The sequence below is a fragment of the Ochlerotatus camptorhynchus genome, unplaced genomic scaffold, assembly GCF_037179485.1.
Source record: "Ochlerotatus camptorhynchus isolate MF236.1 unplaced genomic scaffold, CSIRO-AGI_Acam_v1.1 ptg000330l, whole genome shotgun sequence".
Classification (NCBI taxonomy): domain Eukaryota; kingdom Metazoa; phylum Arthropoda; class Insecta; order Diptera; family Culicidae; genus Ochlerotatus; species Ochlerotatus camptorhynchus.
The window spans coordinates 5,272,978-5,345,066 of NW_027040818.1; the positions used below are offsets into that span (position 1 = coordinate 5,272,978).

A 72,089-nucleotide genomic window follows, 5' to 3' on the forward strand; every position below is an offset into this window, starting at 1 on the left:
CTGAAAGAATCTTCCACCTTCCCCGCAAATTTCGTCCATTGTTCAACGGAAGTTTCATCATCTTTTCTTTCTAACAGTATCAGATAACAATCAGAAGTCCTACCGCTAGAAGTGGAAACTATTTCCCATTTCATCCGGACTTCCCACGGAAAACTTTTCTGAATTATTCTGAAAGTTTCATCCGGCTGCCTAAATTTGCATGGAAGTCTCTTCTATCTTCGCCCGGGAATTTCTCAAAGATTGTGTCAGAAGCATCTACCGGTTTCATTTGAAAGATTCTTCGCCAGAAAGCTTTCCTGACTTCGCACTAAAAATTCGTCAAACTTTCTAAGGAAATTTCAATCAATGTTCCCCAAAATTTGTGTGGTCATTTTAAATATAACATATGTTTAAGATGGTTTTCGTACAAAAAAAAAAACTGCTTCTCGGGAAGTCAAACTAGTTTTCTGAGAATCGGGAAATGATACTTACCTTACCTTACCAATCAGGCTAAGGCCTTGTTGTCCTCTGCTGTCCGAAGAAGTCGTCTCCACTCTACTCGATCCATGGCCACAGTTCGCCAGCCTCGTAGTCTGCGAAGGGTCCGCAGGTCACCTTCTACTTGGTCGATCCACCTTGCCCGCTGCGCGCCTCTTCTTCTTGTTCCTGTTGGGTCGCTTTCTAGAACCATTTTCACTGGGTCGTCGTGCGGCATTCTTACGACGTGCCCAGCCCACCGTAGGCGCCCAATTTTTGCAATGTGGACGATGGATGGTTCTCCCAGCAGCTGGTGCAATTCGTGGTTCATTCGCCTCCTCCACGTTCCGTCATCCATCTGCACTCCACCGTAGATGGTACGCAACACCTTCCGTTCGAAAATACCAAGGGCGCGTTGGTCCTCCACGAGCATAGTCCAGGTCTCGTGGCCGTAAAGGACCACCGGTCTAATCAGCGTCTTGTAGACAGTCAACTTCGTGCGGCGGCGAATTTTATTCGACCGGAGCGTCCTCCGGAGTCCAAAGTAGGCACGATTCCCTGCCATAATGCGTCTTTGAATTTCTCTGCTGGTATCATTTTCGGCGGTCACCAGTGAGCCCAAATACACGAACTCATCGACCACCTCGATTTCGTCACCGTCAATCTGAACTCGGGGTGGGAGGCTAACATTGTCTTCCCTAGAACCTCTTGCTTTCATATATTTTGTCTTTGATGCGTTGATGGCAAGTCCAATCCGTCTAGCTTCAGCCTTCAGTCTGATGTACGTTTCCGCCATCATCTCAAAGTTCCGTGCCATAATGTCAATGTCATCGGCGAAACCAAGGAGCTGGATGGACTTCCTGAATATCGTGCCACTCGTGTCTATCCCAGCTCTTCTGATCACACCTTCTAACGCGATGTTGAACAGCAGACACGAAAGTCCATCACCCTGCCGTAACCCCCTTCGAGATTCAAAGGGACTCGAGAGTGTCCCCGATACTCGAACAACGCACGTCACTCGATCCATCGTCGCCTTGACCAATCGCGTCAGTTTATCCGGAAATCCGTACTCGTGCATAATCTGCCATAGCTGATCTCGATCGATTGTGTCGTATGCGGATTTGAAATCGATGAACAAATGATGTGTGGGCACGTTGTATTCGCGGCATTTCTGCAGAACCTGCCGAATCGCGAAAATTTGGTCCGTGGTAGCGCGGGCACCCATGAATCCCGCCTGGTATTGCCCCACGAACTCTCTTGCATATGGTGACAGACGGCGGCATAGAATTTGGGAGAGTACCTTGTAGGCGGCGCTCAGCAGTGTGATCGCGCGGTAGTTGCAGCAATCCAACTTGTCGCCCTTTTTGTAGATTGGGCATACGACACCTTCCATCCACTCCTCCGGTAATATCTCCTCCTCCCAAATCTTGGCAATTACCCAGTGCAGCGCTCTAGCCAGTGCTTCACCACCGTATTTCAATAGCTCACTTGGTAGTTGATCTACACCAGTTGCTTTGTTGTTCTTCAGCCGACCGATCTCCTCCTCAACTTCTTGAAGATCAGGGGCCGGTAGCCTGTCGTCTTCTGCGCGTGCTCCAAGGTCTGTTGCCGTACCACCTTCGTTTTCTGCTGCTTCACCGTTGAGGTGCTCGTCATAGTACTGCTTCCACCTCTCAATCACCTCACACTCGTTCGTGAGAAGGTTACCGTCCAAGTCCTTGCACATATCGGCTTGCGGCACGTAGCCTTTGCGCGAACTATTTAGCTTCTCGTAGAACTTCCGTGTGTCGTTTACGCGGTACAGATTTTCCATCGCCTCGCGATCTCGATCTTCCTGCTGACGCTTCTTCCTTCGGAAAACCGAGTTTTGTCTGTTCCGCGCTTGTCTGTATCGCTCCACATTCAATCTCGTGCGGTGTTGCAGCATTCTCGCCCGTGCTGCATTCTTCTCCTCTACTAACAGTTTGCATTCGCCGTCAAACCAGTCATTTCTTCGGTCCGGGATTGCAGTACCTAGTGCCGCTACAGCAGTACTACCTATGGCTGAACGGATGTCCCTCCAGCCATCTTCAAGAGAAGCTGCGCCAAGCTGCTCTTCCGTGGGTAGTGCAACTTCCAGCTGCTGCGCGTAGTCCTGGGCAACTCCGGTGTCCCGTAGTTGCTCAATGTTGGGTCGTGGCGTTCGACTTCGACGTGTGTTATGCACCGTCGAGAGTTTTGAGCGCATGCATACTGCAACTAGGTAGTGGTCCGAATCTATGTTCGCACTGCGGTACGTGCGGACGTTGATAATGTCGGAGAAGAATTTCCCGTCGATTAGAACGTGATCGATTTGGTTTTCTGTGTGTTGGTCAGGTGATCTCCAGGTGGCTTTGTAGATATCCTTGCGGGGGAAAAAGGTACTTCGAACTACCATACCCCGGGAGGCTGCAAAGTTCACGCATCGTTGGCCGTTGTCGTTCGATACGGCATGCAGGCTGTTTGGCCCGATTGCCGGTCTATACATTGCCTCCCGTCCTACCTGAGCGTTCATGTCGCCGATGACGATTTTGACGTCCCGTTGCGAACAGCCGTCGTACACCTGCTCCAGCTGCGCATAGAACGCTTCTTTCTCGTCGTCGGGTCTCCCTTCGTGTGGGCAGTGCACGTTGATGATGCTGTAGTTGAAGAAACGGCCCTTAATCCTCAACTTGCACATCCTCGCGTTGATCGGCTGCCAACCAATCACGCGTTGGCGCATCTTACCCAGCACTACAAAGCCGGTTCCCAGCTCGTTGGTGGTGCCACAGCTCTGGTAGAAAGTAGCCGCTCGATGCCCGCTTTTCCATACCTTTTGTCCCGTCCAGCAAAGTTCCTGCAGTGCTACGACTTCGAAGTTGCGTGGTTGAAGTTCGTCATAGATTAACCTATCGCAACCCGGGAAGCCGAGCGATTTGCAGTTCCATGTTCCGAGTTTCCAATCGTAGTCCTTATTTCGTCGCGTAGGTCTGTGCCGATTGTTCCGATCCGTATTTCTTTCTTCGGTATTTGCAACTTTGTTTTTTCCAGGGCGGCTTGTTGGGCCTGCCCCAATCCCCTGTCTCGCCGGGGGACCATCGTGCACAGCTCTGTTTAGAGTCCCACGCTGGCACTAGGACGGTGATCAGCCGCTCCTAACATGGAGAACAGACGCCGTTTTGAGCCGCACCTCCATGGTGAGCAGACGCTCAGGTTTGGTGAAGCATTTCCTCTATCACCGTACTATGGTTACCGCGCCAGTGTTCGCGTCGCACCTCTTCACTTTGCTATTGCCGGACTGGCAACATTGCCCAGGCTACGCCAACCAGCTGTGTCCATGTTTCAGCTGGTAGTCTTTTGTTATCATATGACTCGAGGAGGCGTGAAGTAGGAACTTGTGAGGACCAGGGCTAGGTATTCCGCTCCTTCCAGGTTGTCAACTCACCATTTTGTAGCCCAAATGATAATTCTGGTAAATTGGTAAATTGCCCGGGCAGGAAACACTAGATGGTGTGATTTCAAAACTAAGGAAGTAAGAATTTGGCCAAATGTTTTCAGAAGATGAATTTATCTCATGAAAATTAATACTCAATGTCACAAAACCGTTCAAAGAGGTTTCATATTTTGTTGCAATGTTAAAGTTAGGGTCAACTCTCTCCAGAAGCGTTCGTTGTTTTTCCTGAGACTGCCATAAATCCCCTTTGCGATTGACTCGAACCCTCCTAAAGATTGAACAAAATCCAGCAGTAAAGCAAGACAGCTCTGACTGTTCCGTAAGGTCACCATAAAAATCTTCCATCGATTTTGAGGGGGCAGCTTGTAGTTCCTTTCATACACGTGCAATTGCCCTTTCATTGCTGAAAGATCTTCCCAGTAAATGCGGTGCAAGCGCACCGTTGCTGCTTTGCTTTGCTTGACAGTATCGGTTGCTATGTGTATTTTATGTTGAGCAACGCGAGTTACTCAGAGTTACTCAAAATTAACTCAGGTTTTACTCATGATCAAAAGCTGTCTTGCCCCAAGCTCTGAACCATTTCGTGGATTATTTTAACTTTTGGTTAAAATTTGACTCATGGAAAGGAAATTCCACTAACTCCTCATTTTATCTGTCAAACTTTCATAGCGAATCAAAACAAACATAGTGTAGTACTAGAATTTTGACTAGATTGGGGTACGTTAATCGATTTGCTTGGGACCAATAGGCTAGTCAAGTAGTGAGCCAATTTCAAATCGATAGTTTCATATTGATTGTTGTTTTTTTTTAATTCTTTAGAGATTTTTAGCCATAGGCTAGTTCATCTCTATATTGATTGTTGTTTGTACATAAATTATCTTGCAACCCTTGCTAGAAGCTAGCATTACATGACTTTTACTTTTGATTTATGTGCACAATAATAATTGAGTGCATAGCAATATTTTGCAGATTTCTAGGTGCCATTATTTAACCAACTAAGATTAATTAATCAGCAGAGTTAGGATATTGTTTTTGATTAGAAAAACTTGTTCAATTTGAGAAGCACACGAAACATAAAGGGGGTTGAATTTTTGTTCGATTTAATGTAGTAAGAATAATAAATCCTAAAATCTAATGGGAATGTTCGATTGGCTAAGATTATGACAATTCATTTTGCTCAAAACAGTAGAGAACTCCGCCTATCTTTCGCTCTGAGTATTTCTAGTATTTATTACGTTCAGACACCGGTGTAAACTAACGATTTTAAATTGGCTCACACTGGACTAGCCTGTCGATCCCAAGTACTTCGATGAACCAACATCGAAATACTAGTACTACACTATCTACCATTTTACGAGTGCTGATGGCCGCCACAATCTAGCTGAGTTTCTGGTAGGGAATATATGATTTGAAGTTTGGCTTGTGTTGTTTGACCTGTAAACGGTCAAATTTGATGTTTTGTTGATAACTTGAGCACATAACCGTTTCTTGTTGTGTTTGTCGTATTAGATGCTAGATAAAAGCTTCTTTTATCGATATGTGTGCTGAAAATACTCAAATATGGCCGTGGGGATATAAAGAGAAAGTCAACGAAGAGAATCTGTCAATGTTAATTAGGACCTCATGCATAGTTCAGCTTGAATTTTTCTCATCAAAAATATATGGAAACACCAGCCAGATCACTGCAAACCCGATACAGAAACCAAAATATTTCACCTGGATGATGATTCCAAGCCCCTGTGGTGGATAAATTATTCAGGAAAATGAAAATATTGTCCTCTTCCTATGCTTCACGGTGAAAATGTTAACCCTCATCACTCATTTGAGGGTTCTCCTATTCACCGTCAGAGGGTGAAACAATCGCTTAGTTTCTATTGGATTCGCCTATCAGTACTCGTGCGCATAGAATGTGTTGGAAGTAAGTAGTGAAAGCCCCTGGATACGCGCATATATCATGTGAGTCTCTATAGTGGCTCCCAAGATCGAGAATGACAGCTGCCGTATGAGTGTGTATGAGTGCGTGAGAGTGAGAGACTGACGAAGCATAAATTGCTGATGTGTGTACAATTTATGTTTGTTGACTAGTCCATTGTAACTTGTAAATAAAGACGCACGTAGAACGTAGTCCGCGGTTATTTTTCTTTGGTATCACGCGACTCCCGAGACGGGTGTTTATTGTCCGGTAGTTCGGTTTGGATAAACCTGTGTACATCTGCTTGCGCTGGGATTCCCACAGGTTATGGGCCCAGATCCGTGAAGAAAGTAATAGTGGAAAAGTGTTCTCCGGTGGAGGAGACATTTTGTGTGGATTGCGTTGCGTTTGTGTTTTGTTTACGAGAAGATTTCCCCCGGCGGGTGTATGTGCTGTTGTCCGCAGCTGAACGTTTTTGTCGGGTGAAATTGTGCTGTTGGCAGTGGAGTATCGGCCAAGTGTGTAGCACGGAACGGAATACGAAACGGAAAAAGTTTTGTTCGAGGAGGAGAAATTTTGTTTTTCTCTCCTGTACGGGCTGAAGTGCAAACTTATTGTTTGCTGGTCCGGTCTCTAAAAGTGCGATTGTTTGAACTGAAGAAGTACGCTTCGTTCGGAAAAAGCTTATAGTGGAATAAGAAAGAACACTTTGTGGAAAGTATCGAATTGTGAACATTGTTCGCTCGATTGTGAAGCTGTTTTCTTTGTTTCGTGGAAAATGGCCGAGACGAAGATAACATTAGACCGGTTGAACGATTTTAATTGGGCAACTTGGAAGTTCCGGATGGAGTTGTTGCTGCTCAAAGAAAATCTGTGGACAACGGTGATTGACGCGAAGCCGGAGGTGGTTACAGCAGCTTGGACGAGGAACAACGAAAAGGCTCGAGCGACGATCGGTTTGGCGCTAGAAGATGGTCAGCTGTGCCATGTTATGGGAGCTGCTAGTGCAAAGGAGATGTGGGACAAGCTCAAAGGCTACCACGAGCGAGGGTCTCTGTCGAACAAGATCCATGTACTGCGGAGATTGTGCTCGATGCGGCTGAAAGAAGATGGCAGTATGTCGGAGCATCTAGTCCAAGCGTCAGAGTTGGTTCACCGACTAGCCAGCATGGGAGAGCCGTTGAAGGAACATCTTGTTGTGGCGATTTTGTTGTCAAGTTTGCCGGAGACGTACAACCCGCTCGTTACTGCTCTTGAAGGCCGTCCAGAAGAAGACCTGAAGCTGGAGTACGTGAAAGGTAAGCTTCTAGATGAGTGGCGGAGAAGATGCGAGAACAAAGTGCATGAAAAGGCCAGTGAAATGGCGATGAAAACCACAATGCGATCGGAAGAACGGAGAAGTTTTGTACGGGTTTGTTACCATTGCAAGCAAGAAGGGCACTTGCGGCGAAATTGTCCTGTGTTGATGGCGGAGAGGCAGCAGAACCAAGCGAAGTCGATGGTGGTTAAGCAATCGGATGCCGGTAGCATTGGCAGTAGTCGAGGAGTGTGCTTCACGACGACGACTGCAAGTGATGTGTCGATTGACGGTCGTTGGATCATCGACACTGGCTGTACGAAGCACATGGCTGGTTCGACGGCGAGCTTCGACAGCATGACGTTTTGCGAAGAGAAGGTGTCGTTGGCGGACGGGAGAAATGTAACTTCCAGAGGAACCGGACATGGAAGGATCGTTGGAGTCGGCTTGGAAGGCGAGTCCGTTGACATGCAACTGAAGGGATTGCTGTATGTGCCTGGATTGTCCGGAAGTGTGCTGTCAGTGAGCCAAATCACAAGCAATGGCTATGATGTGCTGTTTGGTGTGAAGGATTGCAGAATCCAGAAAGGCAAAAAGGTTGTTGCTATAGGTGACCGGATCGGAGGGCTGTACTACCTAAGGCAGCCGGTAGTGACGTAAAGCAGGAGGAGTGCTACGGAACAGGAGGAGTGTTGTAAGTAGATGCAGTAGTGGGCTTCACTAAGGAGGAGTGTTGGAAGTAAGTAGTGAAAGCCCCTGGATACGCGCATCTATCATGTGAGTCTCTATAGTGGCTCCCAAGATCGAGAATGACAGCTGCCGTATGAGTGTGTATGAGTGCGTGAGAGTGAGAGACTGACGAAGCATAAATTGCTGATGTGTGTACAATTTATGTTTGTTGACTAGTCCATTGTAACTTGTAAATAAAGACGCACGTAGAACGTAGTCCGCGGTTATTTTTCTTTGGTATCACGCGACTCCCGAGACGGGTGTTTATTGTCCGGTAGTTCGGTTTGGATAAACCTGTGTACATCTGCTTGCGCTGGGATTCCCACAGAATGGACCCGAGAATGGACCCAAACAATAACCTAAATATTCGAACTTTTCCACAAATGGTTTGGATGATACCCCAAACACGTCGTTAAGGAAAATAACCATAACAAATTTATTAGGGTATAGAGATTTCTGTCGTTTATCGTACGCACACTACTCACGTATACGAATACGCAAAATAAAAACAAATCACTGACATAATCACACTTTAGCAACTTCTATGTATAGAGAAAGTTGCCGGAGAGAATCTGTCAACGTTACTTAGGATCTAACCACGGACCTCGCCTCGAACCTAACAGGAAGAGGAGACAACTGGCTTCTATTTCATTATGGGCGACGCAGTCGACTGTCAAAATACAAGAGATTAGATTCCCTGTTGTAAAACTTCTAGCGTTTCTATACGTTCAACTGACCAATCAGACGCTGATTCGCGTTTGACAGAAAGTTGGTTAAAAAAAAGTCCCCCTATTAGGTCATATGAATAAAAGCGTTTACTTTACTTTTCCCGTAAGAAAAGCACGGGAAAGTAAAGTAAACTCTTTTTATTCAAACGGTCCATTGTCTCCTCTAGGCTAAGAAGCCTACACTCAAAAATATTACAAAACGAATATATATTAAATTTTATGCATTTTATGGTTTTTCAAAATTTATACATTGGTTCGATAAAAAATTTTCGTCAAAATTATACTAAGTCCGAATATTGTGCATTTACTCTCTTTCTGGATACGGTCGGTTAAAGTATTCGTTATTCAAGTAGTCACTAGAGTAGTCGCTGTCAACCGAATTGTCAAAAACCTAAACATCAAAAAACAAAATCATTCAGCTTTCGATTAAAAACAAGTTTATGTTGCAAAATATACGGTGATTTCAAATGTTCAAAATTTGCGTCCAATCAATCAGTCATGAACATTTCGATTTTGGAAAATGTTCGGCATAAAAGAGCCAGTAGCAACACTAAATATCATTGCCTTAACGATTACTACGTGCTTGGAATAAAACGGTTACATCTCGCCGTAATCTATGGTAAATCCAAAACGACCATCAGTTCCTGGATATCGGAATACGAGCGCAACGGAAACTTTGGAAAGAGACCTCGACACGTAACTTTCCCGATATTTAACCATGCAAAGCGAAAATGGATATTGAATCTGTATGAACGATGTCCCATATTGCACCTAGACGAAGCACAACAAATGTTCACCTCTCATTTCGGCGTGTCGATTAGTGTCGATTCCTCGATATGTAAGATCCTGCACGCACATGGAATGTCCTGGAAGGTGCTGGAGCGCAGAGCTATTCAAATCCGTGAAACTGAAATCATTAAGTTTAGCAGAGAACTGTCTTGTGTTCAATGGTTTTATCCACAACTCGTTTTCTTGGATGAAGTATCGTTTGACAATCGCGATTTGTGGCGAACTAGAGGGTATGGAATGGTTGGTCAGAAGGTTGTTTATAAAGGAGAATTTCGGCGCCGACCAAGAGTTTCTACAATTAATATGGACCAACAGGTCTGTGCCATAAAAAAGGGAGTTTCTACATTCCCCCCTATTCTGCGAGTCACGTGACTCTCTCTCACCGGTGAGGTAACAATAGTCACCTCGTGTGACGTGACTCTCCATTTGATTTGCATGGAGAGTCACCTCACACGAGGTGACAATTGTCACCTCACCGGTGAGAGAGAGTCACGTGACTCGCAGAATAAGGGGGATTGTCTTGGGGATTGTGTTTTTTGGGATATCGTAGAATACTTGAGTAATATGAAACCGATGGCACATTTACAAGACAAAAGTTTTTCGATGCGTGCAGAAAGATGGCTCTGATGAACGGGAACGTTAGATCATACCCTGGTCAGTACTCTGTCTGGATTATGGACGGTGCAAGCATACATTGCGATAAGCATATCATACAATATTTACGTTCCCTGGGAATTATTCCAATTTTTCTTCCCCCTTATTGTCCATGCTGCAACCCCATTGAAATAGTGTTTGGATTAATTAAGCGATATGTAAGGCGTCACTACAGGGAAAACAAAAACATTCAATTGTCTTTAGTTATCGGGGCTGCTCTCACAAAATTCACCAACTATGATTGTACGAATCTGTTTAGAAAGTGCGGTTTTCTTCCATTCAACCCTTCTGTAAGCAGATCATGAGGAGTACATAATGGCCAAAGTTCAGATCAAAATGAAATAATTTGAATGAAATATATTGTTGATACTGATATTATTGGTTTTTTATTCATTGAACACTGCATACATATTACGTAAGCCAAAAAGTCTTATTATTGATGGTCAACGTCAACCATATCACCGACTGAAGAAGCTAATTTCTTACTGAATTCCGATTCCTCTGGTGGCATTGAACTTTGCATTGCATTGAGAAGTGAGAGAGAAGTGTCAACTTTAGCCTTCAACTGATGGGCTAGCATTTGAACATTATTCACCTCTTTTGCGAGCACATCGACAACATCACACAGCCGGTTAACATCTGATGACATACTGTCGCATACGCTGAATGCAATTTGATTTCCTCGACGAGTGACTTGCAGTTGGCTTCCTTCTGAAATGGGTGGTGCCCGGAACAGATGTAGATATTCATCTGGTGGAGCTTCATTGACTAGTTTCGAATGTTGATCTCCTGGTTGTGAAAGGATGAAATTCGCTCACTTTTCCCAGGACGAATACAATGCTGTGTAATGGCATTGTACCTCTTTCAGGTTGCTGATGCAAGCAAACAGCTCTTCCGTTGTGGGGGCACCAGCACGATCTTTTTTACCCGGTCGTAGTAAGTTTTTGTCCACCAATCCCCAAATGGTGTTCGATGTAACTGACGTCGAATACTTGTAGATATGAATTTGAATGCGTTTTCCTCGCCAGCTGGTCAAAATCTTCGAGCCTTCACGCAAATCATCTATCGAATACAGCTTCTTGGTTTTTTGATGACGGAGTACAACAAATTTGTTGATATCGATAAAATTCGGCTTCTCATTTGTGGACCAATACACAGATTTTTCTTTCTGTGTATGATCTACCACCACTTCACGAGAAACATGAGAGCAGCTTTCCTGCCATAAGCATTGGAACAGTTCCTCAATGGTGTTTCCAACAACGTTCTTCGAGTATACTGGATCGACCAATCGTTGTGTTTTGAAACATCTCACGTAAAACACACCAACAAAATGAAAAGCGTACTTCTTGAATTCCTTCGCTGAAAGATTCACTGCTACATTGAATTCCATAGCTGTGCTTTTCAGGGACAACGACTGCTCGGAAAAACTGGATCCAGCACCATCTTGCAGTGTTGCTTCGGGGTTTTAAACCGAAGGTTCTTCGAAACGGGGATGACGTTCCGACAGAAGATCCGATGCACTATCTAGATGTAAAAATTCCACGTTGCAGTAGTTCTCCTCTTCCTGCTCGTCTCCAGAGTTTGGGCTGTCAGATTTATCAATTCTAAACATTAAAAAATTCATGCAATCAGATTAGTATAAACTGAGACTTACTAAAAAGAGTATTTACCTTCTAAATCCGGTCGAAGTTGCTGTTCAATGTTTATTTATTTTCGTTTGGTTCCGCCAAGCAGTACACACAGTGTTGAAGTTTATTATTGTTTTTTATTTACTTTTAGCACGCGGGGGGTAGCCATATGCGCAAGCAGAAGAAGGATGATGAAAACAAGTTTTATTTTTTTGTAAATAATGTGAATATTATATTTAAAATATTTTCAACCATAGTTTACGTAGTGTAAAAATATATTGAAAATTCTATTTATTTGAAGGAGCTGAAAAGAAGAAATAATCCATAAATTTGAAAACTCTGTTTATCGTTCACATATCCCTCGTAATTAAACGATTATTTGGCAGCCCTACAGGAGTAACCGATAAAATCCAGCTTTCGAGTAAATACACAATAACGGAGTGGAATTCGATCAGTGTTTACTAAATTGACAGGAAAAATAACATTTGGATTCTCTTCGCAGCTTCGTGCTTGTGAAGAGCTTTGTTCCAGCGGATTTCAACTGCGCCTGTGATCTGCTGGGCAGCTAGACTGCGTGAGCTCGTGAGCACGAGTTCATCTTAATAAACATCGAAATGGTAAGTATTTTTTAAATAATATTCATAAAAAATAAAATAATTAAAAAACCTTCCTGAGAAATTTTTTATTTCTATTTGAAAACAATAATATTTACCATAAATAAAATAAAGAAGCGAAAAAAACATTCTCTCGATTAAACCGTATCTATACATTGTAAGTATATTTCGATTTTATACTATGGCACGCATAAACCATTTTTATACTAAGTTTGCATTCTCTCCTAGATTCTCTCCATTTATACCGACCTTTGCGTCGGTACGGAGAGTTGCGATTTAGCGCTCTTAGATTTAGCGTAATACCCCGGACAGACTATGGCTTATATTATGTAATATAGGCTAGCTTGCAATGAGCACTCATACATCTAGTTTTCACTGGAAATCCTATATATGAGTGCTCATTGCAAGCCAGCCTATATTACATGATATAAGCCATAGTCTCCCGCATAAACGCGAACCATAAATTGACCTTACCTAAAATGGTTAAAAATTGTTTATAATCCCTGCTAAACTTTAACTGAAATGGTTATGGAACTTTACATGAACGTTTAATGATAAAGTTTCAACCTTATGTATTATGGTTTTTTGGAACTGGACCTTACAAATAATGGGTTGTTAAGAACCATTACCATTCCAAATACTTGTTTTCTCCATACATTTTCAGAAAGAGAACTATATAAGAACGTTTTTACTTATGATTTGAGAACATTAATGGTAATGGTTATGGTAGTCAGTAAGGTCCATTAATGGTTTTGTATTATCGCTCAACTTTACGTGGAATATATCGTGAATTGGTAATCAGTAAATTACAGGCAACCAATTCGTGATATATTCCACATAAAGTTGATCGATGTTACAAAACCATTCGTGGACCTTACTGACTACCATAACCATTACCATTAAAGTTCTCAAACCATAAGTTAAATGGTTCTAATATAGTTCTCTTTCCGAAAATGTATGGAGAAAACAAGTATTTGGAATGGTAATGGTTCTTAACAACCCATTATTTGTAAGGTCCAGTTCCAAAAAACCATAATACTTAAGGTTGAAACTTTATCATTAAACGTTCATGTAAAGTTCCATAACCATTTCAGTTAAAGTTTAGCAGGGATTATAAACAATTTTTAACCATTTTAGGTAAGGTCAATTTATGGTTCGCGTTTATGCGGGCTGTCCGGGGTATAACCATAGAGGTAACTCTAAGACCACTGGGTCCCGAAGAAAATCATTATTATTTTTGGCTCACTCAGTACCAGAACAACGGTCCCAAGCAGTCCCAAGCTATTTCACTCACCCCTGCATGTTCTGCATGAATCCACACACCCCTGATGTTATCTGTCAAATTTTCATAGCGAATCAAAACAAACATAATGTAGTAATAGAATTTCAACTAGAATAGGGTACGTTAATCGTTTGCTTGGGACCAATAGGCTACTAAAGTGGTGAGCCAATTTAAAATCGTTAGTTTCGTATTGATTGTTGGTATAACTTTTATACTATTTAGATTTCAATATTTTTTGAGTGTAGGATAATGCATTTTAAGCTTGTTTGACCGTGTTTCTATTTAAATCCCGCCCCTGATCCCACCCCTGATTGCAAAATTCGACATCGATTTTACTGTCATCACAAAAACGTCAAACGTCGTCGTCGTCACACGCACGCACCCGCGACGAAACTCCGAAACTCGCTCGCATTTCTCGCGTTTTTCACAGCCAAGCAGCAGCCTCGCGTTCATCTGCTTCAAATTAGTGGAAAAATCTGCCGCGTCAAAGGCAAGGACAAGAGTCATTTCGGTGTGAACGGTTTTGCTAATCCAACGGGTTACTACTATTATCGGTGGTGATTTTTGAGCTCGCCGAATCGAATTTTGGATTGGATTGGAATCGGGTCTGGGGGAGTGAACCGAATACAACAAGATGGTCAACAACGACAAGCAGCAGCCTCAGGAGGAGGAAAATACCATCGCCGACAATACGGTCGTGCAAAAGTACAAAACAGCCGGAGCGATCGTCAACAGTGAGTATTGACCGCGGAGGGTATCGGGATGCGAGATCCGGATTCTCGGCTGTATAAAGGAGTGGGGTCTTCTTGGTAGGAGGCTGGGAGGTTTTTTTTTTTTATTTGGCTTATTTGCTTTCTCTGTTACTCATTGTAAAATAGAAAGGACTAGTGTGAGCGAGATGGAGTGATGTTTCGAAAGGAGCCACGTTTTCGGGGGTGCCTGTAGTTTTTATTTTCCCTAAATTAGGGACTATTGTTGCGAAAACTATTGATTGATAAACGATCGCAAGATCATCTATTTTTTTAGCTATCGTTTGGTGGTTCATGGAGATTTAAGTTCGCCATGGAAGCATAATAACAAAATGACAAATTTATAACCTTAAAACTGATTTTGAAACAAGCTCTTGCCATTCGAGAGCGAAAGTGCAGCAGTGTTGTGTTGTCAAATCAGATGGACACGATGGCAGACCCCGGCCTCCTATGCATGTACACTGATACTAAATCTATTGACAAAAATACTATATTGCTGGTTTAAATTAAATACCCTTACCAATAGATTTGTGCAGAAAACAATTTCATTTAATTTTACTATTATTTCTATCAAAATTACTATGCATTTTGAGCAAGCATAGTAGTTTCGCCAGAATCATAGTAAATTGTTTTACATTCGTAGTCAACTATACTGAATTCATAGTAGATTTAACAGTAATAAGCGTGGTTATATTGATAATAAGTGTTTTCTGCAAAATAGTATTCCTAACTATGATCCTTGTTTCAGTGTAGGCAATTTTAAACGACCGTAAAGGTACCGTCTATTGGTGAGCTGGGAATAATAGTTTATTTTTTTTTTTCTTTCTTTTTTTTCTCTAGAGGCACTTCATAGCCTGATGCAGGCATGCAAAATTGGAACCTCAGTGAAGGCCCTATGCCAGAAGGGTGATCAGCAGATGGAAACGGAAGCTGGCAAGGTAATTTTTGAATAAATAGAAATGACCATTCATATGTAGGTCATTCGTTGCGTAAATTTCATTGTACATCTCGATGGTGTAGTGGTGAGAGTGTTCGCCACTATTCGTCGCACGATCGAATGTTCAATTCCCGCTGGAATCACTATGTGTTATATATTAAAATGCCCTATGATTAAAACCAACATGGAAGAGCTAAGATAGTAACTGATCAACCATGATAATTATACAATGATATATGAGGGCTAAAAAAGTAATTAAGAAAAAAACACATGGATAATTTGATTCCAATTTTTGATTCGTAGTAGAACTTAAGATCGACTTCCCTTTTTCAGAAATATAAGAATGAGCCGGACATGAAGAAGGGAATCGCTTTCCCGACCTGCCTCTCGGTTAACAACTGCATCTGCCATTTTTCACCTTCGAAGAACGATCCGGACTATCAGCTGAAGGCAGGAGATGTTGTCAAAATGTAAGTGTCCACTGTTGTTGTAGTAGTGCCTACAAACATATTTTGTAATATCGCATCGAAAACAATGCACATCAACCATGTCGATAAAGCAGTTCGTTTAAGGAAAACGCAATCAAATTGATGGTCGGAGAGAGAGAGAGAGTCTTATAAGAGTTTTATATCAATCGAATGTACTTTTTTGAATTAATATCTTTTCCTCGGTTGCAGTGATCTCGGAGCGCACATCGACGGATTCATCGCCGTGGCTGCGCACTCGATTGTGGTCGGTGCCAAGCCGGACAAAAAGGGCACAGGCCGTGCGGCGGATGTTGTCCTCGCTGCGTACTACGCCAGCCAGGCGGCGCTTCGATTGCTGAAGGACGGCACCAGCAACTATGCCGTGACGGAGACCGTGCAGAAGATTGCCGCCGAGTTCAAGTGCAAACCGATCGAGGGCATGCTCAGCCATCAGCTGAAACAGTTCAAGATCGACGGCGAAAAGACCATTATCCAGAACCCCACGATCGCCCAGAAGAAGGAGCACGAAAAGTGCGAATTCGAAAAGTACGAAGTGTACGCAATGGATGTGCTGGTCAGCACCGGCGAGGGACTGGGCAAGGAACTGGACACCAAGGTTTCGATCTACAAGAAGACCGAGGAAAATTACCTACTCAAACTGAAGGCATCGCGTTCCTTCTACGCTGAGGTGAGTGCAGTGGTTGGCCCTAACGGTACAACCGTTAGATTGACAAGCCAAGGTAGTTCTGGGTTCGAATCCCGGCGTGAACCTACAACACAATCATGCCCGATGATGAAAAACTAGCGCTCGAGGGTGTTGCGGCCGGAACAAAGTTCGGACGGACCTATCTTCCCGTGGTTTATAGTTCCGGATGTCTGTTTCGAGTATAGGACATTCGGCCACGAGTAATGGGTCTCGAGGTTCCAAGTTCTGGCCCGCCCCAATGAGTAGTAAAAGATTATGAGAGCTGAGGGCATGTTTGTGCTTTTATATCGAAGAAGACATTCGCTGTCGATAAAGTAGAACACCTAAACTGAAATCAATATTTTTGTTGCAGGTTAAAAAGAAGTACGGCCCAATGCCGTTCAACTTGCGCAACTTTGAGGAGGAAGCCAAGGCTAAGATGGGAGTGCACGAGTGCGTAACGCACAAACTGGTCGAGCCGTTCCAAGTATTATACGAGAAACACAGTAAGTAATTGCCACTCTTGAAAGACCAGAAATGCAAGGAGAATTACGCTTTTCCTACTACCCATGGATTTGCGGCCAGACACCTTGCGACATTAAGCTCGATTGTCGTCCCTCCCGGGTGGACGTCCGTTTCTCGGTGGGTTTTCGAATTTACCAGGAGTGGACTGCCATCCGGAATTGCAATACGGTCAAGGCTCAACAGTAGCCTTGGTTGTGATTTGAGGGTGAATCGGACATTGCTTATCCGGAGGAATCATTCGTCATTCCCTTTCAACGATTTCCACTCTTACTAATGGATTTTGATGGAACATGTTGTCAGTAGTCACTTTGTGTGGACTTTTGCACCAACGCTGTATTTCATTCAGGAGATGGGGATTTTTCTCCCTGGTTACAAAGTCGTCTGCAATTGGGGGGTCATGATAGGCGAGGAGCGGCAATCGTGATAAAAGACCACACAATTCTCGCATGTGTAAAAGAGACTGGATGGCCGTCTTATCGCTTTGAGAGTGCAAAAAAAATGACTGCGACGTCTGCGCGCCATCGGAGATAGCTGTTCGTGTGGAAAGAAGGATTTTTGAATAGCACGATCGCATACTCTGTTTTGGCGGCACGATGCAGTCAACTGTTTCTAAACAACCCAAATTTGAGTAGGATCTACTCATATCCGTGAAAAGTACCTAAAATGTAGGCTCTGAACCATTTGGCGGATTTTTTTAACTTTTGGTTAAAATTTGACAGATGGAAAGTTATCGATTAACCCTGCTATCCGAGCGTGGTTATTTCTGACAGACAAGAAGTTAAATTTTGACAATCGTGGTTGAGTTCTTCTCGAAAACCGGTCGATGGACAGCACAGGGATTTTCGAACATAGAGAATAACTTTCGAAATGTCACTTTTAACCACGAGTTAAATTTAACTTGGCAAATGGTTCACAGCCTAAGGCTGGAACTGGTCGAGCCGTTCCAAGTATTATACGAGAAACACAGTAAGTAATTACCACTCTTGAAAGACAAAAATGCAAGGAGAATTACGCCTGTCCTACTACCCATGGATTTGCGGCCAGACACCTTGCGACATTAAGCTCGATTGTCGTCCCTCCCGGGTGGACGTCCGTTTCTCGGTGGGTTTTCGAATTTATCAGGAGTGGACTGCCATCCGGAATTGCAATACGGTCAAGGCTCAACAGTTGCCTTGGTTGTGATTTGAGGGTGAATCGGACATTGCTTATCCGGAGGAATCATTCGTCAATCCCTTTCAACGATGGCCTTAGGCTGTGAACCATTTGCCGAGTTAAATTTAACTCGTGGTTAAAAGTGACATTTCGAAAGTTATTCGCTATGTTCGAAAATCCCTGTGCTGTCCATCGACCGGTTTTCGAGAAGAACTCAACCACGATTGTCAAAATTTAACTTCTTGTCGGTCAGAAATAATTACGCTCGGATTGCAGGGTTAATCGATCCCCCTTATTCTGCGAGTCACGTGACTCTCTCTCACCGGTGAGGTAACAATTGTCACCTCGTGTGAGGTGACTCTCCATGCAAATCAAATGGAGAGTCACCTCACACGAGGTGACTATTGTCACCTCACCGGTGAGAGAGAGTCACGTGACTCGCAGAATAGGGGGGGATAACTTTCCATCTGTCAAATTTCAACCAAAAGTTAAAAAAAAATACAACAAATGGTTCAGAGCCTTAGTAAACAAAATTGAAACTGACAAAATGTTCCACATTCGTCATCTTGTCAGTCCCAACTTTGTTTACTCAATTTTGGGTAGCCCTACTTTTGACGGATATGTGTAGATCCTACTCAAATTCGGGTTGTTTAGAAATAGAGTGTGCGTACCATTTCCACTCGTCATTTTACGCAAAGATTGACATTTTGTCTACGGGATTTTTCAGTGAGTTGAAGGGATAAGAAACGATCCGCTATGTATCACGAAACTGAAATTTGCTTGTGGGGTTTTCCTAAAGGAGTCAAGAGTTGCAGAGTCGTCGTCAACGTGAATGATTTCACCAATACCAATATAAAGTTATCAAATACAGTTCGTAGGCCATAATTAAGAACACGTCTCAAAATGACGTCCCTAAGTCCGTTCGCAATGCTGAGTTTCAAAATGGACAGTTCTATAATTTGAAACTGTCAAAAGTGAAACTTCAACACGCTCAGCGCAATGCGCAGTTTTAAGAGGTGTTTGGTATTCATCCCTACATATCGTGTGTGCGAACGGAGAAGGTGATTCTGATTCAAGAACATGTTTCCTGGAATAAGATGATTACAACAACGTAATCCAGGGTCAGGTAGCAAGTCCGAATCACGAGAAGAGGTCCCGGACGATTCTGCGGTCGAGATAATGTAAAGAAAGTACTATCTGAAGTGCAATTCGATGACGGAGGTGATTCCGGTGGCCATCATATTAAAAGCTATGGGCACTGATTCGAATAAGAAGGTTAGGCAAGTGGTTAGCATCGATACGGATACGCAGAAACGGTTTACCGGTGGTGAGCAACTCGTGAATCGCTAATGTAAATTTTCTTCGCAGATGAGAGCCACCATGACCAGGGTCAACTCACAGTTTGTGTCTATCGGACATTGGATACTCTTGAACTTGAAACTTTCGGTTTAGCGAAGAACTTTTGATTTGCACAACATCCTCCTGCAAACTTTTCATCCACAAATTGGCGACAAATTCAATTCTCTTTACGTTCAAAAAGTTTGTATCATATTAGTTGTCAATCAGGGAGATCATCCGTTCAACAATTGCGGTATGTCGCCGGATATAATCATGGACTCTAATAGTTTCTTCGCGTGTGATAGTCCATAATTGCACTTCGTTGGATCCAAGTGCAAAGATCACCAGGATCGTTGAACAGTTGAAGATTTTTAGAATAATACTTGATCATCCTGAAGTATTGAAGTATTTAATTTCAATTGTGGGTACTTATTGAAACTGAAAGCTCGAAAACATATCTTGAGGAATTAATGAAGATCTCTGATCACCTGATGGCCTTTGGAATAATTTCTGAGCAACTTATCATAAGAGAATATCTGAGAGACGTGATTTGAATTATTGGACATTAGAAGTATTGAAAAATATCCAGAGGCGTTTTTAGGAAATCTCTGATCACCTGAAGATCTTTGGAAAAATTAAGATTCATGTGGTTTCCGGAGAGAATAGTTGAGATCCATTATTTAACAGTTTGGTATCTTCAGAATAGTACCTGATAAACCAGATGGCTTCAAAGTAGTACCTGAACAACCTGAAGACTTTATAAATATCCTATGCACTGTATGGAGATCTCTGATTACCTGAAGGGTTATGCAATAGTTTCTGAATCGCTTGGATGAGTAAATATCTTTGGGTTGTGATTTGGATTGTTGATTATTTATGGAGATAGCTGATCACCTGATGTAGGACTTTGTAAACATTTCTGAGCAACCAGGTATGCTTGGATGAATATCTGATTTAAATTTTTGGGCAGTTTAAGATCTTCAGAATAATACTTGATTAACCTGAAGACTTGAAAAAATATCATGAATTTTTGAAGATCTCTGATCACGTGAAAGGTCTTAAGAATATTTTCTGAGTCATCTGGTATCAATCTAAATCATATCCCTAAGATATTTTCTCATATTATACCAAGCGACTCAGAAATTATTTCATACGTTTTCAAGTAATCGGAGATCTAGTCTAATCTAACACCAACACAACCAGTTCTTGAAAGCATCCTGGAAAATGATATATACATGCCTACATAATTTTTCTTGTCTATTTGATATATGTTTCACATCGAAGATGCGTCACACATATCAAAACGGCCAGGCCTACTGTGCAGCATTTAAGGGGCAAGATGATTCAGAAAACATCGGGCCTGTTTAAATTGAAGATTTTAACACGATGCTTCAGAATCCAATAAATGGATGAAACGTGGCCATCTCGTACCGTGCGTTCCGATTTTGGTAATTATATGATTGGTTGGTCGTTGGAAGCATCAAAGCTAGAAAGGTTAAGTGATGCTCCATTTTCTTTTAACGTTTGGGGCATGAGCACTAACTCTTGTCCTAGCCTTTTATGACTTATGGCTGACTATAGCGCCATTACTCGCTTTCTGAAAAGAAAAGAGGGAAAGGAAAGAGAGAAGGACAAAGGGAAAAGGATTATGCGAAATCTATGAACATAAACAATATTTTGATTTTAAATATACAATATAGAAATGCAGAACGGTGCGGTGGTCACTACCCGAGTCTTGTCACTATTATCAAGTCATAAAAAGTAACAAGGACTAAAATGTGATCCTTTGATTACTGGAAAATCCTGATTCCCTAGTTTGAAGTTGTCACGACTAGGTTTCGGTGGTAGATCTTCTACCAGTAACGCACCACAAAAAGGTGATCTCCGAACGTTACTGGTTTGAAAAGATAAACGAACTTACCGAGCTTAGCCAATTGAACCTGATGGCTGCCTGACATGTGTTGATGTAGAAGTCGAAATTGTAGACGAAGCTTGACGAAGATCAACATGAACTAGTCCGGTTTATGGTAGTTGCGCCTTCGATTTGAGATAAACAAATGTTCGGATGTATGTAGTCGATTTTTGATGTGCATTGGCAAGCCTGTTCGTGGTCAATAGTCAGGTTCAACGCTGCGACTCAACGAATGATGGAACTAATGATGGGACGCCTCGTGGAGGTTCTACTTGGCTTCGGAACAGCTTCTCAGCGGCAAATAATAGGGACCTAGAATGAGGAACTAGAAATTGTCTCCTGGGCCTGGTTATGGCCAGATCTGCAACCGATTATAGATAAAAAAAAACTCAACGGAAAAAAATCAAACGTCACGTTCGAACACACGCACAGCCTACTCTCTAAGTTTTCAAGTAATCAGAGATCTCCATAAAGTACTCAGAATATTTTTTTTTTCAAGTCAGAGGAAACATGTCAGAAGGCTATAGCTCGAAACGTAAACAATGACTTGGATCGTTGGTTTCTTACGAATGACAACACACCCACTCAAACTAACTAAATCATCTGACAGAACAATGCTTGTTCTATAAGCTGGTGTAGTCAGATTCCGTGGGTGTGTGGTCATTCAAGAGAAATTGACGTTCAAAGTCATTGTTTACTTTTCGAGTTATACCCTTCTGACAGACATGTTTCGCCTGAAGTCTTCAGATTGATCAGGTACCCAGGTTGATCTCAGATTATCAAACAACTCAAATACTGTCTCTCAGATATTATCTAAGAAAAACAATACAACATCAGTAATACGTCTCACTCAAAATTTATTCTTGGCTAGCTTTTAACGTCCATATGAAGTGAAACAAAAACATGTTTTCTGATGTGAAAAAGTTGTGCAACCAACAATGGCTGACCCCATTGTTTACGTACGGTAGAGACATCTACAATTTGTAAGCGGGTACGTGAAACTAAGGTTTTCTGTAAGATACTCGGGGGGTGATTATTCTAAAGCTCTTCAACTGTTCAATAATTCAAATCAGGGGCTGTTCGTTAACTATGTAGACATTTTTTTTAGGATTCTTGACCTCCCCCTCCCCCTGGGTAGACAATTGCAGGGCTGGTAGCAGGTCACTTTTTAGTGACTTAGTCACTATTTTCAAATCAGTCACTTTTTTCACCTAAAAGTCACTATTTCTTAAAATTTAGTCACTAAAGTCACTTTTTTACGACTAATAATATCAAGAGTAAATCATATGCCTTTAAAAAATTACATCAAGTAAGTAACAGATTGATTTGGCAACGAATTTGTGTTAAAAGTATTTATTAAAAATCAGCGTGTAAAGTCCGACAAAGAAGAGTTGCGAACTGTTCAATTGGTGCTGATGGAGTCACTAATATTTTTATTTTTTTCCTCTTCGTGATCTAGATATTCAGGTCCGTCATGTTCGATTTTTTTCCAGACAAGATTATAAAATTTCTAAGTTTTTCCTTTGCCTTGTGATCTCGAAATAGTCAACATGTTATCGCAAATTTCAGAGGTTTCGATAAAAAATCCAATTCCAACATCCTGGCCGTGATCTTGGAAGTTTTCCAAGTCTTAGATATTTCGAATAATGGTCTAGGAAAATTTAATTGCGCTAGACATTTTTTTCAAAGGCTATAATTTTGAAAAATCTTTGAAGCTCGGTATCTTCAATATTCGTCCAAACATTTCCAAGACTAGATTTTAGAAAAAAAAAATCTATGTCCAAGATTACAAAATGTTATTTACGTCTCAAAAGTATTTAAATTCTTTAAGGACAGTGAACTTACATTCCATGTATTCAAAATATGATAACTATTCCGGGCCGTTTCTTAACTTGTTTGTCTTAAAGATTTCGAATGCTTAAGCCCCAGCATTGAAAAATTGGTCCAAAATCTCTAAAATTTATCCCGGAATCTTTAAAAAAAAATCGATTTTCAGAGAATGCACAATTCACGGCAAATAAATCTGGCTCATATGTGAGTCCCGTTCACTAAAAGTCGCATTTGAGTAAATTTTTAATCAAATATGAGCAAATATCACACATATTTGAATGACATGTATTCATATATGAGTGACATTTACGCATCTTTGAGTAAAAATTTACTCATTCTTGTGACATACGTTTTTGCAAATTTAAGTGCAGATATGAGTAAGATTAACTTGCCGTGTGCATTCACGATGTGTGCTTGTACCGCAACCACTCAGTATCGGTCGATGTGAACAAACACAACTTGTCTCTGTTCTACATCACACATGTTGGATACGGGATGTCCAATGCAGTATGAATAGAGCAATGAGCTGCTGGTCTCTTGCCGATGATATGTGCTAACCTCTCAGTATCTTCTAACTGTCGCATATAACAAATAAAAATTGACTTTCAGTCGCTAACCTAAATCGAAAATTAATTTGATGATAAATCATCACTATGGCCCGGTGGTCGGAGGTGAGGCCAGCAGCTCATTGCTCTATTCATACTGCATTGGACATCCCGTATCCAACATGTGTGATGTAGAACAGAGACGAGTTGTGTTTGTTCACATCGACCGATACTGAGTGGTTGCGGTACAAGCACATATCGTCGGTAATAGACGATTGTTGTGTATTGAGAACGCTTGCGCAAAAAGACTAAGGGAGGGAAACGGATTCGAAACTCATATGTCATTAGCCAAATACATCCGTAGACCATAGGTCCACCGTTGTATAATTGGCAATGCACCCGTGTACTGAATGGGAATTGTGGGTTCGAATCCCACCGGTGCCCTTAGATTTTTTCGCAAATTTTCTCACACGCACGTCTCTTGCCGATGATATGTGCTAACCTCTCAGTATCTTCTAACTGTCGCATATAACATAATCACACACTTAGAAATTTTTACAGAAATCTGTAAAATTTTACTGAAATCTCAACAGCTGAACGTTCGGTAAACAGTTTCGCAGATTTCCTGTAATTTTTCACAAATATCTGTGAATTTTTCACAGATATCTGTAAATAACATATGTAACATAAGTCCTGGGAATACTTTCAGGTGTTTATTTGACGGCAATCCCCACATATGACAACAGGGTGTCCTGGAAAAACCTGGAAAACCGGGAATTTTTTTTTTTCTGGAAAAACCTGGAATATTCAGGGAATTTTGGTTCCACTCAGGAAATTTTCCAATCATCACTCCATTCGTAATTCAAAAGAAGTTTTTCGTTCAGTTTCTCGAAACGTTTCTTAAGGACACTGGATTTGACAAGCATCTGACATCTAAGATAACGTGTGCGAACAAGACAAGTTCATTCAGAGAGTCTTGTCACGCTCGCTCTTCGCTGATTTGTATGTGGAGGATCAAAATCGTCGTAAAAAGGAAACAGCCGAAAAAGAGAGACTGGCAAAAGGAAACATACGAAGCATGTATTGTATAAGAATAAGCATGCCAGACAGCAGGTCTGAGAGCCTACATAGAATTTTTTTTAAGCTTCAGAGAGGGTCGAAGATCTACTGAGAAATTTGTTGAGCTTCAGGGTAGTTCGTAGATCTTGAGAACAGAACTACAAACAAATTAAAAGTAATTAACAGAAATTCATAAAAACAACGCAAGAGAGGTCGTAGATCTTCAGATAAATGTTCAAAGAAATTTTCAAAACTTCAAGCAAGAAAAAAAAAATTCAAATCAATTTGTAAAACTATAAGCGAAATTTTGCAAATCTTCAGGGAAATTTGCATAACTTCAGACCAGTCCAAGAATCTACAGTGAAATATAAAGTATTTCACAGAAGTTTGGAGATCCTCGAAACATTATTCAACATCAGAAAAGTTCGTAGATCTTCAGAACAAAGTTACAGAACTTTGTAAAAAATACAGGATTTCTGAAAAAAATCACAAGACTCTCAGAAATGTTAATAGCTCTGCAGTAAAAATTGCAGAACTTCAGGGAATTTCGGCGGTTTAAAAAAAATATTTACACGATTTCAGGAAAATTTTTAGATCTTGAGAGAGACATTTAAAACTTCAAAGAAGCTCAAATATTTTCAGATAAATTTTGACAACTTGAGGTAATCTTCAACGAAATTTTCAAATCTTCAGGGTAACCCGAGAGGAATTTACAAAACATCAGAGAAGTTTGCAGATCTACTGAGAAATTTATTGAGCCTCAAGTTTTTATTTGTATATCTTGGGAATAGAGCTACGGAGCTTAAGACAACTTTACAGAACTTTAAAGATATTTGCAGGAATTTGACAGAAAGTTTCACACAAATGTGAGATCTTCAGAAAAATTCGTTAAATGTCAGAAAAGCACCTCAATTCCAAAAACAAATCGCAGCGATGTACAAAAGTACTATATTTTGCAGAACTCCATGGAAGTCGGAAATAGATATAGATCTAAAGAACTTCAGAGAAGTCCGTAGACCTTAAGAGAAGTCTGTAGAACGTCAGAAAGTTCGTACGTTTTTAGAAAAATTTGCAAAACTTCAGCAAAACTCACAGATCTTCAAGAAAGTTCGCCGATCTTTAGATCAAGAATCCACAAAGAAATTTAAAGAACTTAAGAAAAGTTCGGAGATCTACTGTAAAATTTATTGAACTTCAGGGCAGTTCGTAGATCTTTAGAGCAGAAATACAGTACTTCAGAAAACTTTACAGAATTTGAAATAAATTTTAGGATCTTCAGAAAAGTTCAGAGGATAGATCGTAAATCTACTGAAAAATTAGCAGATGTTTAAATAAATTTTCAGAATTTTACTGCGGTTCTTGGATTTTGAAAGACATTTACAGAACTTCAGGTAAGTTCGCTGATCTGTAGAGATATTTGCACAGCTTCAGAAAAATTAGAAAAACTTCAGAATACTTCCTAAAACTTCCGGAAAGCGCAAAAATTTCTAGATAATCTTTTAATTCTTTAGAAAATTGTATAGATGTTCAGAGATATTTGCAGATATTCATTGAATCATGAAAATCTGCAGAGAAAATTACAGAACTGTAAAGAAGTTTGTAGATTATTAGAAATTTTGTGAACATCAGAGATAATTGTTGATCTTCAAGGATCTTAAATCTTCAGGGATTCAGGAACTTTGTAGATTTTTAGGAAAATTTGCAGAACTTCTGAAGAACACACAGAGCTTCAAATAAATCTGTAGAACTACCGAGAAATTTACAGATTGTCAGGAAAGATTGTTGATTTTTAAGTAAATTTTACCGGAGGACAGAAACAAAACTTCAGGGACATCAGAAGGTTTGAAGACCTTGCAGAATTGAGTTGTTAACAGAAATTTTCAGAACTCAAGGAATCATGTATATCTAGTGAGAATCACTAGATTGTCTAAAGTTGGTATCGACATCCTGGCGAAGTTTTGAAATCCATTTTCATCTTCATATCGCAGCGCTTGATGGACAAGATGAGCCAGATCCCTGCCGGTGTTCCTCCTGAGCAACTATTTCCCACTCCACAAAGTTCACCTTCTCTTCCTCATTTTATTTAAAATAATAAAAGTAAATACGTCTGCCGAAACTAGAGCAATTTTCCGGTAATTCATGATGGAAGTATTTACTTTTGATTCCTGATACAGTTTTGTTTTGAAATCTAAATTGACAGTTCTTTCATGTGCAAGCAGTGTGAACACCAGCAAACAGGGGGGTTCGACAAAGTGTGTCGAAAGTAAATTTGAGCAGATTTTTCATTATGGCGGCGGTCAAAATCAGACAGTCTAAACGGACCTTAAGAGATTGTAGACATGTGAAACCATGATTTATTCTGTCTTGATCTTCCAAACAGAGTTGGACTCAAACATATTATTAAAATTATATTTTGTTTTTGAAAGCATATTGTTATCAAATTTTGATATATCGTTTTATCGAATAGTATAGACAGGTTTCTTACTTGTATTTATATTATTGAATTAAAAAAATACTACACAAATACCAAAAAAAGAATGTAATATTGATTGACGTAATGCATGCTACTGTATGAATAACAAATGTGATTGCAAAAACCAAATACAATATTACACCCTTGGATATAATTTCTTTTCGCAAATTATGTGTAGAATAAATGCACCAATAGTGGAGGTACTTAAGTGCAATGTGTTCCTATGGTGGCTTATAGAGTATCCCTAAGCCGCTATAGAAGTACATTACGTTAGTACAATGTACTTCTATAGCGGCTTAGGGAGACTCTATAAGCCACCATAGGAACACATTGCACTAAAGTATCTTCACTATTGGTGCATTTACTAAACATAAATTGTACAAATTAATATTAAACAACCTATGTGCAATGCATTGTGCATCTGTTCTGCTGTAATATTCAATAACTTTTTTGCTGTGCCGACTTATTAGTACCAACGACCAAGTTTGAACAATCGAAAATAACATAAATCTATAAGTACATAAAAGGGATTCCAGATGGATAAATAGATAAAATAATAATGTGTATACTTTGTATGCACCTGGAATTTTTTTTCATCCGACCTGGAAAAACCTGGAAAACTCAGGGAATTTGATTCCTTGGATTGAGTAGACACCCATTGCACTTGTCACGCTTATCTATACTACTACTGAAATGTCAAACTCAAATTGCGCAGTAGTTTCCATTTAAAATGTCGAAGCTGGATTTATGTGCACAAGTCGCCAACCTTTTTGGACGGCCCAGTACAAGTGAATATCAAAATCAACTATTTATCGTGTTTTGAAGGATTGTCGTGATGGTAAAGAACCGGAAAATAAAAAGAAATGCGGTCGCCCAACAAAATTGAGTGCCAGAACAACCAAAAAATGTTGTCAAGTGCTGAAAACAAATTTGGTCAATCAACACGCAAATTAGCACGAAAATGTCATGTTTCAAACATGACAATCCATCGGATTAAAAAAATACAACGTAATCTATCAGAAACGTCATCGTGCTCTAAAATATACACAGCAACAACTCGAAAAATACCAAAATGTTGCCGTGCACTTCGTCGCAAACCTTTTGCGAATGGAAAATGCATCATTTTGGAACTGAGCAAAAAATACAATTTGTACCGAAAAAGGACAATCCATCAAACGTGCCTCAGGCTAGTCCAATCGGGTGTACTCAAATTGAGCAGCAATTGGTTGATCGAATCAAGCAAAATTTAAAAGAAATCGACAAAGATACCGTCCAAACCCTGATTCAACAATTTCGCTACACACTGCGAAAAATCGAAGATAATGGTCAATTGAGTGTACAGTAAATGCATTTTTCAACAGTTTATAAATAGAATAAAATACCCTGAAGAAGATTTTAAAATTAAATTGTTTGATTTCAGATGGCATGCTTTTGATTTTTTTTCCCAGGACTTATGTTACATATGTTAATTTCAGGAAAACTGTAAAATTGTTTACCGAACGTTCAGCTGTTGAGATTTCGGTAAAATTTCACAGAAATCTGTAAAATAATCTTAGTGTGCATGGTGACCAGCAAATCCCAATTTGTAATTTCCCGGGGTTTTCCCCTAATTTTGGTGATTTTCCCGGTTGTTTTTAGATCGAAGAATTCATCCTAAGATTCGTTTCGAAAAAACTTACTGAAACTTCCTTACATACTCCTTGCATTCTATTTAGAATTAGTCTGAATATTTCTTATAATTATCATGCAATTCTCCTCAGAATTGTCATACAATTCTGCTCATAATTATCTTGGAGCTCTCCAATAAATTCTTCTGAAAATTCGTTTGTAATTCTCCTCAGAATACCCTTGCAATTCTTCTCGAGATACTCTTGGAATTAAACTCGGAATTCTCATTAAACTCATCTCAGAATTCCTTTGGAATTATTCCCTCAAAATTCGATTCCCTTGGTATTTATCGTGAGATCATTGAAACTCTCTTTAGAGTTCACTTGATATTATCCTAAATTTTCTAAGAATTTCCTTGGAATTGTCATCACAATTCTTCTAAGAACTTATTTTGAATATTCATTTGAAATGGACCTGGAATCCGCTTCCCTCCCCTTGGTTAGTTTTTGCACCTTGCTGTTGGTGGGCGGGCTTAATTTCATGCTTTATAGTGGAGTGTTGGAGACGGTAGGTTTGGGGCCGGCGTTGCTGGCTCATGCCGCGATAGAATGGCGTCATGGGCAGGCAATGGGGATTACTAAGCTTCCCCTCTCTGATGAACCACTACATGAGAAAACCAAAGATCTAGTCCAGCAGTGATAGTATCACACTTGTTACTCCTTTGATTGAGAGCCGCGTTGTAGTACGCTTACGTATAGACACTGACGTTGGGTGCGATATTTGCGGGTTAGATAGATTTATTTGGGTTTGCAAGGGAATTATACTATTGAAATATTTCAGAAAGTGCCCATCGGTGCTCCTTCTATTTGCGTGACAAGCTTTCATTGTTGTTTTCATTGAAGTATTACTCAGGGAACAATGCTAAACACCATTTTTGTACATGGTATTGCAGGCTTGCCAAAAGCTCCATCAAGAGTCATCAATAAGCTGAGCTCCAGCATATTTTGATGATGAAATATTTTGCTCTCACGGAGCTATACTTGATGCTCAAGCTGGGCTCTTGCCAACCCGCATCTTTGTGAGGGATGCGGAGCTCGTTCTCGGGTGTACATCGACTCTGCCTGCCGAGCAGAAATTTTAACTTCGTGATGCGCTCGCGCAAAGCAGTAAACTTGGAGCTTCGTGATGTATTCGTAGAGAGCATGGCTCTTGATGGCTTCTCCCAGAGCGCATGAATGAGTGATTTTGTATTGTATTCGAGAAAGAAGTGCACAACCAAGAAATGAAAAAAAAAACATTATGGAACGTATGCATACATTCCGTCACGCAAAAGTGGGAAATGGATTCATAGGGTAACTGTCTATATTCTATTCTATATATTCGTGTTGATAATAAATGTATGTATTGGTTTTTGTTTGGTTTGACAGCTATGCGAACAAAATAAACATATTTTGAAATTATTTTAGTATTTGAGTGCAGGGTCAAGCAAAATAAAACGGATTGCAAAGAAATGAAAATAAAAAAGATCTTCGGGCAGGGCATCTAAATCCCTGCTTATTTTCGGCGAGGGGCTGTCAACTTGAGCATTTTCGATTCATCTACCCGACTTGAAAATGTGTATTTTACATTTTTTCGTATTTATGTATGCGGGGACCCGTCGGGGTGAAGTTGATACAGTGGGGTTCCGCCGGTTGTGTCATTTTCGGGCCGTTTTCTGTTAAGTTGAGCATAGCTGGGGCAACTTTTTCCGAATGCGTTTCTGCGACATCTTGCAACCAACTGAAGGTTATGATTCATAACTTATGAATAAATCGATGCAGACTCCACCTGATTTAAACAACGCTAGACCAACAATTGAAATAGGCGGAACAACAAAATGTAAACAATGGCTTTAAACATAAATTCTTCGAAAATCAAAGCACATCCAAACAATCTAACGCCATCATCTGATAGAGTAAACTTCCTTTATCAAATGGAAATTTTAGTTTACGTGGTAGTGTTTTGATTCTCAAGAAGTTTGTGTTTAAAGCCATTTCTTACGTTTGGTTGTTCTACCTATTTCAATTGTTGGTCCAGAAAGATTTCCGAGCTACCGTGTGTGCAGCGAGGGTAGCGAATTGAATGAATGAACATGTTAAAAGGCAACAGGAGAATACGAAGACAGCACCAAGGGATAATCCATAAACGGAGTAATTAGTGCTTTTACTAGTTTTTCCCTCGTGCATTCTAGGTCAGAAATATAATTTCGTTTATGCACTCATAAAGCACTTAGCGGAAAAAATGATCAAAGATTTTTGTGACTGAGTTTGAGTAATCCAAAAAGTGGTCCGCGAGTTAAAAAAAACATCAATCTCTCAAAACGTTACGTTCTCTGGGAATGATCCCATAGTATTAGTATAGTATTGTTGTGTATCATAATATTGAATGGAAAAACCGTGCATAAATCAAAGGCCGTGCGTGCTCTCTCCGAATGCATAACGAAGCTCTATATTTACAGTTTCACCGAGTTCATCCCGAAGTTCAAAATGTTGTTTGGTGAGCAGAGCCGATGTAAATCACGCCTCACTCAAGAACGAACCCCGCATCACTCATCGTGATGCGTGTTTGTGGAAGTCCAGCTTGAGCATCAATCTGAGCTCGAGCTCTTTTGCGCTCTTTAGATTTGACACCTTGGCTCTTTATATGTGAGGGATGAACTAGCTCACGATGAATGAGCATCTCTACGGCATAATCTGAGTTCGAGGAGTTTAGGCAAGCCTGGTATTGTAACTAATCTTATATATGCTTCATTTTGGTTTGGGATAAGTGTTTGAACTATGGCTCGGGATTTCCACTGTGGCGTGCTTCTATTGTGACATACCCATACGTATTTTTGTGGTGCGACATAGTGGAAGCGTGTGAGCATAGTTGGAGCATATACCCTATATAATTTAAAAATCAGCTAGGAATCTAACTTCAAAATGAAGCATTTTAGTCATATGAAGGTGTTACCTGGGTCGAACTAAGATATAATAAATAGGTATAGGCTTAAATCAAAAGTACTTGAAACACGTTTAATTTTAGATTACAAGCACAAGTACAGGTACTTAATAAAGCATGGACTATGATTGATTAGGTGAATTAGAGCTTTTAATAATTTATCAAATTAGACTAATGAGATATCATAATCATCAAATGAACTTAAATCTGAAACTTCAGAAAGTCTAATGACATTAAGTAGATTTAGAAAAGAGTTAGGACGCGGGGGGGTCCGCCAAGGGAGGCAACTAGCCTTTTCATATATTGTCTGTTTATTTTGATGGTTGCTGTAAAATATCAATTTGGTATATATGTGAAAGGATGAATCAGTGGGAGATGGATTTTCGATTTCGTTACATTTTGCATCACAAATCTAGTACTATGTGTCATTTCCTCAAAACACCCCAATAACCGACCTCTTCAATCCCTTCCTTTTCCCATGGCGTTCAAGTGGTCCGCATAGACTATTAAGATTACCCTTCCCTTATCCTCGGCTTTGGATTGACTTGCGCTCCCATTGCCCCACCAAACGCTGCAAAATGAAAAAAATGAGTACTTCAGGATGATTAAGTAATATTCTAAAGCTCTTCAACTGTCCAACAATTCAATTCACGTCACTCGGATATTCAACCATGACACCAGGATGATCAGACATTTTTTTAAAGCATCAGGTCCATGAAATCCTTAAGATATTTTCCAAGACATCCTCAAGACGATCGTGCTGACGTCAGCACGTATTTGGCGGAACAGGGGAATCCTTACCGTCGTCATTGAACAGCACTTTGCGCTATGGGATGCCGTCTACGCGCGTTGTGTGATTTTTGCACACATTAAGGAAAGCTGTTTCCGCTGCATCCTTCGCTCTGATGAGCATTTGAATGCCAGTGTTGTATGGGCAAATGCAAGATGGCACTTTTGCTGATATCTAATTTGTTAGCTGAGTATCGACAATTGTTTTTACTGAATCTCAGCACAATAAATTGTAGAACTACTCGGCTGTTGGAATCTCGGCAAAAACAAAATTTAGTGTGTAAACAATCCGTCGCATATTCTAAAGTAGCTGAGGCCAAGGCGAACCAGCCAATGGCTGAAAGCCTTGTAAATAAAGGAAAAAAAAATAAAAAATAAAGTAGCTGACGACAAAACTAATAATCATCACCTTCCCGCATTCCCCGTTCACTTCCAGATGAAATCGTCGCCCAGTTCAAGAATACCGTGCTGATCCTGCCCAACGGACTGACAGTCGTGACCGGTTGCCCATTCGATGTGACCTGCTACGAGAGCGAACACAGCGTCCAGGACGAGGACTTGAAGAAACTGCTCGAATCGGACCTGGTGCTGGCGGACGCCAAGAAGTCGGCTGTGGCCAAGGCAGCCGCTGCCGCTGCGAACGCCACCACCACCACCACCGCTACCACCACCACCAAGGCTACTAGTGATGCTGCCGCTGCTCCTGCTGCTTCTGCCGATGGATCTGCCCCGGCGGCACCCAAGGACAAGAAGAAAAAGAAGAAGAAGAAGGCCTCCGCCGCTGGTGAGGCCGGCAGTGAGGTGGTAGCGGAAGCCGGTAAGGAAAATGCCGCCAAGGCATAATAGAGGTTGTACTGTTAGAGGTCCGTTATTTCCGCGGCCACGTTCAGGAAAGGTTCTGTGTCCTTTTTTTTATTTGTTTTCAACATATGCATACACGCGTTTCGTTTTTTTTTTCTCGTGTCGATTTTTTCGCGTCTCCCCACTTGCGCTCGATCGGAACTTGGTAGAGCTGGCACACTTTAATTGGAAGTGTGTTGTAGACCTGATCGGTTTCTTCCGTTCTGTCATCGGCCGGTGCTTGCAGTTCGCTTTAGAATGTAAGATTATACAACCAACCCTTAAGAAATGGTAGAATTTTTGAAGTGCTAGCAATAACCGAGCGTTAGTGAATTTTCATTTTGGATCAGACTGTATAACTACAAGCGCCTGACCTGCGGGCAGTTCCGGTGGAAAGCGATCAGGAGCATGTTTTTGTGACCTAATTATAACCCTCCCGCCCGTCTGTTTACATAACATTTTACCCGAAGCCTAGCAATAGTTGATTCGTGACAAGTTGAAATTATGAGCATACTACTCATAGCCACCACGTTGGGTACTTTTGAAAAAGTACATAGAGAGCAAAGCAAAAAATTTCCTCTGACATCAGTGATCCACAAAGAGTGTGGCGAAATTTGATTAAAGGTATTACACGAAAACCATATGCCAAGTACCTTCGACAGCTAAGTAAAATCTATCTTTACAACAGATCACATGGACAGAGAGTAATCGTATTCATTCACCTTGTATAAAATATGCAACCACAAATTATTGAGTCGTTTAAAATTGTAATTCCGTTTTTTTCGTAACAAAATTGTGAAAAAGAAAGAAAACCAATTAAATTTTACAATGTAGAGATACATATTAGGTAACATGGAATTGTACCAATGCTATGTTCCGAAATGCCCTTTGTCTGGAATGCTCTCGTCTGTTGCTCAAGAGGTGGAACTGCCCATAAACGCACAACAGTTCCATGTGGAAAAAGCCGAAGTCAAGAAAAACGCAGTTTTTGTCATGTCCCTTTATTCTGCGAGTCACGTGACTCTCTGTCATCGGTGAGGTGACAATTGTTACCTCATGTGAGGTGACTGTCCATGCAAATAAAATGGAGAGTTACGTGACTCACAGAATAGGGGGGATGGTATCTTATGTCTTGGACAACCAAGTTTTGTTATTTTTACGATATTTTCAAAACAGAACAGTTCACTTGATGTGAACATATTAAAATTAAGGTAGCTGACAATCGATTCCAGAAGATAACTCATTTTTACCAAAAAATCACATGGGACTGTTATGCATTTATAGGCAGTGAACTAGCCCAAGGCTGAAAACCTTTTGAATAAAGAAAACTAAACTAAATTGTATTTTTGTATTAGAGACACCTTTACATCTAATGACGCATTCATGTCTTGAAATAAATAATTACAATTTATTGTACAAATTGGTATGGAAGCCTAGTTTTTTCTCCTCGTACGAACCCATCGCAGGAAAAAAAGGCAGTTACGAGGAACGCGTTATTGCTGAGGCGCGTTTTACGCAACTGTCAATGGCGTGAGGAGTAAGACAGCGCCGTCTCCCGCCATGTGCTATGACCGTGAAGGTAATCTGCTGACAGATAAAACGATGGTGGCTGCCAGGTGGAAGGAGTACTTCGAGACGTTGCTGAACGGAGAGAACGAGAGAGCATCCACAAACAGAACACACATCGACGACGATGGTCAAGCTGTGGAACTACCAACGCTAGAAGAGGTGAAAAAGGCGATACGAGAGCTGAAAAACAGTAAGGCTGCGGGGAAGGACGAGCTCCCGGCCGAACTTCTCAAACACGGAAGTGAGCAGCTGCACCAGATGATCCACCGTATACTGCTCAAGATATGGGAGGAGGAAGAATTGCCCGCTAGTTGGTTGGATGGTCTCGTTTGTCCCCTCTACAAAAAGGGACACATACTGGAGTGCGCCAATTACAGAGAAATCACGCTTCTGAATTCGGCGTACAAAATATTATCACGTGTTCTGTTCAACAGATTGAGACCGCTTGAGGAATCCTTCGTCGGCGAATACCAGGCTGGTTTTCGTGAGGGTCGATCAATGACGGATCAAATGTTTACCCTGCGTCAAACCCTTGACAAGTTCCGGGAATACAACTTGCAGACTCATCATCTGTTCATAGATTTGCTATTCAACATCGCCCTCGAAGGAGCGATTAGGAGAGCTGGCGTGCAGAGGAACGGTACCATCATCACAAAGTCGCACATACTCCTTGGTTTTGCGGACGACATCGACATCATCGGAATCGACCGTAGAGCAGTGGAAGAGGCGTTCGCGCCTTTCAAGAGAGAGACAGCGAGGATTGGTCTCACGATAAATTCTACCAAAACGAAGTACATGGTCGCCGGCAGAAAGCGTGGGAGCAATAGTGCTGTTGGTAGTGAAGTGGTGCTAGATGGCGAAAAATTTGTAGTTGTGGACGAATTTGTTTATCTTGGTACTTTAGTGACGTGCGATAATGATGCTACTGGCGAGGTGAAAAGGCGTATTGCAGCCGCGAACAGGGCTTTCTACGGGTTGCGTAGCCAGCTGAAGTCCCGCAGCTTGCGTACGAAAACGAAATACGCGCTGTACAAGACGTTGATTCTGCCGGTAGCCCTTTATGGCCACGAATCGTGGGCATTGAAAGAGGCCGATCGGAGAGCTTTCGGTGTCTTCGAGCGTAAAGTGCTGCGAACAATACTCGGCGGTAAACTGGAAAATGGCATCTGGCGGCGTCGCATAAATCACGAGTTGTACCAAGTATATAACGGCATGGATATTGTGAAGCTTACAAAACACGGCAGGCTACAGTGGGCTGGGCATGTGGCACGAATGCCGGAAGAGCGAAGTCAAGCGAAGTCAATATTCAGCAAGGAAACCCGGAAGAGGACGTCGGCTTCGGGGTAGGCCACGCACGCGTTGGCTTTGTGCAGTTGAGGAGGACATTAGGTCCTTGAACGTCCAAGGCGACTGGAAGCGATTGGCTCAGGACCGAGACCAATGGAGACGGTTACTTCGTTCGGCGCAGATTTGAATTCAACGAGTCGTCGCCCATCAGGTACTCAGGTAGGTACGAAGTATTCAGTGTCAACATATCAAAGGGGCGTAATTGCTTTTGTTAAGTATGGTTTTAGCCGTTCATTTCTCGCAAATAAAAGCACACCCTCCAAATTAGCAATGCTAGCTGGTAGAGGAAACATTGGTGTCCTTAATTTTTATGTGTGAGCTTTTATTCGCGAGAAATCGACGGCTAAAGCCATTGTTTAAAATGTCGACACTGTACTGTTTGCAGACAAGAAGGGTCAATGTTGTATTTTGCACGAGCATCATGATATTTCCTGCAGTCCAGCAAAATATGTCTAACGATGGTGACGATGCCGCAGCATTCACACACTGTTTTGACCAGGAAACTAAATAGTCCAACCCCAAAAACTTAGCCCGGATTTTTTGTCTAAGTTCTTAAGTTGTAATCAATTATAATTAGCCACTTCTTTCGATCGGTTAAAAATGACGTTTACTACCACTCGAACATTGAAATGAATCTATATTTTGAGATTTTTCCACGAGAAGAAGTAGCCAAAGTTTGTGCGTTTCATAAAAAAATAGTATTTTGTTGGTCCAGTTTTTTGTTATCGCTGGCAGAAAGTCACACCAAAACTGCTTGACAAAGTGATCCATTGCACGAGTATTTTTGTTTTGCACAGGCCACTTCATTGAAAAATCTACTTATTTGAATGCAGCAGCAGCAGCATAACAAACATTGGAAAGTTATACCTCTTAATCTCTAGACAACTTTATGGAAGTTAAAAATATTATTGACTAGGTACTTAATTTTAGACCAGGAGTCTAATGAGGTGCGAAATCTGCAATATTTCTGTTTAAAAATATACTGTGCCTTCGGAATTAACCTATTAAAAAAAAGCTTCTACTGAACTTCAAAACATAACAAAAATGTATTCAAAATAAATAACGAGTCCACAGCGTTAATACATTTTATTTTGTTCCAAACTGATACCCATAATAGCACTGGCAAGTCAACAAACGAAAACCACCAACTGTTCAAATTCACTTCTTCGTAGCGGGAGATGCCGCGGGTGCTGCCACCGAGGCGATTGCTCCTTCCGGTGCAGGATCCATTGCCTTTTTGATTGCATCGGTACCCTTCTTGGTCCACTGACCAAGGTAACACGGCAGCCGGTGAATAAAGTGGACCGTACCCTTGACACCTTCGTTCCAATAGTGCTTGGTCAGAAAGCACACTTCACCGGAAGTCGGAAGAGCAGGGACCTAGAACAGAAACGGCAGTCGAAAAATCACTCACCTCGTCATTTACAAAAACACTGCTGCACAGGCGCTAAAAATAGACCTCACCTGAACGGGAATCTGCTGCTTTACCGACGCCAGCTGTGGTTGCAGGGCTTTCGAGTAGCGTTCGTACACTTGGTCGGTGTTTGCGTTCCAGATTCCTTCCTCCCGGGAGTAGTACACGGCCCCACCGGCCAGGCCGGTTTTGACGGCAAGCCTGAAGAACGGAATGCACTCGGAATTACTCGAATTCGTAAAGATTTTCAACGGCAAATCACTTACCTCAGCATGATTGATTCTTGTGTGAAATGCTGGCGCAGTCCTGTGAGACGGTGACAAAACTTTTGTTGTTCTCTTTTACGTAATTTTCGCCAAAAAAGAAAATTTTGACAGTTGTCAACACCCGGACGGGCGAGCGAGCCGGCAGGGATGCTTCACAGGTGGTTTATACACGGTAAGAAAATACTTCATAACGGCCAGTTTACTTTTACCTTCTTTTGACTTTTTCCTTTTCTCCTTCAAAATGTTGTCAAAAACGGAGGAGCAAAACCACCCAGCAGCTTGTTTCCAATCCTACATTGCAATCAAACTGAATTGGGGATCTTCCTGCAGATCGTTTTTTTTTTCATCTCTTGGCAATGCATTTTTCTGCTCTATCCAGCTACATCCTATACATTCAAATTTTAATATAATTTAAAATTAAGTATGTTCCCGCATAAACAATAACCATAAGATGCGCCTAACCACCAATTCGGGATATCATCCCAATTTTATGTGGTATGGTCGCACCATCTAAGATATCGTCAGTATATGGTACACGTTTATTAGGGTTTCTTTCAAACATAAGAAGCATGTTTATATATATAATATATAACATATTTATTTTTGCTCGAATAGTTGCCAAACCAAACAAAAATACCCACGTTTATTTTGAACACGAATATTTTTAAAATAAACGCCACATTATTTTTATTTTAAACATTAATATTACATGACTTCAAACATGAAATACGTTTGAAATAAACCTTGTTTATTTTTGTGGCCAGAACAAACTGATTGATTGATTGATTTCTTTATTATAGAGATTTTCAGCCGTTGGCTGGTTCGTCTCTGAAAAGATAGTGTGGGGTCCAGAAGGGACCTCATCTAGTTCTCGATCTAGTTAAATACTAAGGCTGTCAATGTGCTGTCTTTCTTCGGAGTTTTGGTTGTTAAGTTGCTGAGGATCTTGCTTTGGTTTGAGATGTTGGGTGATAAGAGAAAGTCCATTTGTATTGCGGTGGTTGGGATTTTGGCAGGTTTCATATTTGGTCGAAGAGGCCGGCCTCGCGGAGGAAGCCCCTTAATGCTGTGATTCTAGTCGGGTCGTTACTCAGTGCGTCCTTAATGCTGCCCGATATGCCGTACAGCACTCGTGAGCCTTCGTATTCAGTACAGTGGCAGATTATGTGTTCCACTGAACAGTTGGTGTGGCAGAGCTCACAAAATTTCCGGAACGGGCCGCTCCCAGAAAAGTTATGCGAGACTCTGGTATGGCCTGTTCTGAGTCTTGCCAGGACAACCTGAGTTCGGTGGTCAGGGGGGTCTTGCCATCTTCGTGTGTCAGCCTTCACTTTTCTAAGGAAAATGCTAGTTGATTGGGACCGGAAATTTCAGGGTTACATCTTCCTTATTGGGAGCTGAGGAGACATAGAGCTGCATCATATTGTATGTAAAATAATTATTATTTTCATTGCGGAATACCAGTTTTTTTTTATCCATATAAATGTATTTTCATTATTACATATTTTAATGTTCTGATATATTTCATTTCTCCATTACATATGTTTACTATATATATATAAATAAATACTGGGTTGGGAGGGAGCATCAGGGTATCGTTTGACCTGGAACTGGATGATTGGAGTGGTATGACAACCGGAGTCTAGGAGGGAATAAACACTATCATTTTCTTTATCCTACCGATTCGATTGTGATGGTGTGAATTCTACTCCAACAGTTTCATGGAGATTGACGCGCCCTTCTTAACAAACCATCCTGTAGGAAGCTTGATAAGTATTGCGAATTGCGTTATTCGATTTGTTGGATCGTATCGTTGGAAGGAGATTCTTAAATTCCCTTGGATTTCGCGTAAGTGCCTCTGCTTACGGGTCCACCCCACCGTTTTTGGCCCTTCATACAGCGATATTGTGAATTCAGATCGGTAGCTTTAATTGATCTTGCTATTAAGTGGAGCTGCATACAAGACAAGATCTTCGAAGGGATGGTGGCTACCTTACATACATACATACATACATACAAAATGCTAGTTGATTGGGACCATGTATTTGACCATAAATCCCAGATTTTGTTGGCAACCCATTTTTTCAGGTCCCCTGATGGAACCTCCTTGGTGAACAGTTGGGCTTGTCTTCCAGAAGCCGCTAGATGATCCGCCTCCGTTTTACCACGAATGCCGCAGTGGCCCGGAATCCATACAAATGTAGTGTTTCTGGGGGCATATCGCTGAATGGCTTGGACCCATGAGTGCTTAATAGAGTCTGAGTTGAGGGCTAAAACTACACTTGCGGAGTCCGTAAATACGGCAATCGGCTTGTTTGAGGGAGTGGTAGCAGCAATAAAAGCAGAGACCGCTTCTGCCGAGAATATAGTGTACTGGTCTGGAAGTCGATGAAGTACGGACATTTGGGGGCCCGCGATGCCGATGCCAACCCCTTCACGGGAAACCGATCCATCGGAGGAACGGATAGTGTGGTTGCAGTATCTGGTTCTCTGGAGTTCCGCGACGGATCTCACTAGTGCCGTGAGCACACCAATGTATGCTAGACACCGGGGGGAGCTCCAGATTGGCGGTGGCTGAAAGGAGTTGTTTGGCCTCGGTAAGGGGGAAAACTCCTTCATCTGAGCCAGCTGTCTTCTCCTCGAAGCTAATTGATCGGTTACAGATGGTCTGAGTAACTAGAAGGTTGAATGGTAGTACTCCACTTTCCGCGCAAGCTGCAATTGCAGGCGTGGATGGTAGTAGGCCGGACGAGATACGGATAGCTTAGTGGTATGTAGAGGCTAGTTTCGTAATAAGTTGTTCGCGAGCGAGACAGGTAACTTCGATTCCATAAAGGAGACGTGATTCTAAAATTGTTCTAGCAACTCGAAGACTGTCTGTGTGTCGACCTGCGATGGATCGTAGCAGATTAAGACGTGTCTTGCAGGCGTTCTTGACTTCGTCGAAGTGGGCAGAAAAGGTCAAATATCGGTCAATTCGAACTCCGAGGATACGGGCTGACCTCCTGATGGGAATAGCTGTACCATTGATACAGATGGGAGTGTTAAGGACGGCATGATGGTGAGAGCAGATGTGCACTAGTGTGCATTTTTCGGCTGAGAGTTGGAAGCCAGTCAGTGATGTCCACAGGGAGACTGCCCTTGTGGCTGCGCCCATCTTTCTACGTAGTGCCTTTATGGTTTTGTGAGTGATTAGGAGGATAATGTCGTCAGCGTACACAAAGATGTAAATTTCCTTAGGAAGGTTAACGAAAACTCCATTCATACAAATTAAGAAAAGGGTGACCGCGATAACCGAACCCTGTGGTACGCCAGTCTCCTCACGGAATGTTGCGGAACGGTGGTTTCCCAGAAGTACCTGAAAGGTGCGGTTTGCCAATAAATTCTTCACGAAATGCATCAGGTGCCCGCCAAGGCCCCAATCAGCCATTTGTCGGATGACAAGCTTTTGCTATGTCTAAAGCTGCCAGTTCGACGTGGTGTTCAAGGGCTTGGGCAAGTGTAGCGAAGTACGTGTTTGTGCCGTGTCCTGGACGAAAGGCGTGTTGACGGTGGTCAAGTAGGTCCCTGGATTCTAGAAAGTTCATCAGTCAACTATTTACCATCCTTTCCACGATTTTGGAGGCACAGCATGTGAGGGAGATCGGCCTGAAATCACTAGCTTGTCTGCCTGGCTTTCCTTGCTTGAGGATCGGGACCACGAGACTATGCTTCCAATCCTGAGGCAGGGAGTTGTGCAGCCACTCCTGGTTGATTAGATCTAGAAGCTTGCGTCTTCCTTCTGGTGGTAGAGTCCGGAGCAAAGGATAGCCCACCTCGTCAGGGCCCGCAGAATTGCCTTTAGCCTTTGATAAGGCTAGAGCGAGCTCGTTCATCTGGAAGGGGTCGTTTATTTCCGGCACAATTGTTTCCTCTGGAATTAGCATGCTGGCTATGGGGGGTGTCGAAGCAACTTTTTTCCTACGGAAGCGTTCTTCGTAGCCTTCTATGGCTGATAGAGAGGCAAAGTATTCTCCAAGCACATCGGCAATAGTATCTGAATCGCGGGTAATTCCTCCTTCACATTTAAGTGTGATTCCCCGGTTTTTTCTCTTCCCACTTAAAGCATTAACCTTTCCCCACAGATCAGCTGCCGATTGGTTTGGGCTGATTTCGTTGAGAAAGTTCTCCCAACTTTGGGCTTTCGCTTCGCGTATAGTTTGCCGACATTCGTTCCTTTTTGCACGGTAGTGAGCCAAAGCAACCTCCTTGTCGGGGTGGTTTTTATTTAATCGCTTGGCGGCACGAAGAGCCTTTCTCCTGGCTTTCACAGCGATTTTTGTGTTTGTCCCCCACCACGGAAGGGCTTTTCGTCCTGGGATGGTACTTGATCGAGGAATAGTGTCTGTTGCCGCTTGAAAAATCTAACCGATGTAGTCCGAGAGGTTGGTCGGTTCGGATTCTCTGCAGGTACCGGTGATTGCCTCTTGATAACTTGTCCAATCTGCTTGATTGTACATCCAGCGTGGTCTACGAGAGGCTTCGGACCAGGATCTTAACATCCACAGCCCACCTTTAATCAAACCCGTAAAAGAACAGAAGTTTAGATGCCCCCCATAAAAGAGAGCTTTACGACGTGTTCGGGGTATCATCCAAACCATTTGTGGGATAGTTTACCCATCCGGGATACAGTTCGTTTATGGTATTTGTTTATTAGGGCTGTCTGCAGATTGTTTTTTTTCATCTCTTTGCAATCCATTTGTTTTGCTTTATCCTACAAACATTCAAATGCTAATATAATTTAAAATTAAGTATGTTTCTTTCAAACATAAGAAGCGTGTTTAAAATAAACATATTTATTTCTGTTCGCATAGCTGTCAAACCAAACAAAAATATTCACGTTTATTTTCAACACGAATATTTTTAAAATAAACGCCACATTATTTTTATTTTAAACATTAATATTACATGACTTCAAACGTTTGAACGTTACGTTTGAAATAAACCTTGTTTATTTTTGTGGCCATAACCGACTGAGTTTACGTTTAAATTTACCTCAAATATTTTTGTTTCAAAGATAAATTTTTCTGCGTATAACCACAAACGAAGTGACAGACGGAGCGGCTCGAAAACTTTGGTGACTAACCTGCTATTTAAATTTTTCAGTGTATTACATGGCAACACCACTACTACTGGATTGTACCACATGGCAACACTACTACTGGATTGTACTAGCATTTTCACCAAATGTGTCAGAATGTTTTGGTTCTATCTCTTTCACTCTACTCAAAATTGAAATGCATAAAAAAATGACAAAATGATACACTCTTTGCACACTGTCAAAGAATCATTGTACACAAAATACACTTTGTTCAAATCAAAACAAAAAAACTAACCCATCTGGTGGATGATGGCATAAGCTTCCAAGAAAATTCTATTACAGTGAACCACATTATTTTAATGGATTTCTTCGCCAGTAAGTCGTCTGTCACTTCGTTTGTGGTATAACTATGTGTCCGACACATATATATCTGAGTACTGTGGAGTAAATCAATTTCATTCTGCAAGCCAATGGTGCTTGAAAATTGGTTCAAGTATAAAATTGTTTTGTTCTTTCTGAGTTGATTCCCGCCAAAAGCTCTGAGCCAGGAGTGCTCGAGCACCCATGACTTTATCAAAGTTTGTTTACAAACATGTTTCGCCAAAGCATGTTTTACTGCAATTGAAAACTCAGCTGAGTCATAAAAACTATGCTGGTTTTTATACTTTCATCATTGAGCCTGTTGGTTTTTGTCTTTGAGCTTACAATTAAGAATGTGTTATGAAAAAGTATGAATCATTTTTATGAGATTGCAATGCTTGACGAGAGGTAAGAACAGTACCTGAGTTTGTTGCTTCTGAATGTTTGGCTCCCGTTTGACAGTTCTGACTGGCTCCCAAGTGACAAGTACATTGAGTGAGTCCGCAGTACCCAGGTTTGCACCGGTTGATTAAGGCTCTGAACCATTTGATGGATTATTTTAACTATTGGTTAAAATTTGACAGATGGAAAGTTATCGATGAACCCTGCTATCCGAGCATGGTTATTTCTGACAGACAAGAAGTTAAATTTTTGACAACGGTGGGTCGAAAACCGGTCGATCGACAACACGGGGATTTTCGAACATAGAAAATAACTTTCGATATGTCACTTTTAACCACGAGTTAAATTTAACTCGGCAAATGGTTCACAGCCTAAACTGAGTATTAAGTCAAAGCAAAATGAGAAAGTTTAATTTATCAGTGTATCAGCCAATGCATCCCTGCATATACAGCTGTCAAAGTACCGCTGACAGCTCATCTGACGGCACGAATCACGTATCAAAAGAGAACGAATAAAATCCGAAAGCGAAAACTTCATCGGGGTGACAAATAATTTCTCGGATCGGAGTTCTCGTTAGGTGTGGTTGCAAAAATTGTCAATTTTTGGCAAGAAATAGCTCAACATTCGCCGTGAAAACTAATTTCCAACGTAGTTCCGTGTTCTCGTCTAGTGGTAGTGCAGTGTTTTACGAGTTTTCGGCAGACATAGGTGAAAATGACGGGAAGATTGCCAGCTTGCGTGATCGACGTCGGAACGGGGTAGGTAGAGGCAACCATAATCGGCTCCCGTCCGGGGAGGGTCGGGCACTTCTTCTACAGTGGATATTTTTTTTATCTCGGTAATTTTCTTATCAACATTACCTCGCCTCGTCGCGCCCGTTTGTCTTGTTTTAGCTACACGAAGCTCGGCTTCGCAGCGAATAAGGAGCCCCAATTTATCATTCCGTCGGCGATTGCCATCAAAGAAACGGCTAAGGTCGGTGACCAGAGTGCCCGCCGCGTTACGAAGGGAGTCGAGGATTTGGACTTTTTCATCGGCGATGAAGCATTCGATGCCACCGGGTACTCGGTTAAGGTAAGGTCCGGTTTCCATTTGCGGGTGATGAGTCACTTACATGGGATGTACGACTTATCGTCGCACTGCCACTGTTTATTGAGGGAGGTTTAGAGTTCGGCGCCGATCGATTGAAATTTTGTGTGTGTATGTTTGCTTTTAGTATCCCGTTCGTCATGGACTGGTCGAGGATTGGGACTTGATGGAACGCTTCTTGGAACAGTGCATCTTCAAGTATCTACGAGCCGAACCGGAAGATCATCACTTTCTGCTGACGGAGCCACCGTTGAATACTCCGGAGAATCGGGAGTATACGGCAGAGATTATGTTCGAGACGTTCAATGTGCCGGGGTTGTACATTGCTGTGCAAGCGGTGCTTGCCCTTGCGGCTAGCTGGGCGTCCCGTCCCGTGGAGGAACGGACGCTGACGGGAATCGTTGTTGACAGTGGTGATGGCGTGACGCACGTTATTCCGGTGGCCGAAGGCTACGTCATCGGATCATGCATCAAGCACATTCCGATCGCCGGACGGAACATTACTTCGTTTATCCAGAGTTTGCTTCGGGAGCGTGAGGTGGGAATCCCTCCGGAGCAGAGCTTGGAGACGGCCAAGGCAATTAAGGAACGATTCAGCTACATTTGTCCGGACATTGCGAAGGAGTTTGCCAAGTACGATTCAGAACCAGCCAAGTGGATGCGTCACTACGAGGGAATCAATGCAATTACCAAGCAACCGTTCGGGGTGGATATCGGCTATGAGCGGTTCCTTGGGCCGGAGATTTTCTTCCACCCGGAGTTTTCTAACCCAGACTTCACAACGCCTCTGTCGGAGATTGTCGATACGGTGATCCAGAACTGTCCGATCGATGTGAGACGGCCGTTGTATAACAATATCGTGCTGAGCGGTGGATCAACCATGTTCAGGGATTTCGGTAAGACCAAAAAATTCTACATTTGTGAGCTATAATTCTAAGGTTCCAAATTCAGGTCGTCGACTGCAGCGAGACATCAAGCGCAGCGTAGATGCCCGTTTGAGAATTAGCGAAAACCTGAGCGAAGGAAGGATCAAGGTAAAACTGTCCCCCTACTTATTCATGCACATGTGTTAATTACGGTCACATTTCGATTACAGCCTAAACCGATCGACGTTTCGGTTATTTCACATCATATGCAGAGATACGCCGTCTGGTTCGGTGGAAGCATGCTGGCATCGACGGTGAGTCCTTCTGCTTCTAATTGTCCGCATACTTCATCCCATAATTATATCCTTTTCAGCCCGAATTCTATCAGGTTTGCCACACGAAAGCCGCCTACGAAGAGTATGGTCCGGGCATTTGCCGTCACAATCCCGTGTTTGGCACCATGACGTAGTTTTGTAGTAGTTCTCTTCGCTGCCGTCGTCGTCGTTCCTCCCGCGCTCTGCTACATTGCTACTACTATTTACTGTCGTTTCAATTTGCATTTAGAGTAAAGCACATGGCACACGAAAGTGGAAGAAATTCGAACTAATTAGGTAGCCGGTTCGAGTATTAGAAGCTGCGACAATTGTGCAAGTCAAAATAAGAAAACAGTGTTGATCATCATTCCTCTCTTTTCCGATGTTTCGAGAAATTAAAAAAAAAGTGCATGCTACATCAAACAAGTTCTGTTTTGCAGTTGGTTATTTAACGTATTGTTTTTAGTGCGCTGATAAACATTTCTAGGTTTGTCGTGAACATTCATCACCTTCTTTCTGTTCATGATCGCCCATCGGGTGAAGAAGCGGACAACCAAAGTGGTAGGTATACAAGTTAGTAGTAGAAGAAGAGAACAAACAATGCCAAAATTTCGATAGAAGGACAACCCATGGATGCATTTATCGATTCCGCATGACGATTATAATAAGTGTACTGAAAACTTTGAACAGAAAAGCAAATAAATACCTAAACAGGCACGTAGACACGAAAAAGTATTCTTATAAAAGCAAGTAAAATTATTACGTTGGGAAGCCGTTTAAGCTTTAGTTATTTCCACATTTTGAAACATTGTGTAACACAGATTGTGTTAGGTGATGAACAATTAGTAAAACAGGAAGTTTGATCTACAGAAGAGGAATTCCACTCCAATTTCGCAATTTAATTTTATTGAATTATGAACTATAAATCAAATATGTAAACATACATTATAGATAATAAAGTTAAACTGAATAAATACGACGTTGGTTGTTTGCCTTACACCTACACTGCCGCTCATGGGTATTTCATTTTTCAAAATCCTTTATTTATTGGCTGCTGGGCCTTCCAAACCTTTAAATCGATTTATCTCCGTAAATACTGCTCGTATCGCGAAAAGAGGGGTGTTCAGATGATCGAAATTCTTATTTCGGGATTCCTCAATATTTAATATTGCAAAATCATTTATTTATCAGCTGGTGGACCTTCCAAACCTTTAAATCGATTTATCTCCGTAAATACTGCTCTAATCGCAAAAAGAGGGGTGTTCAGATGATCGAAATTTTTATTTCGGGATTCCTCAGTATTTAATATTCAAAAATCCTTTATTTATCGGCTGGTGGACCTTCCAAACCTTTAAATCGATTTATCACCGTAAATACTGCTCTAATCGCAAAAAGAGGGGTGTTCAGATGATCGAAATTCTTATTTCGGGATTCCTCAATATTTAATATTGCAAAATCCTTTATTTATCGGCTGGTGGACCTTCCAAACCTTTAAATCGATTTATCACCGTAAATATGGCTCTAATCGCGAAAAGAGAGGTGTTCAGATGATCGATATTCTTATTCCGGGGTTCCTCAGTATTTAATATTCCAAAATCCTTTATTTATCGGCTGGTGGACCTTCCAAACCTTTAAATCGATTTATCTCCGTAAATACTGCTCTAATCGCAAAAAGAGGGGTGTTCAGATGATCGAAATTTTTATTCCGGGATTTCTAAGTATTCAATATTCCAAAATCCTTTATTATTCGGCTGGTGGACCTTCCAAACCTTTAAATCGATTTATCTCCGTAAATACTGCTAGAATAAGGGGGGTGTCCAGATGATCGAAATTTTTATTCCGGGATTTCTCAGTATTTAATATTCAAAAATCCTTTATTTATCGGCTGGAGGGCCTTCCAAACCTTTAAATCGAATTATCTCGGTAAATATGGCTCTAATCGCGAAAAGAGGGGTGTTCAGATGATCGAAATTTTTATTTCGGGATTCCTCAGTATTTCATATTCAAAAATCCTTTATTTATCGGCTGGTGGACCTTCCAAACCTTTAAATCGATTTATCACCGTAAATATGGCTCTAATCGCGAAAAGAGGGGTGTTCAGATGATCGAAATTCTTATCTCGGGATTCCTCAATATTTAATATTGCAAAATCCTTTATTTATCGGCTGGTGGACCTTCCAAACCTTTAAATCGATTTATCACCGTAAATATGGCTCTAATCGCGAAAAGAGGGGTGTTCAGATGATCGAAATTCTTATTCCGGGATTCCTCAGTATTTAATATTCCAAAATCCTTTATTTATCGGCTGGTGGACCTTCCAAACCTTTAAATCGATTTATCTCCGTAAATACTGCTATAATCGCAAAAAGAGGGGTGTTCAGATGATCGAAATTTTTATTTCGGGATTCCTCAGTATTTCATATTCAAAAATCCTTTATTTATCGGCTGGTGGACCTTCCAAACCTTTAAATCGATTTATCACCGTAAATATGGCTCTAATCGCGAAAAGAGGGGTGTTCAGATGATCGAAATTCTTATCTCGGGATTCCTCAATATTTAATATTGCAAAATCCTTTATTTATCGGCTGGTGGACCTTCCAAACCTTTAAATCGATTTATCACCGTAAATATGGCTCTAATCGCGAAAAGAGGGGTGTTCAGATGATCGAAATTCTTATTCCGGGATTCCTCAGTATTTAATATTCCAAAATCCTTTATTTATCGGCTGGTGGACCTTCCAAACCTTTAAATCGATTTATCTCCGTAAATACTGCTATAATCGCAAAAAGAGGGGTGTTCAGATGATCGAAATTTTTATTTCGGGATTCCTCAGTATTTCATATTCAAAAATCCTTTATTTATCGGCTGGTGGACCTTCCAAACCTTTAAATCGATTTATCACCGTAAATATGGCTCTAATCGCGAAAAGAGGGGTGTTCAGATGATCGAAATTCTTATCTCGGGATTCCTCAATATTTAATATTGCAAAATCCTTTATTTATCGGCTGGTGGACCTTCCAAACCTTTAAATCGATTTATCACCGTAAATATGGCTCTAATCGCGAAAAGAGGGGTGTTCAGATGATCGAAATTCTTATTCCGGGATTCCTCAGTATTTAATATTCCAAAATCCTTTATTTATCGGCTGGTGGACCTTCCAAACCTTTAAATCGATTTATCTCCGTAAATACTGCTCTAATCGCAAAAAGAGGGGTGTTCAGATGATCGAAATTTTTATTCCGGGATTTCTAAGTATTCAATATTCCAAAATCCTTTATTATTCGGCTGGTGGACCTTCCAAACCTTTAAATCGATTTATCTCCGTAAATACTGCTAGAATAAGGGGGGTGTCCAGATGATCGAAATTTTTATTCCGGGATTTCTCAGTATTTAATATTCAAAAATCCTTTATTTATCGGCTGGAGGGCCTTCCAAACCTTTAAATCGAATTATCTCGGTAAATATGGCTCTAATCGCGAAAAGAGGGGTGTTCAGATGATCGAAATTTGTATTCCGGGATTCCTCACTATTTAATATTCCAACATCCTTTATTTATCGGCTGGTGGACCTTCCAAACCTTTAAATCGATTTATCTCCGTAAATACTGCTCTAATCGCAAAAAGAGGGGTGTTCAGATGATAGAAATTTTTATTCCGGGATTTCTAAGTATTCAATATTCCAAAATCCTTTATTATTCGGCTGGTGGACCTTCCAAACCTTTAAATCGATTTATCTCCGTAAATACTGCTAGAATAAGGGGGGTGTCCAGATGATCGAAATTTTTATTCCGGGATTTCTCAGTATTTAATATTCAAAAATCCTTTATTTATTGGCTGGAGGGCCTTCCAAACCTTTAAATCGAATTATCTCGGTAAATATGGCTCTAATCGCGAAAAGAGGGGTGTTCAGATGATCGAAATTCTTATTCCGGGATTCCTCAGAATTTAATATTCCAAAATCCTTTATTTATTGGCTGGTGGGCCTTCCAAACCTTTAAACCGATTTATCTCCGTAAATACTGCTCGTATCGCGAAAAGAGGGGTGTTCAGATGATCGAATTTTTTATTCCGGGATTCCTCAGTATTTAATATTCCAAAATCCTTTATTTATCGGCTGGTGGGCCTTCCAAACCTTTAAATCGATTTATCTCCGTAAATATGGCTCTAATCGCGAAAAGAGGGGTGTTCAGATGATCGAAATTTTTATTCCGGGATTTCTCAGTATTTCATATTCAAAAAGCCTTTATATATCGGCTGGTGGGCCTTCCAAACCTTTAAATCGATTTATCTCCGTAAATATGGCTCTAATCGCGAAAAGAGGGGTGTTCAGATGATCGAAATTTTTATTCCGGGATTCCTCAGTATTTAATATTGCAAAATCCTATATTTATTGGCTGGTGGACCTTCCAAACCTTTAAATCGATTTATCTCCGTAAATATGCCTCTAATCGCGAAAAGAGGGGTGTTCAGATGATCGAAATTTTTATTTCGAGATTCCTCAGTATTTCATATTCAAAAAGCCTTTATTTATCGGCTGGTGGGCCTTCCAAACCTTTAAATCGATTTATCTCCGTAAATATGGCTCTAATCGCGAAAAGAGGGGTGTTCAGATGATCGAAATTTTTATTCCGGGATTCCTCAGTATTTAATATTCCAAAATCCTTTATTTATCGGCTGGTGGACCTTCCAAACCTTTAAATCGATTTATCTCCGTAAATATGGCTCTAATCGCGAAAAGAGGGGTGTCCAGATGATCGAAATTTTTATTTCGGGATTCATCAGTATTTAATATTCAAAAATCCTTTATTTATCGGCTGGTGGACCTTCCAAACCTTTAAATCGATTTATCTCCGTAAATACTGCTCTAATCGCGAAAAGAGGGGTGTTCAGATGATCGAAATTTTTATTTCGGGATTCCTCAGTATTTAATATTCAAAAATCCTTTATTTATCGGCTGGTGGACCTTCCAAACCTTTAAATCGATTTATCTCCGTAAATACTGCTCTAATCGCGAAAAGAGGGGTGTTCAGATGATGGAAATTTTTATTCCGGGATTCCTCAGTATTTAATATTCCAAAATCCTATATTATTCGGCTTGTGGACCTTCCAAACCTTTAAATCGATTTATCTCCGTAAATATGGCTCTAATCGCGAAAAGAGGGGTGTTCAGATGATCGAAATTTTTATTCCGGGATTCATCAGTATTTAATATTCCAAAAACCTATATTTATTGCCTGGTGGACCTTCCAAACCTTTAAATCGATTTATCTCCGTAAATATTGCTCTAATCGCGAAAAGAGGGGTGTTCAGATGATCGAAATTTTTATTCCGGGATTCCTCAGTATTTAATATTCCAAAAACCTATATTTATTGCCTGGTGGACCTTCCAAACCTTTAAATCGATTTATCTCCGTAAATATTGCTCTAATCGCGAAAAGAGGGGTGTTCAGATGATCAAAAATTTTATTCCGGGATTCCTCAGTATTTAATATTCCAAAATCCTATATTTATTGGCTGGTGGACCTTCCAAACCTTTAAATCGATTTATCTCCGTAAATACTGCTCTAATCGCGAAAAGAGGGGTGTTCAGATGATGGAAATTTTTATTCCGGGATTCCTCAGTATTTAATATTCCAAAATCCTTTATTTATTGGCTGGTGGACCTTCCAAACCTTTAAATCGATTTATCTCCGTAAATACTGCTCTAATCGCGAAAAGAGGGGTGTTCAGATGATCGAAATTTTTATTCCGGGATTCCTCAGTATTTAATATTGCAAAATCCTATATTTATTGGCTGGTGGACCTTCCAAACCTTTAAATCGATTTATCTCCGTAAATACTGCTCTAATCGCGAAAAGAGGGGTGTTCAGATGATGGAAATTTTTATTCCGGGATTCCTCAGTATTTAATATTGCAAAATCCTATATTTATTGGCTGGTGGACCTTCCAAACCTTTAAATCGATTTATCTCCGTAAATACTGCTCTAATCGCGAAAAGAGGGGTGTTCAGATGATCGAAATTTTTATTCCGGGATTCCTCAGTATTTAATATTGCAAAATCCTATATTTATTGGCTGGTGGACCTTGCAAACCTTTAAATCGATTTATCTCCGTAAAAACCTAAATTGATCCACCGGGCAGGTGAATAGAACCTTTGTTACCCAGTATTACCCAGTATAATCTCGTTTTTGATATTACCCAAGTAACCATAAGCATTAAGCCATAGCTCTATATTGGCACTAATTCAGCATTCCTAATGCCAAAAAGCCGTATATTAGCATTTTTAATGCATATGAGCCTCATATTAGCATTGCTAGTGCACAGAAGCATTAATAAAAATAAGCATTACAGAAAGCTTAGTATGCGCATATAGTGCAATGATTTAGTGCTTACATGCATTTAGAAAGCCTAGCATTAAAACTTTCTTGAGTGCTTATAAAGGGCTTGATTAAAGTTTAGAAGGGCTAAAAAGTTATGTGTTGATCATCAAAAATACTTTATAAAATCAAAATAACATGGACGGTCCTCAGAAGTGGAAAAAAACGTTAAAAAGTGGACATTTCAGACGAAAAGTACATGTGTATCGTAATATAAACGTTTCTGATGTTCCCAATGCTACGGAAATTGAGCAACCGAATGAACTGGGATCAGAATCAGCATTATTTGTTTGTGCGGTTCCGGAACGTCCAACAAATTCTGCAGACGAGGAGACTGATGAAGGCAATTCTCAGACAGCTTCCCTGGATAATTCCCTGACAGATTATAGTCCCGATGAAGATTCCGAAGAAGAGTGGAACCACTTGTCTGATGCATCATACGTAGAAGCTAGCGAAGAGGAACAAGCTGAACACAGCAGCCAAGCGGAAAACTTAACATCATTTTTGCGGAACTGGAGTACGCAATTCAATATATCTCAGCAAGCAAGCAATCCCTAAACATGTTTCGCTGGAAAATAACAAACCTGATGAAATTGAACAAAGGTTTCAAATAAGTTGAGAAAAACCTATGAGTTATGGGACCTGTAGAAAGATTTCTTTTTTGTTTTCATTCAGTTTGGGTCGATGAAAATAAATTAAATTTATATAAAAATTTCTAAAAATAGAGCGCGGTAAAAAAATTTGACGTTTTATAAGATACCCTAGATCAGCATTAGTAATGCTTATTTGAGGCTGCCATCGTAGCATTTTATTAGCCCGCTATTTCGCCTTTTTAGCTTTATATCAGCCCTTTATAAGTATATACTGCATGATAAGCATTTAATCACTGTTTTATATGTGAATATAGTGCTAAATTAGAGCATTGTTCTAATGCTTACTGGTTACTTGGGTATCCATAGATATACGAGGCCTTAGAGGATATTTTTATTTCTACTGGTCTCAGTTTCTGCTCTGCCCAATTGAACAGCAATTATTATTCATTAATCAATTGATTAATGTCCTCACGTTAATTTTCTAACATGACAATAATTTTAAGATATAATTGTGGCTTATCTATGAGGAGCTGATATGAGTTTTACGTAATCGATATTCTCTTTCGCGAATAACCCGAGAAAATCATGTGATATTTTACATGGAAAATTACCAATAAAATGTGTCGATATTTAACAGTGTAGCAAATTGTTTACAAAAGTTGATAGCTCCTGTTCAAATGTTACGCGAGCATTATTCCGGTATTCATTTACAGTAAACAGGGCCACGCTGTTATGTCAATTTAACATAAGTTTGACCGTGAACTCGGCAGGAGCTGATCGGTGAGAGATTCACGATGTACCAGTTCTAATAGCGATTTTTTAAAACTGAGGGTGATATATAGACCAAGGTTTAAAGCGTCAGTTACACTATCCTCCTTGTGAATATTATATATATTATATAATATATAGAGACCAAGGTTAAAATTGAGTAAACAAAGTTGAGACTGACAAGATGGCGAATGAACACCTGAATCCGAATGTTAATTTGTTATCTTGTCAGTTACAATCTAGTTCGCTATATATTGTTTAGCCCTAATTCTAATGGAAATGAGTAGATCTTACTTAAATTTGGATTGTTTAGAAATAACGTGTGCAGACAGGTGGAAAAACTCTCTGCACACGGCCAACGAGATTAACCCAAATTTGATTTTACTTTACTCATTAATCGCAAAAAGTGCGATTTACTTCATGTTTTTCCAGTTGGTCTATTGGTACTACTACTAGACTGTGTAAAATTTTGGTAAATTTTCCTCATTTCCCAGCAGATTATTGAGGCTTTTATTTGGGTTGATCTCATCGGCCGTGCACAAATATGAAGGGACAACATCTGACTGGTCTACTAGAGCTTCTCGGCGTCTAATCGGCGCACACTACTGTACAATTTAAATCCAACGAGTGCGAGCAAGAGGGAAACACATTAGTGGGAAAATACACCGTCGATTCATACATGTGTGATAGATAGAGAACGACGACTAAGCATCGAAAAGGTCTATTGGAATATGTAGGGTAGGATGGTTCAAATCGCACCCCTGGCGTGAAATGGCCCTGCGCTGTTTTTCATAGTTTTCCGATTGTCAATTCGTGAATTTAAAAATCAGCATTGCTAGTTCAGTGCTTGAACTAACATTCTGGCACATGATATTTCCAGAATTAGTAATGGATAAGCATCGAAAAACTGCACGGGGCCATTTTACCTCAGGGGTGCATTATGGACTATTCTCCCCTACATTCCACGATTTTGCGTACGATTTCTTCTTCTCATCATAACGCCCAAACTAAACATAAAGCCTTCTTCTGACTTAAAAAAAAAAAAAAAAAAACAGAGGTTAACCGACATGCACGTATCAACCATATTCTTGATTAATTATTGCAGGTATCATACGATGTCGTAATTAAACTGTCGAGCCAGATCGCGCCGAGTTCTATCGATTGAGAATGTTTTATACAGGTGAGATAGCTTGTGTGGATGGCTATCGGGAGCAGACGGCAGGACGTGTGAAAATCGATTCTAATACCTATGTTACGCTAGTAACAAAGGTAATAAGGCGGAATCTCGAACACCAAACGTCAGATCGGTATGAAATTTTTTCTGCAGGTAGATATGGATGAGGTCTTTCCATTGCTGCAAATTTCATGTTGATGGGATGTACCGTTGATTTGTAAAAAATCGTTAACTAAAATCTTTCTATCCTGTAAATCTCCGGAACCGGAAGTCAGATCGGTATGAAATTTTTTCCCCAAGTAGATATGGATGAGGTCTTTCTACTGTTAAAGAAATCATGTTGATAAAGTGTACCGTTGATTTTTAAAAAATCGTTCACTAAAATCATTCTGGCCTATATATCTCCGAAACCGGAAGTCAGATCGAGAAAAAATTCAATAGCGATCAATGGCGCTATGGGGCCTATCGAACGAGATATCAACCACATTGATCGCATGAGCCATCTCGAAAAAAGCTTGCCTAGATGAAACGCGTCCACAGACGCACATACAGACATCAGCAAATTTCACCTTGCTGGGTCGATTTTTCATATTCAATTTGATTCTACGATGTCGTAATTAAACTGTCGAGCCAGATAGCGCCGAGTTCTATCGATTGAGAATGTTTTATACAGGTGAGATAGCTTGTGTGGATGGCTATCGGGAGCAGACGGCAGGACGTGTGAAAATCGATTCTAATACCTATGTTACGCTAGTAACAAAGGTAATACTGCTCTAATCGCGAAAAGAGGGGTGTTCAGATGATCAAAATTTTTATTCCGGGATTCCTCAGTATTTAATATTGCAAAATCCTATATTTATTGGCTGGTGGACCTTCCAAACCTTTAAATCGATTTATCTCCGTAAATACTGCTCTAATCGCGAAAAGAGGGGTGTTCAGATGATGGAAATTTTTATTCCGGGATTCCTCAGTATTTAATATTCCAAAATCCTTTATTTATCGGCTGGTGGGCCTTTCAAACCTTTAAATCGATTTATCTCCGTAAATATGGCTCTAATCGCGAAAAGAGGGGTGTTCAGATGATCGAAATTTTTATTCCGGGATTTCTCAGTATTTAATATTCCAAAATCCTTTATTTATCGGCTGGTGGGCCTTTCAAACCTTTAAATCGATTTATCTCCGTAAATATGGCTCTAATCGCGAAAAGAGGGGTGTTCAGATGATCGAAATTTTTATTCCGGGATTTCTCAGTATTTAATATTCAAAAATCCTTTATTTATCGGCTGGTGGGCCTTTCAAACCTTTAAATCGATTTATCTCCGTAAATATGGCTCTAATCGCGAAAAGAGGGGTGTTCAGATGATCGAAATTTTTATTCCGGGATTTCTCAGTATTTAATATTCCAAAATCCTCTATTATTCGGCTGGTGGGCCTTCCAAACCTTTAAATCGATTTATCTCCGTAAATATGGCTCTAATCGCGAAAAGAGGGGTGTTCAGATGATCGAAATTTTTATTCCGGGATTCCTCAGTATTTAATATTCCAAAATCCTTTATTTATCGGCTGGTGGACCTTCCAAACCTTTAAATCGATTTATCTCCGTAAATACTGCTCTAATCGCGAAAAGAGGGGTGTTCAGATGATCGAAATTTTTATTCCGGGGTTCCTCAGTATTTAATATTCCAAAATCCTTTGTTTATCGGCTGGTGGACCTTCCAAACCTTTAAATCGATTTATCTCCGTAAATACTGCTCTAATCGTGAAAAGAGGGGTGTTCAGATGATCGAAATTTTTATTCCATGAATCCTCAGCATTTAATATTCAAAAATCCTTTATTTATAGGCTGGTGGACCTTCCAAACCTTTAAATCGATTTATCTCCGTAAATATGGCTCTAATCGCGAAAAGAGGGGTGTTCAGATGATCGAAATTTTTATTCCGGGGTTCCTCAGTATTTAATATTCCAAAATCCTTTGTTTATCGGCTGGTGGACCTTCCAAACCTTTAAATCGATTGATCTCCGTAAATACTGCTCTAATCGCGAAAAGAGGGGTGTTCAGATGATCGAAATTTTTATTTCGGGATTCCTCAGTATTTAATATTCCAAAATCCTTTATTTATCGGCTGGTGGACCTTCCAAACCTTTAAATCGATTTATCTCCGTAAATATGGCTCTAATCGCGAAAAGAGGGGTGTTCAGATGATCGAAATTTTTATTCCGGGATTCCTCAGTATTTAATATTCCAAAATCCTTTATTTATCGGCTGGTGGGCCTTCCAAACCTTTAAATCGATTTATCTCCGTAAATATGGCTCTAATCGCGAAAAGAGGGGTGTTCAGATGATCGAAATTTTTATTCCGGGATTCCTCAGTATTTAATATTCCAAAATCCTTTATTTATCGGCTGGTGGGCCTTCCAAACCTTTAAATCGATTTATCTCCGTAAATATGGCTCTAATCGCGAAAAGAGGGGTGTCCAGATGATCGAAATTTTTATTCCATGAATCCTCAGCATTTAATATTCAAAAATCCTTTATTTATCGCTGGTGGACCTTCCAAACCTTTAAATCGATTTATCTCCGTAAATATGGCTCTAATCGCGAAAAGAGGGGTGTTCAGATGATGGAAATTTTTATTCCGGGATTCCTCAGTATTTAATATTCCAAAATCCTTTATTTATCGGCTGGTGGACCTTCCAAACCTTTAAATCGATTTATCTCCGTAAATATGGCTCTAATCGCGAAAAGAGGGGTGTCCAGATGATCGAAATTTTTATTCCATGAATCCTCAGCATTTAATATTCAAAAATCCTTTATTTATCGCTGGTGGACCTTCCAAACCTTTAAATCGATTTATCTCCGTAAATATGGCTCTAATCGCGAAAAGAGGGGTGTTCAGATGATCGAAATTTTTATTCCGGGATTCCTCAGTATTTAATATTCCAAAATCCTTTATTTATCGGCTGGTGGACCTTCCAAACCTTTAAATCGATTTATCTCCGTAAATACTGCTCTAATCGCGAAAAGAGGGGTGTTCAACTGATCGAAATTCTTATTTCGGGATTCCTCAGTAAAAAATCCTTTATTTATCGGCTGGTGGACCGTTCAAACCTTTAAATCGATTTATCTCCGTAAATACTGCTCTAATCGCGAAAAGAGGGGTGTTCAGATGATCGAAATTTTTATTCCGGGATTCCTCAGTATTTAATATTCCAAAATCCTTTATTTATCGGCTGGTGGACCTTCCAAACCTTTAAATCGATTTATCTCCGTAAATACTGCTCTAATCGCGAAAAGAGGGGTGTTCAGATGATCGAAATTTTTATTTCGGGATTCCTCAGTATTTAATATTCCAAAATCCTTTATTTATCGGCTGGTGGACCTTCCAAACCTTTAAATCGATTTATCTCCGTAAATATGGCTCTAATCGCGAAAAGAGGGGTGTTCAGATGATCGAAATTTTTATTCCGGGATTCCTCAGTATTTAATATTCCAAAATCCTTTATTTATCGGCTGGTGGACCTTCCAAACCTTTTAATCGATTTATCTCCGTAAATATGGCTCTAATCGCGAAAAGAGGGGTGTCCAGATGATCGAAATTTTTATTCCATGAATCCTCAGCATTTAATATTCAAAAATCCTTTATTTATCGCTGGTGGACCTTCCAAACCTTTAAATCGATTTATCTCCGTAAATATGGCTCTAATCGCGAAAAGAGGGGTGTTCAGATGATCGAAATTTTTATTCCGGGATTCCTCAGTATTTAATATTCCAAAATCCTTTATTTATCGGCTGGTGGACCTTCCAAACCTTTAAATCGATTTATCTCCGTAAATACTGCTCTAATCGCGAAAAGAGGGGTGTTCAACTGATCGAAATTCTTATTTCGGGATTCCTCAGTAAAAAATCCTTTATTTATCGGCTGGTGGACCGTTCAAACCTTTAAATCGATTTATCTCCGTAAATACTGCTCTAATCGCGAAAAGAGGGGTGTTCAGATGATCGAAATTTTTATTCCGGGATTCCTCAGTATTTAATATTCCAAAATCCTTTATTTATCGGCTGGTGGACCTTCCAAACCTTTAAATCGATTTATCTCCGTAAATACTGCTCTAATCGCGAAAAGAGGGGTGTTCAGATGATCGAAATTTTTATTTCGGGATTCCTCAGTATTTAATATTCCAAAATCCTTTATTTATCGGCTGGTGGACCTTCCAAACCTTTAAATCGATTTATCTCCGTAAATATGGCTCTAATCGCGAAAAGAGGGGTGTTCAGATGATCGAAATTTTTATTCCGGGATTCCTCAGTATTTAATATTCCAAAATCCTTTATTTATCGGCTGGTGGACCTTCCAAACCTTTAAATCGATTTATCTCCGTAAATATTGCTCTAATCGCGAAAAGAGGGGTGTTCAGATGATCGAAATTTTTATTCCGGGGTTCCTCAGTATTTAATATTCCAAAATCCTTTGTTTATCGGCTGGTGGACCTTCCAAACCTTTAAATCGATTTATCTCCGTAAATACTGCTCTAATCGCGAAAAGAGGGGTGTTCAGATGATCGAAATTTTTATTCCATGAATCCTCAGCATTTAATATTCAAAAATCCTTTATTTATAGGCTGGTGGACCTTCCAAACCTTTAAATCGATTTATCTCCGTAAATATGGCTCTAATCGCGAAAAGAGGGGTGTTCAGATGATCGAAATTTTTATTCCGGGATTCCTCAGTATTTAATATTCCAAAATCCTTTATTTATCGGCTGGTGGACCTTCCAAACCTTTAAATCGATTTATCTCCGTAAATACTGCTCTAATCGCGAAAAGAGGGGTGTTCAACTGATCGAAATTCTTATTTCGGGATTCCTCAGTAAAAAATCCTTTATTTATCGGCTGGTGGACCGTTCAAACCTTTAAATCGATTTATCTCCGTAAATACTGCTCTAATCGCGAAAAGAGGGGTGTTCAGATGATCGAAATTTTTATTCCGGGATTCCTCAGTATTTAATATTCCAAAATCCTTTATTTATCGGCTGGTGGACCTTCCAAACCTTTAAATCGATTTATCTCCGTAAATACTGCTCTAATCGCGAAAAGAGGGGTGTTCAGATGATCGAAATTTTTATTTCGGGATTCCTCAGTATTTAATATTCCAAAATCCTTTATTTATCGGCTGGTGGACCTTCCAAACCTTTAAATCGATTTATCTCCGTAAATATGGCTCTAATCGCGAAAAGAGGGGTGTTCAGATGATCGAAATTTTTATTCCGGGATTCCTCAGTATTTAATATTCCAAAATCCTTTATTTATCGGCTGGTGGACCTTCCAAACCTTTTAATCGATTTATCTCCGTAAATATGGCTCTAATCGCGAAAAGAGGGGTGTCCAGATGATCGAAATTTTTATTCCATGAATCCTCAGCATTTAATATTCAAAAATCCTTTATTTATCGGCTGGTGGACCTTCCAAACCTTTAAATCGATTTATCTCCGTAAATATGGCTCTAATCGCGAAAAGAGGGGTGTCCAGATGATCGAAATTTTTATTCCATGAATCCTCAGCATTTAATATTCAAAAATCCTTTATTTATCGCTGGTGGACCTTCCAAACCTTTAAATCGATTTATCTCCGTAAATATGGCTCTAATCGCGAAAAGAGGGGTGTTCAGATGATCGAAATTTTTATTCCGGGATTCCTCAGTATTTAATATTCCAAAATCCTTTATTTATCGGCTGGTGGACCTTCCAAACCTTTAAATCGATTTATCTCCGTAAATACTGCTCTAATCGCGAAAAGAGGGGTGTTCAACTGATCGAAATTCTTATTTCGGGATTCCTCAGTAAAAAATCCTTTATTTATCGGCTGGTGGACCGTTCAAACCTTTAAATCGATTTATCTCCGTAAATACTGCTCTAATCGCGAAAAGAGGGGTGTTCAGATGATCGAAATTTTTATTCCGGGATTCCTCAGTATTTAATATTCCAAAATCCTTTATTTATCGGCTGGTGGACCTTCCAAACCTTTAAATCGATTTATCTCCGTAAATACTGCTCTAATCGCGAAAAGAGGGGTGTTCAGATGATCGAAATTTTTATTTCGGGATTCCTCAGTATTTAATATTCCAAAATCCTTTATTTATCGGCTGGTGGACCTTCCAAACCTTTAAATCGATTTATCTCCGTAAATATTGCTCTAATCGCGAAAAGAGGGGTGTTCAGATGATCGAAATTTTTATTCCGGGATTCCTCAGTATTTAATATTCCAAAATCCTTTATTTATCGGCTGGTGGACCTTCCAAACCTTTTAATCGATTTATCTCCGTAAATATGGCTCTAATCGCGAAAAGAGGGGTGTCCAGATGATCGAAATTTTTATTCCATGAATCCTCAGCATTTAATATTCAAAAATCCTTTATTTATCGGCTGGTGGACCTTCCAAACCTTTAAATCGATTTATCTCCGTAAATATGGCTCTAATCGCGAAAAGAGGGGTGTCCAGATGATCGAAATTTTTATTCCATGAATCCTCAGCATTTAATATTCAAAAATCCTTTATTTATCGCTGGTGGACCTTCCAAACCTTTAAATCGATTTATCTCCGTAAATATGGCTCTAATCGCGAAAAGAGGGGTGTTCAGATGATCGAAATTTTTATTCCGGGATTCCTCAGTATTTAATATTCCAAAATCCTTTATTTATCGGCTGGTGGACCTTCCAAACCTTTAAATCGATTTATCTCCGTAAATATGGCTCTAATCGCGAAAAGAGGGGTGTTCAGATGATCGAAATTTTTATTCCGGGATTCCTCAGTATTTAATATTCCAAAATCCTTTATTTATCGGCTGGTGGGCCTTCCAAACCTTTAAATCGATTTATCTCCGTAAATATGGCTCTAATCGCGAAAAGAGGGGTGTTCAGATGATCGAAATTTTTATTCCGGGATTCCTCAGTATTTAATATTCCAAAATCCTTTATTTATCGGCTGGTGGGCCTTCCAAACCTTTAAATCGATTTATCTCCGTAAATATGGCTCTAATCGCGAAAAGAGGGGTGTCCAGATGATCGAAATTTTTATTCCATGAATCCTCAGCATTTAATATTCAAAAATCCTTTATTTATCGCTGGTGGACCTTCCAAACCTTTAAATCGATTTATCTCCGTAAATATGGCTCTAATCGCGAAAAGAGGGGTGTTCAGATGATGGAAATTTTTATTCCGGGATTCCTCAGTATTTAATATTCCAAAATCCTTTATTTATCGGCTGGTGGACCTTCCAAACCTTTAAATCGATTTATCTCCGTAAATATGGCTCTAATCGCGAAAAGAGGGGTGTCCAGATGATCGAAATTTTTATTCCATGAATCCTCAGCATTTAATATTCAAAAATCCTTTATTTATCGCTGGTGGACCTTCCAAACCTTTAAATCGATTTATCTCCGTAAATATGGCTCTAATCGCGAAAAGAGGGGTGTTCAGATGATCGAAATTTTTATTCCGGGATTCCTCAGTATTTAATATTCCAAAATCCTTTATTTATCGGCTGGTGGACCTTCCAAACCTTTAAATCGATTTATCTCCGTAAATACTGCTCTAATCGCGAAAAGAGGGGTGTTCAACTGATCGAAATTCTTATTTCGGGATTCCTCAGTAAAAAATCCTTTATTTATCGGCTGGTGGACCGTTCAAACCTTTAAATCGATTTATCTCCGTAAATACTGCTCTAATCGCGAAAAGAGGGGTGTTCAGATGATCGAAATTTTTATTCCGGGATTCCTCAGTATTTAATATTCCAAAATCCTTTATTTATCGGCTGGTGGAATTTCCAAACCTTTAAATCGATTTATCTCCGTAAATATGGCTCTAATCGCGAAAAGAGGGGTGTTCAGATGATCGAAATTTTTATTCCGGGATTCCTCAGTATTTAATATTCCAAAATCCTTTATTTATCGGCTGGTGGACCTTCCAAACCTTTTAATCGATTTATCTCCGTAAATATGGCTCTAATCGCGAAAAGAGGGGTGTCCAGATGATCGAAATTTTTATTCCATGAATCCTCAGCATTTAATATTCAAAAATCCTTTATTTATCGGCTGGTGGACCTTCCAAACCTTTAAATCGATTTATCTCCGTAAATACTGCTCTAATCGCGAAAAGAGGGGTGTTCAGATGATCGAAGTTTTTATTTCGGGATTCCTCAGTATTTAATATTCCAAAATCCTTTATTTATCGGCTGGTGGACCTTCCAAACCTTTAAATCGATTTATCTCCGTAAATATGGCTCTAATCGCGAAAAGAGGGGTGTTCAGATGATCGAAATTTTTATTCCGGGATTCCTCAGTATTTAATATTCCAAAATCCTTTATTTATCGGCTGGTGGACCTTCCAAACCTTTAAATCGATTTATCTCCGTAAATATTGCTCTAATCGCGAAAAGAGGGGTGTTCAGATGATCGAAATTTTTATTCCGGGGTTCCTCAGTATTTAATATTCCAAAATCCTTTGTTTATCGGCTGGTGGACCTTCCAAACCTTTAAATCGATTTATCTCCGTAAATACTGCTCTAATCGCGAAAAGAGGGGTGTTCAGATGATCGAAATTTTTATTCCATGAATCCTCAGCATTTAATATTCAAAAATCCTTTATTTATAGGCTGGTGGACCTTCCAAACCTTTAAATCGATTTATCTCCGTAAATATGGCTCTAATCGCGAAAAGAGGGGTGTTCAGATGATCGAAATTTTTATTCCGGGATTCCTCAGTAAAAAATCCTTTATTTATCGGCTGGTGGACCGTTCAAACCTTTAAATCGATTTATCTCCGTAAATACTGCTCTAATCGCGAAAAGAGGGGTGTTCAGATGATCGAAATTTTTATTCCGGGATTCCTCAGTATTTAATATTCCAAAATCCTTTATTTATCGGCTGGTGGACCTTCCAAACCTTTAAATCGATTTATCTCCGTAAATACTGCTCTAATCGCGAAAAGAGGGGTGTTCAGATGATCGAAATTTTTATTTCGGGATTCCTCAGTATTTAATATTCCAAAATCCTTTATTTATCGGCTGGTGGACCTTCCAAACCTTTAAATCGATTTATCTCCGTAAATATGGCTCTAATCGCGAAAAGAGGGGTGTTCAGATGATCGAAATTTTTATTCCGGGATTCCTCAGTATTTAATATTCCAAAATCCTTTATTTATCGGCTGGTGGACCTTCCAAACCTTTAAATCGATTTATCTCCGTAAATATTGCTCTAATCGCGAAAAGAGGGGTGTTCAGATGATCGAAATTTTTATTCCGGGGTTCCTCAGTATTTAATATTCCAAAATCCTTTGTTTATCGGCTGGTGGACCTTCCAAACCTTTAAATCGATTTATCTCCGTAAATACTGCTCTAATCGCGAAAAGAGGGGTGTTCAGATGATCGAAATTTTTATTCCATGAATCCTCAGCATTTAATATTCAAAAATCCTTTATTTATAGGCTGGTGGACCTTCCAAACCTTTAAATCGATTTATCTCCGTAAATACTGCTCTAATCGCGAAAAGAGGGGTGTTCAACTGATCGAAATTCTTATTTCGGGATTCCTCAGTAAAAAATCCTTTATTTATCGGCTGGTGGACCGTTCAAACCTTTAAATCGATTTATCTCCGTAAATACTGCTCTAATCGCGAAAAGAGGGGTGTTCAGATGATCGAAATTTTTATTCCGGGATTCCTCAGTATTTAATATTCCAAAATCCTTTATTTATCGGCTGGTGGACCTTCCAAACCTTTAAATCGATTTATCTCCGTAAATACTGCTCTAATCGCGAAAAGAGGGGTGTTCAGATGATCGAAATTTTTATTTCGGGATTCCTCAGTATTTAATATTCCAAAATCCTTTATTTATCGGCTGGTGGACCTTCCAAACCTTTAAATCGATTTATCTCCGTAAATATGGCTCTAATCGCGAAAAGAGGGGTGTTCAGATGATCGAAATTTTTATTCCGGGATTCCTCAGTATTTAATATTCCAAAATCCTTTATTTATCGGCTGGTGGACCTTCCAAACCTTTAAATCGATTTATCTCCGTAAATATGGCTCTAATCGCGAAAAGAGGGGTGTCCAGATGATCGAAATTTTTATTCCATGAATCCTCAGCATTTAATATTCAAAAATCCTTTATTTATCGCTGGTGGACCTTCCAAACCTTTAAATCGATTTATCTCCGTAAATATGGCTCTAATCGCGAAAAGAGGGGTGTTCAGATGATGGAAATTTTTATTCCGGGATTCCTCAGTATTTAATATTCCAAAATCCTTTATTTTTCGGCTGGTGGACCTTCCAAACCTTTAAATCGATTTATCTCCGTAAATACTGCTCTAATCGCGAAAAGAGGGGTGTTCAGATGATCGAAATTTTTATTCCGGGATTCCTCAGTATTTAATATTCCAAAATCCTATATTATTCGGCTGGTGGACCTTCCAAACCTTTAAATCGATTTATCTCCGTAAATATTGCTCTAATCGCGAAAAGAGGGGTGTTCAGATGATCGAAATTTTTATTCCGGGATTCCTCAGTATTTAATATTCCAAAATCCTATATTTATTGGCTGGTGGACCTTCCAAACCTTTAAATCGATTCATCTCCGTAAATACTGCTCTAATCGCGAAAAGAGGGGTGTTCAGATGATGGAAATTTTTATTCCGGGATTCCTCAGTATTAAATATTCCAAAATCCTATATTATTCGGCTGGTGGACCTTCCAAACCTTTAAATCGATTTATCTCCGTAAATATTGCTCTAATCGCGAAAAGAGGGGTGTTCAGATGATCGAAATTTTTATTCCGGGATTCATCAGTATTTAATATTCACAAATCCTATATTTATCGGCTGGTGGACCTTCCAAACCTTTAAATCGATTTATCTCCGTAAATACTGCTCTAATCGCGAAAAGAGGGGTGTTCAGATGATCGAAATTTTTATTCCGGGATTCCTCAGTATTTAATATTCCAAAATCCTATATTTATTGGCTGGTGGACCTTCCAAACCTTTAAATCGATTTATCTCCGTAAATACTGCTCTAATCGCGAAAAGAGGGGTGTTCAGATGATCGAAATTTTTATTTCGGGATTTCTCAGTATTTAATATTGCAAAATCCTATATTTATTGGCTGGTGGACCTTCCAAACCTTTAAATCGATTTATCTCCGTAAATACTGCTCTAATCGCGAAAAGAGGGGTGTTCAGATGATGGAAATTTTTATTCCGGGATTCCTCAGTATTTAATATTGCAAAATCCTATATTTATTGGCTGGTGGACCTTCCAAACCTTTAAATCGATTTATCTCCGTAAATACTGCTCTAATCGCGAAAAGAGGGGTGTTCAGATGATCGAAATTTTTATTTCGGGATTTCTCAGTATTTAATATTGCAAAATCCTATATTTATCGGCTGGTGGACCTTCCAAACCTTTAAATCGATTTATCTCCGTAAATACTGCTCTAATCGCGAAAAGAGGGGTGTTCAGATGATGGAAATTTTTATTCCGGGATTCCTCAGTATTTAATATTCCAAAATCCTTTGTTTATCGGCTGGTGGACCTTCCAAACCTTTAAATCGATTTATCTCCGTAAATACTGCTCTAATCGCGAAAAGAGGGGTGTTCAGATGATCGAAATTTTTATTTCGGGATTTCTCAGTATTTAATATTGCAAAATCCTATATTTATAGGCTGGTGGACCTTCCAAACCTTTAAATCGATTTATCTCCGTAAATATGGCTCTAATCGCGAAAAGAGGGGTGTTCAGATGATCGAAATTTTTATTCCGGGATTCCTCAGTATTTAATATTCCAAAATCCTTTATTTATCGGCTGGTGGACCTTCCAAACCTTTAAATCGATTTATCTCCGTAAATATTGCTCTAATCGCGAAAAGAGGGGTGTTCAGATGATCGAAATTTTTATTCCGGGGTTCCTCAGTATTTAATATTCCAAAATCCTTTGTTTATCGGCTGGTGGACCTTCCAAACCTTTAAATCGATTTATCTCCGTAAATACTGCTCTAATCGCGAAAAGAGGGGTGTTCAGATGATCGAAATTTTTATTCCATGAATCCTCAGCATTTAATATTCAAAAATCCTTTATTTATAGGCTGGTGGACCTTCCAAACCTTTAAATCGATTTATCTCCGTAAATATGGCTCTAATCGCGAAAAGAGGGGTGTTCAGATGATCGAAATTTTTATTCCGGGATTCCTCAGTAAAAAATCCTTTATTTATCGGCTGGTGGACCGTTCAAACCTTTAAATCGATTTATCTCCGTAAATACTGCTCTAATCGCGAAAAGAGGGGTGTTCAGATGATCGAAATTTTTATTCCGGGATTCCTCAGTATTTAATATTCCAAAATCCTTTATTTATCGGCTGGTGGACCTTCCAAACCTTTAAATCGATTTATCTCCGTAAATATGGCTCTAATCGCGAAAAGAGGGGTGTTCAGATGATCGAAATTTTTATTCCGGGATTCCTCAGTATTTAATATTCCAAAATCCTTTATTTATCGGCTGGTGGACCTTCCAAACCTTTAAATCGATTTATCTCCGTAAATATGGCTCTAATCGCGAAAAGAGGGGTGTCCAGATGATCGAAATTTTTATTCCATGAATCCTCAGCATTTAATATTCAAAAATCCTTTATTTATCGCTGGTGGACCTTCCAAACCTTTAAATCGATTTATCTCCGTAAATATGGCTCTAATCGCGAAAAGAGGGGTGTTCAGATGATGGAAATTTTTATTCCGGGATTCCTCAGTATTTAATATTCCAAAATCCTTTATTTTTCGGCTGGTGGACCTTCCAAACCTTTAAATCGATTTATCTCCGTAAATACTGCTCTAATCGCGAAAAGAGGGGTGTTCAGATGATCGAAATTTTTAATTCGGGATTCCTCAGTATTTAATATTTCAAAATCCTTTGTTTATCGGCTGGTGGACCTTCCAAACCTTTAAATCGATTTATCTCCGTAAATACTGCTCTAATCGCGAAAAGAGGGGTGTTCAGATGATGGAAATTTTTATTCCGGGATTCCTCAGTATTTAATATTCCAAAATCCTATATTTATTGGCTGGTGGACCTTCCAAACCTTTAAATCGATTCATCTCCGTAAATACTGCTCTAATCGCGAAAAGAGGGGTGTTCAGATGATGGAAATTTTTATTCCGGGATTCCTCAGTATTAAATATTCCAAAATCCTATATTATTCGGCTGGTGGACCTTCCAAACCTTTAAATCGATTTATCTCCGTAAATATTGCTCTAATCGCGAAAAGAGGGGTGTTCAGATGATCGAAATTTTTATTCCGGGATTCATCAGTATTTAATATTCACAAATCCTATATTTATCGGCTGGTGGACCTTCCAAACCTTTAAATCGATTTATCTCCGTAAATACTGCTCTAATCGCGAAAAGAGGGGTGTTCAGATGATCGAAATTTTTATTCCGGGATTCCTCAGTATTTAATATTCCAAAATCCTATATTTATTGGCTGGTGGACCTTCCAAACCTTTAAATCGATTTATCTCCGTAAATACTGCTCTAATCGCGAAAAGAGGGGTGTTCAGATGATCGAAATTTTTATTTCGGGATTTCTCAGTATTTAATATTGCAAAATCCTATATTTATTGGCTGGTGGACCTTCCAAACCTTTAAATCGATTTATCTCCGTAAATACTGCTCTAATCGCGAAAAGAGGGGTGTTCAGATGATGGAAATTTTTATTCCGGGATTCCTCAGTATTTAATATTGCAAAATCCTATATTTATTGGCTGGTGGACCTTCCAAACCTTTAAATCGATTTATCTCCGTAAATACTGCTCTAATCGCGAAAAGAGGGGTGTTCAGATGATCAAAATTTTTATTCCGGGATTCCTCAGTATTTAATATTCCAAAATCCTATATTTATTGGCTGGTGGACCTTCCAAACCTTTAAATCGATTTATCTCCGTAAATACTGCTCTAATCGCGAAAAGAGGGGTGTTCAGATGATGGAAATTTTTATTCCGGGATTCCTCAGTATTTAATATTCCAAAATCCTATATTATTCGGCTGGTGGACCTTCCAAACCTTTAAATCGATTTATCTCCGTAAATATTGCTCTAATCGCGAAAAGAGGGGTGTTCAGATGATCGAAATTTTTATTCCGGGATTCATCAGTATTTAATATTCACAAATCCTATATTTATTGGCTGGTGGACCTTCCAAACCTTTAAATCGATTTATCTCCGTAAATACTGCTCTAATCGCGAAAAGAGGGGTGTTCAGATGATCGAAATTTTTATTCCGGGATTCCTCAGTATTTAATATTGCAAAATCCTATATTTATTGGCTGGTGGACCTTCCAAACCTTTAAATCGATTTATCTCCGTAAATACTGCTCTAATCGCGAAAAGAGGGGTGTTCAGATGATCAAAATTTTTATTCCGGGATTCCTCAGTATTTAATATTCCAAAATCCTATATTTATTGGCTGGTGGACCTTCCAAACCTTTAAATCGATTTATCTCCGTAAATACTGCTCTAATCGCGAAAAGAGGGGTGTTCAGATGATGGAAATTTTTATTCCGGGATTCCTCAGTATTTAATATTCCAAAATCCTATATTATTCGGCTGGTGGACCTTCCAAACCTTTAAATCGATTTATCTCCGTAAATATTGCTCTAATCGCGAAAAGAGGGGTGTTCAGATGATCGAAATTTTTATTCCGGGATTCCTCAGTATTTAATATTCCAAAATCCTATATTTATTGGCTGGTGGACCTTCCAAACCTTTAAATCGATTCATCTCCGTAAATACTGCTCTAATCGCGAAAAGAGGGGTGTTCAGATGATGGAAATTTTTATTCCGGGATTCCTCAGTATTAAATATTCCAAAATCCTATATTATTCGGCTGGTGGACCTTCCAAACCTTTAAATCGATTTATCTCCGTAAATATTGCTCTAATCGCGAAAAGAGGGGTGTTCAGATGATCGAAATTTTTATTCCGGGATTCATCAGTATTTAATATTCACAAATCCTATATTTATCGGCTGGTGGACCTTCCAAACCTTTAAATCGATTTATCTCCGTAAATACTGCTCTAATCGCGAAAAGAGGGGTGTTCAGATGATCGAAATTTTTATTCCGGGATTCCTCAGTATTTAATATTCCAAAATCCTATATTTATTGGCTGGTGGACCTTCCAAACCTTTAAATCGATTTATCTCCGTAAATACTGCTCTAATCGCGAAAAGAGGGGTGTTCAGATGATCGAAATTTTTATTTCGGGATTTCTCAGTATTTAATATTGCAAAATCCTATATTTATTGGCTGGTGGACCTTCCAAACCTTTAAATCGATTTATCTCCGTAAATACTGCTCTAATCGCGAAAAGAGGGGTGTTCAGATGATGGAAATTTTTATTCCGGGATTCCTCAGTATTTAATATTGCAAAATCCTATATTTATTGGCTGGTGGACCTTCCAAACCTTTAAATCGATTTATCTCCGTAAATACTGCTCTAATCGCGAAAAGAGGGGTGTTCAGATGATCAAAATTTTTATTCCGGGATTCCTCAGTATTTAATATTCCAAAATCCTATATTTATTGGCTGGTGGACCTTCCAAACCTTTAAATCGATTTATCTCCGTAAATACTGCTCTAATCGCGAAAAGAGGGGTGTTCAGATGATGGAAATTTTTATTCCGGGATTCCTCAGTATTTAATATTCCAAAATCCTATATTATTCGGCTGGTGGACCTTCCAAACCTTTAAATCGATTTATCTCCGTAAATATTGCTCTAATCGCGAAAAGAGGGGTGTTCAGATGATCGAAATTTTTATTCCGGGATTCATCAGTATTTAATATTCACAAATCCTATATTTATTGGCTGGTGGACCTTCCAAACCTTTAAATCGATTTATCTCCGTAAATACTGCTCTAATCGCGAAAAGAGGGGTGTTCAGATGATCGAAATTTTTATTCCGGGATTCCTCAGTATTTAATATTGCAAAATCCTATATTTATTGGCTGGTGGACCTTCCAAACCTTTAAATCGATTTATCTCCGTAAATACTGCTCTAATCGCGAAAAGAGGGGTGTTCAGATGATCAAAATTTTTATTCCGGGATTCCTCAGTATTTAATATTCCAAAATCCTATATTTATTGGCTGGTGGACCTTCCAAACCTTTAAATCGATTTATCTCCGTAAATACTGCTCTAATCGCGAAAAGAGGGGTGTTCAGATGATGGAAATTTTTATTCCGGGATTCCTCAGTATTTAATATTCCAAAATCCTATATTATTCGGCTGGTGGACCTTCCAAACCTTTAAATCGATTTATCTCCGTAAATATTGCTCTAATCGCGAAAAGAGGGGTGTTCAGATGATCGAAATTTTTATTCCGGGATTCATCAGTATTTAATATTCACAAATCCTATATTTATCGGCTGGTGGACCTTCCAAACCTTTAAATCGATTTATCTCCGTAAATACTGCTCTAATCGCGAAAAGAGGGGTGTTCAGATGATCGAAATTTTTATTCCGGGATTCCTCAGTATTTAATATTCCAAAATCCTATATTTATTGGCTGGTGGACCTTCCAAACCTTTAAATCGATTTATCTCCGTAAATATTGCTCTAATCGCGAAAAGAGGGGTGTTCAGATGATCGAAATTTTTATTCCGGGATTCATCAGTATTTAATATTCACAAATCCTATATTTATTGGCTGGTGGACCTTCCAAACCTTTAAATCGATTTATCTCCGTAAATACTGCTCTAATCGCGAAAAGAGGGGTGTTCAGATGATCGAAATTTTTATTCCGGGATTCCTCAGTATTTAATATTGCAAAATCCTATATTTATTGGCTGGTGGACCTTCCAAACCTTTAAATCGATTTATCTCCGTAAATACTGCTCTAATCGCGAAAAGAGGGGTGTTCAGATGATCAAAATTTTTATTCCGGGATTCCTCAGTATTTAATATTCCAAAAACCTATATTTATTGCCTGGTGGACCTTCCAAACCTTTAAATCGA

General features: G+C 40.0%; 3 protein-coding genes across 3 annotated transcripts; 2 read left to right on the forward strand and 1 right to left on the reverse strand.

Moving 5' to 3' along the window:
* The first annotated feature begins 13,900 nt into the window (after positions 1-13,900).
* LOC135708421 (proliferation-associated protein 2G4) lies at positions 13,901-34,279 on the forward strand. The gene is made up of 6 exons (XM_065230523.1): positions 13,901-14,274; positions 15,130-15,227; positions 15,560-15,696; positions 15,904-16,381; positions 16,752-16,884; positions 33,025-34,279. The coding sequence occupies exons 1-6, from the start codon at positions 14,175-14,177 to the stop codon at positions 33,429-33,431; spliced, it is 1,353 nt and encodes a 450-aa protein (XP_065086595.1). The 5' UTR covers positions 13,901-14,174; the 3' UTR covers positions 33,432-34,279.
* Positions 34,280-37,420: 3,141 nt separating this feature from the next.
* QIL1 lies at positions 37,421-38,093 on the reverse strand. The gene is made up of 3 exons (XM_065230694.1): positions 38,025-38,093; positions 37,809-37,959; positions 37,421-37,724 (listed from the first exon to the last, which is right to left on the reverse strand). The coding sequence occupies exons 1-3, from the start codon at positions 38,030-38,032 to the stop codon at positions 37,503-37,505; spliced, it is 381 nt and encodes a 126-aa protein (XP_065086766.1). The 5' UTR covers positions 38,033-38,093; the 3' UTR covers positions 37,421-37,502.
* A 6,287-nt stretch (positions 38,094-44,380) lies between these two features.
* Positions 44,381-47,059, forward strand: Arp3 (Actin-related protein 3). Its single transcript, XM_065230305.1, has 6 exons — positions 44,381-44,624; positions 44,760-44,940; positions 45,083-45,851; positions 45,907-45,989; positions 46,052-46,135; positions 46,195-47,059. Exons 1-6 carry the CDS (start codon positions 44,581-44,583, stop codon positions 46,288-46,290), a joined length of 1,257 nt encoding a protein of 418 aa, XP_065086377.1. The 5' UTR covers positions 44,381-44,580; the 3' UTR covers positions 46,291-47,059.
* The last annotated feature ends 25,030 nt before the right edge of the window (positions 47,060-72,089 follow it).

Coding starts and splice junctions, on each gene's coding strand:
- Arp3 (XM_065230305.1), top strand. CDS start 44,581: ATGACGGGAAGATTGCCAGCTTGCGTGATCGACGTCGGAACGGG. Junction 45,990..46,051: donor TGAGCGAAGGAAGGATCAAG/GTAAAACTGTCC, acceptor TTTCGATTACAG/CCTAAACCGATCGACGTTTC. Junction 46,136..46,194: donor GAAGCATGCTGGCATCGACG/GTGAGTCCTTCT, acceptor TATCCTTTTCAG/CCCGAATTCTATCAGGTTTG.
- LOC135708421 (XM_065230523.1), top strand. CDS start 14,175: ATGGTCAACAACGACAAGCAGCAGCCTCAGGAGGAGGAAAATACCATC. Junction 14,275..15,129: donor AGCCGGAGCGATCGTCAACA/GTGAGTATTGAC, acceptor TTTTTTCTCTAG/AGGCACTTCATAGCCTGATG. Junction 16,885..33,024: donor AGTATTATACGAGAAACACA/GTAAGTAATTGC, acceptor GTTCACTTCCAG/ATGAAATCGTCGCCCAGTTC.
- QIL1 (XM_065230694.1), bottom strand. Junction 37,725..37,808: donor AGCAGCAGATTCCCGTTCAG/GTGAGGTCTATT, acceptor TTTCTGTTCTAG/GTCCCTGCTCTTCCGACTTC.